We start from the raw sequence: 71821 nt of genomic DNA, 5'->3' as shown, positions 1-71821 counted from the left end.
GGAACCGTGGAACTTCATCAACAAAAAGGTATATGGAGAGTTGAACTTATCTATCACTCAAAAGTCTATCTCTTCTATATCCTACTTCTTATGAGACAAAAGTCGTATGCTATATAGACTGGATCATACACATTTGATATTTCGAGCCGAGTATATCTCGCCTATCTATATCTCGTGAATCATGTGTTGGTAAAGCGTTTAGCTTTGATCAAGTTTATCTTCACCTAGTGACGAAAGTCATGAAAAGTTTCAATCACTTTGAGAATTGCTGTGACGTGAATCGGTATGTGAATAACGGCTACATAGCGTCCTCTAAGAATGTCTCAATGATTGAAATGAGAGTTTAGATTACATAACCATGTATTCTTTGAACCAAAGTTTTCGAACTTTGTTGATCAAGAGAAATCGGAAGGATTGTGGAATTGGCTTGCCAAGTATGCGAACCCAGTCCGCGGACTCATTCCGCGAACTGTCGGAAGTTCTCGACCGAGAATTTCTGCTAGATTTTCCAAAACTCGTTTGTGTGCTAAGTCCGCAAACCCAGTCCGTGAACTGGCGGAAGTTCTCTTTCCGAGAATTTTTGCCGAGTTTGGAAAACTCAACCGGTTTACTTAAGTCCGCGAACTTGTTTGTGAACTTAAGAGGTTATGATCTAAAGATGTGCTCTGAACATGAAACATTAAATTACTAAGGAATGCTTTATGTAAACCGTGGCTATAATGTTCATGAGCCGATTCAATCGAATTGAATCGAATCATCTTTATTTCAATTGTGACTTGTGTAGTTACATAAGATCTCATAGCAATTGAACAACTCTTTAACTAGTTCATTTGAGTCAATTGAACTATTTATGGTGAAGAAGAACAGGGTTAATATGAAATGCTCATATGGTTAACCTTTTGGGTTACTATGTTGAACCAACATACACGTACACGTTTGGGCATGGTTTTCACAAACCCAGTAAACGTCTACCCAAGTGTGTGTGACAAGCTAAGTTTTCGATCTAACGGTTGAGAAATATTAGCTTGAATCTAAATCAGGTTTTCATCTAACGGTGAATATAGATTGCTTTGTAACTAAGGCAAAACCCTGATTTGAAGACTATATAAAGGAGACATCTAGCATTGTGCAAAACTAATCCCCAGACGTCTTTGTGATACTAGTGCGCTCGCTAGAGTCGATTCTCCTTTAACCTTTGGTTTTCTTCTCTAAAACCAGGTTAACGACTTAAAGACTTCATTGGGATTGTGAAGCCAGACCGATACTACTTTTATCGTAGTTGTGTGATCTGATCTTGCATCTTCTATCGTACGAGTACAATCTTTGATTGGCTTGAGATCGTGAGAGTTCTCCGATATGCAAGATAAAGAAGTCACAAACATCTTCGTCTCACTGTTTGTGATTCCTCGACAAACCGCATGTGTAGTCAGGAAGGATTGTAGAGAGGTGATTGATTAATCTAGGTTGTTCTTCGGGAATATAAGACCGGATTATCAATTGGTTCCTGTTCACCTTGATTTCATATCTTAAGACGGAAAAAAACCTAGGGTTTATCTGTGGGAGACAGATTTATCTTTTGGTAAACTTTTCTGTGTGAGACAGATTTGTTTATTATCAAGTCTGCGATTTTGGTTGCAGCAACTCTTGGTTATGGGTGAGATCAGCTAAGGGAATCAAGTGCGCAGTATCCTGTTGGGATCAGAGGCGTAGGAGTACAACTGTACCTTGAATTAGTGGGAGACTGATTGGGGTTCAACTATAGTCCAGTCCGAAGTTAACTTGGAGTAGGATAGTGTCTGTAGCGGCTTAATACAGTGTGTATCCAATCTGGACTAGGTCCCGGGGTTTTCCTGCATTTGCGGTTTCCTCGTTAACAAAATTTCTGGTGTCTGTTTTATTTCATTTTCCGCATTATATTGTTTATCTTTATAATTGAAATAATACAGGTTGTGGGTTCCTGATCATCAATTGGTAATCCAACCGTTGGTTGTTGATTGATATTGATTGATCCTTGGACATTGGTCTTTGGTACCGTCCAAGTTATTCCTTGTATTTGATAAAGACTCGCTATTGATTTTAGCTTGAGTAAAAATCAAATCAAGAGAGAGATATTAACTCCTTGAGATACTTTTATCTAGATTGAGTCTGACTGTCTAGTTAATTCTATAGCAAAGTATTTCGGAGTTAATCGATACAGATTGCTAAGAGAAATATTGGATGGTGTTGTTATACCCGCGTTTTTCATAAAGAATTTCAGTAAGTACAGTGGTCGGTCCATCAATTTTGAGAAATCAGGTATGGCTTTCAGCTCCAAAATGGATAGTCAGGTCAAGAATAAAATTTCCAGTATGCTTAACATTAAAACTTTAGGCCTGAAAGATAAGTATTTAGGTATGCCTATTCTTATCCAGCAAAATAAAATGGAGACCTTTAGTCATCTCCCAGAAAAATTTCAAGAAAGATTATCTAGTTGGAAAGGTAAGAAAATGAATCAACCTACTAGAACTGTTATGGTGCAATCTGTTCTAGGAACCTTAGCCTCTTATCATCTAACATTTTTTCACATGCCTAAGAAACTAACTGATAAGTTAGATAGCATCCAGAGGAACTTTTGGTGGAATAAAAAACAAGAGGGAATAGGCTTAATTTTTAGGAAATGGGACAATGTTGCTAAGTCTAAGGCTTTAGGAGGTCTAAATATTAAGAAAACTGCTGAGTTAAATAGTGCTCTCCTAGCAAAGCTTGCATGGAGAATGTTAACTGAACCTGATGCTGAATGAGTCAAAATCCTTAGCCATAAGTATTTTCCATATCATAACCCTCTTCATAGCAGTAATACTAATGGTAGATGGATTTGGAGAGGAATCTGCAGGGGCCTAGAGGTTATTAAAAAGCATTACTGTTGGGAAGTAGGTAATGGTAGAAACATTTCCATTTGGAAAGATATTTGGGTGCCAACTATTTCTTCTACTCTTTCCACTAGATTTCAGTCTAATAATATGAGTATTGTTGATCAGCTTATAATTCCAAATAGTAATAGATGGAACATGGAACTTCTTAATACTTTGTTTGACAATGAGACTGTTGCTGAGATCATAAAGATTAGGATTCCAATTTGTGGTGAAGATAGACTGATTTGGAAACCAAATGATAATGGGATTTTCACTGTAAAAACTGCTTACAGGGTTGTTGATGAGGAAAGTAATACTAGTACAGCTGAGTATGATGGCCCTACTAATTTCCCTTGGAAAATTTTCTGGAGAATGAAACTCCCACAAATTTTTTTGCATTTCTTATGGAAAATTGTTCATGGTTGTCTTCCTGTTAGAGCTAGAATTTCTAGGCATATGCATGGTGTTGTGTCTACTTTCCCTTTGTTTAATTCAACTATTGAAATTGTGGAACATTTATTTTTAGAATGCAATCCTCTAAACAGGTCTGGGAAGATATGGAAGTTACAGTGCCTATCATGTTATCTGGTACAAGTTTGGTGGATTGGATATGTAGTTGGTTCTCAAAATAGTAGAATTCCTAACATAGCTATGCTTGTCTGTATTGGTCACATTTTATGGCACATTTGGAAATTTAGATGTGTTGTTGTGTTTTATAATGCACAGTTGCAGGTACATCAACTAGTTCAGAATATTAAGAAATCAATCCTTGAATGGAATGAGAACTTAATAAGGCAAACTAGTAGTCATAGGCAAGATGCAAGTGGTAGAGCTATAGTGCAATGGCAGACCCCATTGAGCAGTTTCATTAAAATCAATTTTGATGCCTCTTTTTGTAAAGAAACTAAGTGTATGGGAACATGACTAATTATGCTATATGATGCAGGTGACTTCAAAGGTGCCTGGTGCTTTCCAGCAGTATCAGAAAATCCAGAGCAAGTTGAAGCATTAGCAGTGTTTGAAGCAATCCAGTTGGCAAAAAGGAAAGGAATACCAAATCTTCATGTGGAAGGGGATTGCAGAAATGTTGTGGATGCTTTGAATGGAAAAGAAGGAGCAGTCAAGTGGCAAAATAACTCTATAATAAGAGATTGTGTTGAGAGTCTTAAGCATTTCAATAACTGGGTAATCACATATGTACCTAGAGAAACAAATAGTGTGGCTGATTTATTAGCAAAAGATGCAATTAGCATGTCTACTAGTACTAGTTGGGAGAATGATCCTCCTGATTGGATCTTAACAATTATGAGAGAAAAACTCAATGTTCAACAATTTCAATGATTAATATAAAATCACATTTTCTATTAAGAAAAAAAAAACATGCTGAGGCTGAGAATAATGACGAAGATTGGAAGATTTAGGACGTAAAGTTTGTGAATTTCGATAGTACAGAAGGCCTCGATAAATATTGTTCTACATGATCCAAGCTCTGAATTTGCTTGACATAAAAAGGGCTAGTTAAACTCGACATCACAGCGAGCGACAGATTGGATTTAAGGTGAAAAACACCAGGAGAGATAATAATGGATTCGTTGGGAAAATAAATGTACCATTCAGGATTAATTATTTATATCAGCAAATATAAAACTTGCTTACATAAAGCTAAAAAGTTCCATATCAACATTTTCACTAGTGCGAAAACATCATCCGCGACGTTCTCGATTACTCAAAATTGCAAAACCAAAAGCACTTGACAGAGACAGATTCAGCGGAACTGATTTGTTGACCGTGGAATCCATCGGGAGAAATCCCGTGGCACTAATAGGGGTGGATTCCACCACTATCATATGGGGCCCACCCCTATTAGTGCCACGGAATTTCTCCCGGTGGATTCCACAGTCATTGTAGCACTACTCCAGATTCAGAAGGTTCGAGCTGTACAAGTAAATAACCACACGCCATAACGATACTGTGGACAACCCAATTTCGGAAACAATAATCAATGTTAAAAAACAGTTGGTATTTCATTTAAGTGCTCTTCTGATTTCCTCCTCAAACTCCCAAGAAAGTCAAATACTAGAAAACTTTATCATAACTGCTACTCTCTCCGTCTCTAAAAGATAGGTTTGTTTCCTTATTTGAATATGTCAAAAAAATAAGTTTGTTTCCCTATGTGGAAAGTCAAATGTTATGATTTTAGTAGTATACCCATAGAGGGACCACTTTTCTCTCTCCCTTTTCTCTCTTAATACTAAAGTGGGACCACTTCTCTCTCCCATCTCTCTTATAACAAATGAGTGGGGACCAAGGATAGATCAGGAAAAAACATGAAAAAGTGGTCATAATGATTGGTTTTCTTAATTTTTGTGAAAACCAAACAAGCCCATCTTTTAGAGACGGAGGGAGTACTACGTACGTGGATGTATAACACCAGCCATATACAAATCTTGTTTAGCAACCCCTATTCGTAGCAGCAGCTGTTCTCCACGGCCGTCAAAGTGAACTACGTAAAAACTGCCTGGATACGTGAGTGGTGGGCCAGCCCTTTAAGAAAAAGAGGAACTCATTTTTTTTGGGTTTAATCATCCTGGCTGGTTTGGGGCACTAATGAGTAATGATACAATATGAAACAAACAATCTAAAAAATCCAAGCAAAAAAACCCTTTTTTTTGTGGAAAGAATACAAACATCATGAAATTATGAACACAGGTACTCAAGAAGTGTTTGCCAATCTTCACGAGAGTCCCAAGAACATTAAATATTTCTTAGGATTCCTATGTAAAATCCTAGAAGAAGAAATTAAAGACGAAAATAAAGAGGAGAATCTGATTACCTGCTAGCCTTTAATCTCTAGATCAAAGTACCTTCCTTTGATCTTTAGCTCTAACACTTTTTAAATCCGTTGTTTTCTCCGTCAGGACTCAGGGAAATATGAAGAAGAAGAAAAAAAAAAGGAAGAAGAAAGAAAATGAAGGATGTTGCTGCGCTAGGGTTTGTTCGCTTTTATATGAGGGAACTGGGGAAGACACTAAACGGTTATAGTGTGCGACACGCGGCCTAAATAATATATGTGGATGTGGGTAGGGGATGGAATTACGGGTTTACGGGTACAACTGCGGGTTTCATAATACGGGCCGGGTTAACCCGTTTCTTCACAAGCCGCTAATTCTCCAACCCGCGCCCGTCTTGTTTAGGAACCATCCGGGACGGGTGCGGGTTTTCACGGGATGGGTCGGTTCAACCCGCGGGTTTTTGGCTGGTTTGCCAGCTCTAGCCTAGTCCAATTATTTAGGGCATGTTACTAGATGACAAAAAAAGGTCATTAGAAATAAATTTCAAATAACCTCTTATCCAACTATTTTCTTACTACGTATTTTACTCCTAATTAATTAGCCTTAATTAATCATATTAGGTGTTAATTAGCCGTGTTAGGTAGATGTGAGATCAACTAATGCAAATCGATCTTCAAAACACCAAACATTTAAAATAAAATGATTTTTTTTTCAAAAACACTACCTCGAATCGGTTTACGTTCATGCACTTATAAACCGATCCTGGATAGTGTTCTTTTATATTCATGAAGGGCACCAGGAATCAGTTAATGATGGCGTAGATAAAATCTGATTCTCATAATCGATCTTTGTTGGTGCCATATATAAACCGATTGTTTCATATTCGTAAGAAAAAAAAATTCATTTCAAATCTACTCATTTTCTAGGAATCACGGATGCACTCAGCACCCGCATCAAGCCTTTGAACCCCTAGGTGACCCTAGTGGACGACTTATAGTCTCGTGATGGTTTACATAGAGATCTAACAACAAAACTTATACAAAAACATCTAAAACCATCAATCTTCGTTGGATGAGTCCGAGTCCGATTCACCCACCATAAAGTTTAGGCCGTACTCAGAAATTTTGGATAGCATGAAGTGATAGCTTGCATCAACTGTGAATGCTTCCCCCTTTCCCTCAAAGTCGCGCGCTTTCACGGCTTCATGCTATAAAAACACGACACAAGCTTACTTTGTTAGTTACAAATTTGTAAAAGTAGATTATGTAGAATAAACCATAAAATATACTCACAAATTGTTGAACGGACATGCTAAAGTGGCTAGTATTCAAAATCCGTTGTTGGATGGCTATAAAAGAAACTATCGGATCTAGAATGACTTGGTGCCTATCATGAATTTGTTGAAGATTTCTTATATTTGGGTTCCCATAATATTGCTTAAATTTGTTATATATCTTCGCCCAAAATCTCTCGGACGAGGAGTGATCAACTCGACTTTCGGCGTACCATGTTTAGGTGATTGCCAAATCTTCTGCGGAGTCAAACGATGCCATTTCTTGTATGTGGATGTATGAAATAAGTAGTTGTGGAGTATATGGAGTGAGAGGGAATAGAATGATCAATTTTGGGGCAAATTGGGTCCAAGGATGAGGTCTCTACATATAGAGAAAGACCCGAACGACTAGTTTTTTTCGAAAAAACTGAAATAATATGGAACAATCGATCTTCCCGAATGTCCATAAAACCCGATTTTTCTTTCATGCCCATTAGAATCGCTCTTCATGATTGGTAACATAAACCGATTATGCGCATGTACAAAATTTGAATTTTCACCAATATTAATCGGTTTATATATTTGCACATGTAATCCGATTCTCACTAGAAAAAAATACAGAAACAAAAAAGCATTTCTAAGGCACGAAGAATCAGATTATAGTGACCCCCACATAAACCGATTCCATGATGGAACCTAGATAATCAGTTTATCTCAGAAGTCGTATAGCCGGATTTTTTGCATGTATTTGCAAAACAGAATTTTGAGCATGCATAAACTTGTTTTACAATAAACCAATTGTACACATAATTATAATTAAAACACTTTAAGTGCATTTAAGTTCAAACCATGATCATCCAAGAAATAAACCTTAAACCATCCAAAAATAAATCTTAAAAACTTAAACCTTAAACCACCAGAAGTCTTAATAACTTAAAACTTGAACTTATAATATCAAAAAGAGAGCATCATCATCATTGTGCACCAACATAAGGAGCATTGGCAGCAGCATCTTTAGGAGCACCCGCTGCAACAGCATCTTCAGCAGCACACGCTGCAACAGCAACGAACATTTCTTCCCACAGGGGATCATCCTCAGCGTCCACCTTCCTTCGTGCTGCAATTTCATCCCCCCTCCTTCTGGAAAATTGGATGACCTCAATCATCTCTTCCATTGAAAGTTGGTCCAAAAGTTTGAACGCCTGCTCCAACTTGGTCTCCCTTCCAAAGGCGAACTTGTACATTCTTCGTTCCACGATCTCCGGTTTTCTGGCACCATCATCTTTCTCCATGGGGTGGTTAAAGAAACTCAGATGACTGAAGTCCATATGTGCAACAAAAAAATCAAACGACATAATCGGTTTGTAAAACAATACATGTAATCCAATTCTAACCACAAAAACACACAGGAAAATGAAATCCTAATAATTGGTTTATGTGGTACATATATAAAAACCGATTGTGAAATGGAATCTGACAACTTCATAATCGGTACATTACCACGCAAATAAAAACCTATTGTAAGAGCACAAAGATAAAAACAAAAATAAAAAGTTATACCCAGAACCGGCTTATGCTAATGCACTTATAAACCGATTCTGGTGATGTCTTTTCATATTCTGATTTCAACCCAGAATCGGTCGATCCTATTTATCATATAAATCGATTCCTCTGCATGCTCTTCATGGCCGAAGAACAAAACCCATAGTCGGTTGATACGATATGTCAACATAAACCGATTCTGGGAAAATCAGAGATTTTGATTTTTCAAAATCGAAGTTTTAAACATGTGAATTAATGAAGAAATGTGAATCATAGAATGGGTTGATGGAGATTTACCTTTTCGTGGTTAGATCGGAGATAATTGGAGAAGAAGATCAATTTTTTTAAAACAAAAATAGGGTTTATGGAATTTGGAAGGATTAGATGAGAATAAAAAGTTTTTTTGGGTTTAGTTTTTGTGTTTTTGATTTTTTTTTTGACTGAAAATGGTAAAGATTATTATTTATAAGGGTTAGCAGAGGGATAATTTTGGGGCTAAATTAGTCCTTTTGTCAAATTTGACACCCCATGGCCATTTGTGAAAGATGGGAGAGAAAATTTATATGCCCCAAATAACTGGACTAGGCCACAAACTAGCCAGTTTAATCATGAGTATACGATTTTTATGTAATTTAAAATGACGGTCCAACAAAAATTTAGCAACTTACTTGTTTTTTTTGGGGCTGGTCTTGACTCTTGATATGACTTGTTGTATCCGAATCTGACTCGCTTCATCTAATTTGAAGATAATAAGATAGTAAATTTTTAGAAAAAACTTGAATCTAGTTGCAAAACAATACTCAACTTTAATGAGTTGGATGTAATAGCCCAGTTAGACCGCAAGTCAGACATATATAAGGACAATAGATCTGAAAACTAACTCAACCCGAGTTAGATTCATCCCGCGAGTCAAACCTCAAGTGAAACAGTAGAAAAATATAAGAGCAAACGACCACCGAGTCAGATGCGTATCGCAAATCAGACCTAAACAAGTAAACAAGGTAGATATATAGTTGCACACATTACCAGTGACGCACCTGTTATAAGGCTAATCTAGGCTTTATCCCAAGCTCATTAGTGCTAAGTTTCTTCTTTTCTCCATTTTTTTTCTTCAATTAGTCCTCCTTAAGCCTATGTCATATATTTTTTCCCCATTATGCGTCCGTCCCTGACATAGCTTACTTTTAGCACCACCTGCTCATAACTATCTTAAAGTGCAAGCAATTGGCAAAGGTAAGGACTTACTGAAACAAACACGCTGAGGTTGAAACTCGTGATGAAGATACAAACAAGATTCAAGTTGCACATTTTTTGAATTACGTTAATACAAAAGACCCCAAGATATATTATTAAACATGATCCAAGCTCCGTATTTGTTTGACATAAATATCTTGTTAGGCCTATTCTAGTGCACAAGGTTAAAAAATGATATTTGACATACTAGGTTGCATGGTAAATGAACTGCGTCATTATGGAAAAACAACTGAGCGATAGAGTTAATTACCATCGACAATTATTATTTATAGTGCCGGAAATATTATAAATATCGATGGCGTCATAGTCTCGCTCGCTGACATGATAGTCTCCATCGTTCGATCATTTCTATATCGTTGGACAACTATTTTGTAACCATTATTCTCCATGCTTGTTCCTATATATACGCCCATGTACTTCTTCAAATTAGTCACACCTACTTCTACATATATTTTACCAATTTCTTTATCCGTATTCTCAATTTTAAATTTCATAATCATGAATGGAGAGATCCAATGAAGAGAGGAATGTTATTATGAATAGTTTACAACAAGAAATGCATCAACGGAGCTTGCAACAACTTGATGATGAGGAAGCTGAAGATAAACAACTAATCGACACTCTGATGCTCGTACATTCGGGCCAAATGCTTAGAGTTCCATAGCCAAAAGAAGTATTCTCAAGAAGATATATGTGCTGAGGGAGGGAATTTTACCACCAGAAGCTGATGCACGATTATTTTCTTCCCAATTGTGTGTACTCCGATCAAGATTTCCAACGTCGATTTCGCATGCCTTGGCACCTGAAAAAGATTATTGATAAACTTTTTCGAGTAGAACCTCATTTTAATTATCAGTTTGATGTATTAAATATTAGAAAAAAAATTACTTCGGCTCTAAGGATTCTATGTTATGGCAAACCAGTGGATGCGAATGATGAGTACTTTCGTACGTGCAAAACAAATTCATTCACTTATCTTTCAGTTTTTTTTGCGAAGTAATAATTAATAATTTTGGTCCAACATATTTATTTGAAAACCAACCAAGAAAGATGTTAGAAAAGTATTAAGGGAGAATCAGGATAGGTTATTCTCTAGAATGCTTGGTAGTCTTGATTGCATATTTGCATGCAATGGATATGGCAGGGACACCTTGTTTATTGGGCCGGTCAATATAAAGGTCATTACCCGAAACGTTATCCTTGAAGCCGCTACTTCTTATGATTGTTGAATACGACACGCTTTTTTTGGTCTTCCAGGTTCACAAAATGATATTAAAGTATGGAGTTTGTCCCGAAGTTTGTTTTACAATCAACGACAATCAATATACTCATGGGTATTAATTATCTTGCAAATGGTATAAATCCAAAATGGTCAACCTTGGTTCAATGATACTGTCAGCCACTTGCCTGCGTATTGGGTAATTTATACCGCCATTTTAACGAACACCAAATGGCGTTGAGAAAGGATGTGGAATAGGCTTTGGAATTTTGAAGAGGAAGTTCGCTATCATTTGTGGGCCATATCGTGGTTTAAGTCCACGTGAAATTCACAAGAGTATCCCCACTTGCGTAATTCCACATAACATGGTAATTCAGAAAACCCGTCGTGATAAGGGGTGGAGTAACTATGAAGATGAAGATTTGAGGCTTGAGATTCAACCACAAAGAGGCGTGCCTGCAAGAAACTATGGGAAAATACTAATTACATTCAAAATCAGAATTTGTATGACAGATTAATAAAAGATCTGAGAATGAGTCTTTGGATAGAGTATGGAAGAGCCGATGTGTGTAATTAATACGTTTTATTTTATGTATCAGTTTAAACATTTATTTGTTAGTTTTCTTGTAAATTTTAAATTAAAACTAAGATTAATACATCAGTTATCTAAATGTACTACTACATCCAACTCATCATCCATATTTTTGCTGGGGGTTCGTAATTGAAGTGTCATATTGAAGAATTTTATGCTTGTCATAGTCATTGACAAATTTTTCTTGAGAAAGACGACTTGTTTTCGTCTCCCTGTTTTGAAACTTTATGTCAACCACTCTTTGCTTCTCGACGGTCTTCTGATGTTCCATAAATTTTGTCATGTTAAAACCATCTGAGCTTCCCCCTTTTTGAGCTACTTTTCTAGCAAGTCTTGCTTTGTTTCTTCCCAGAAGTTTTTTATTAGCATCATCGTTATTGAGAATTAAGTTGACATTTGGGTTTCTTGGGGTATTTATTGAAGAATTTGATGGATATGGTGAAAATGGTGAAGAATTTGGTTTTGAGGGAGAAGAATTGTATGGTGGCCTTTTGTTCAAATATTTGTTCAACAACTTCCGAATGCAATTTCCCCCCCCCCCCCCCCCCCCCCATTTTTACGCTGTCATTTTGTACAAACATGTCTTTTAACATCACCATCCACAAGATCGCTCTCCTGGCCTCTCTTGGCTTGCGTTATCGCAGCAACATAAGAGGCGAATTCCTTATTGATTACAATGAATCGTTGTTCTAAACCAGTTGCATCACGATCATTGAAATTCATGGTTTGCTCTTGATATCTCAGAAGTATGTTATCCCACATGGTGTTACCATGCTACTGTGCACCATCAATACAATCTTGTGTAAAATAAACATGATTGCGACAAATACATTCATCTTATGTGATGTTAAACTTTGCACACTGAACTTTGACCTTTTTACCTTTGCCTTGACTTTGAGATTGTAAATCCATATTAAAAGAAATTAAGAAGTGGAGAGAACGTAATCTTGTTTTAGTTCAGAAGAATATTGAAAGATAAGTAAATTGTAGAGAGATTTAGAAATTCTGGTGTGAGTTGAAATGAATTTGAACTTGGGTATTTAAAGTGAGGGAAATTGTAGTTGTTGGATGAGGAGCAGCTGAGTGATGATCTAATCCGCGAGCGACAACATGGATATTGTTGGCGCTATAATGACCAGAGAGCGATATTAAGACCGTATAGAGATCGTCGTAAACTCCATCGTCTATGTCTACGTAGTATATTTGACGAATTGACACATACGTTTGTCACTTTGACATACCATAATGGGTGTAAAGTGACAAATTCTGGCGTTTGAAATGTACATAGGAATAAGCCTTAGACTTTACCAATTTACCTTTGAGAGAGTTACATATTGGTTTAAAGATAAAAGTAAAACACCAATTAGAGATCATAATCAATTCAATCGTTAGGAAAATGAATGGGCCTTTGAAGATTAATTATTTTTATATCAGCATCGTTGAGTACGAGGCTATCATATATTACCTCCCTTTTTATTTTTGCCTAAAATTAATGTGTTAAATTTTAAAAAATAAAGATATATTTTTTCCTAAAACGGAAGAAATATATAGCTTGTATTCGGGATTCTAACGAAAGCATACCATTGGCCCCGAGTAGAGTGCACATATAAATGAAACAGAACTAACAGTAACTCGGTATTACTATTTACTAGAACCAAAAATATAAGAGCAATCCCCATAGAAATCCTAAGATTTCAATTTTTCCTCAAAGACGGACAACTTCTGAGTCAACCTAAGTTGACAGATAAAACCGGTTGTCCTTGTCCGTCCATGTATTTTAAGTTTCGCTTTTTCCATTCCCATATTGCCCCTTAACCATGGTTAACAAAAGCTGATCGTGATTAATCCTAGAATCAGTTTGGAATACGGATAAATCTAAAATCAAAATCTAATATGGAAGATAAAAAATTTGTCTCAAACAGAAGCATGTCTCCATCAATGTAGTCAATATCCGCCGTATCGGCCGATATATCGGGGATATTTTGGATATCGGCCCAGAACGATAAGATAAGAAGGATATCGGGGATACGATATTCTCCCGATAATCGGCCGTATCGGTCGAATATCGGCCGTATCGGTCGAATATCGGCCGTTTCGGTCAAATATCGGCCGATACGAAATTTTCCTACATTTCCCGATATGAGACGGTATTGGTCGTTTTCTATAAAGTTTAAGGTTAATTTTGGCGAAGAAAGTCTTCCAGGTGTGGTAGTAGAGGTGCATGTAGCTCTCGAAGCAAGTTACTAAAATTACTCTTTTGTTTTTTTGATAAAATTGATGTTATCTATTATATCTTATCCTAAAATGTGTGGAGAAAATGTTTAATATAAAATTATAGTCTCTAAATTTAGAACCGATATTATACCGATATTTTAACGATAATATCCCCGATATAAAATCGTACCAGTGTATCGGTCCCGGCCGAGATGAACCGATATCCGATATTAACTACATTGGTCTCCATATCAAATTTTCCCCTACTGATCATCAACTCACCGATCTCCGTAACACTCCGGTTCAATTATTTGTTATTGCGATACGATGTTTAGCAATTGATTGAGAAACCCTAATTCAATTCCTCCTTACTGTGATCTTGCGTAGATGAAGACAATAGATAAAGTGTATGGGTTGCTGATTGATTTTGGGTGGTTTGGTTTCTTATGCATTAAAGGTATTTTGTAGCTCATCTAAAAAGATTTTGAGTCTTGAAGTATTCTATAGTATGAGCTGATAAGTGGTTTTTTTTTTTTTGTCTATAAGTGTGGATTTGAGGTCATCGGAACTTGAACTTGAGATTATGCAGAATCAGATATGTCGGGGTTTATTATACGCAAGCCAAAATGTAACACTCCAGCTCTTAGGGTCCTGATTTTTAGTGTTGCTTCAGGTATGTTGGTCTATTTTCTTTGATAATTTTTACACCTATTTGAAAACATGAATTAGGAATTTGATTTTAGTACAACACATGAATGAGTATGATCAGAATGTATAACACCAGTCAGTACCATTTAATAAGAAAAATGTGAAGTGGCTAGCTATCGTGAAAGTTCTACTTCATCCTATTTGGAACCTAAACAAATAGAGCCTGGTTTCTTGCATTTGCAGGATCAACTAGTTTTATATGACATAAGCCTATATTCTCCATGGCTTAAAGTCAGTTATGTTATCTTTAAGTTAACAACTTAAAATGGCTTATCAACCTTCTTATTTAGATGATAATGATGCATAATAGAAAAAACACTTTGTTAATATGCCACCTACTAATCCAGATGACCCCGTTGAATTCTCGTTACACAGAAGTAGTTATGAATTATTTATGGGTACCTCTATTGATTTCGTTAACGAATTGTTTGAATTCAGTAAAAGCAGCTCATCAAACGATTCAATTATCAGGAGATGATGAGATTAGTGTTGTACGATCTGGAGGAAGTTGTATTGCTCCTGATTATAGTTTGTATTATAAACCAGTGATTGGGATATTAACACATCCTGATGATGGTGCATCTGGGAGGTTAAATAATGATAAAAATGCTTCGTATATAGCTGCTTCTTAAGTTTATTGAATCTGGTGGTGCTCGTGTGATTCCAATTATTTATAATGAACCAGGGGAGATTTTTAATGAAGTAAGTATTTCATTTGTTAGGGCATTTTGTTTGGTAGTTTCTTGTGTTCGCTGGATAAATTTTCCATGTAAGTCATTACCAAGGTCTCTGTGTAGTTGTATGCCTTTGATGTTTTCAAATATTTATTACCAATATGTATGAGCGCTCTGGTGTAATTTTATACCTGTTGGAAAATGGCTAAAATTATGGTCTGCCGTACATGAATGCTTCCATTCATTTCAGAACTGCTATTGTGGTTGTGCACTCTTGTTTCCAAGCTCATGTTCGGTTTATTGCATGTTATTAGATAATATAATTGAACTGGTCTAACCCCAAAGAAGTTGATTCATGCGAACTTTAGTCGTGAATGTTTGTCGAACTAGTTTTATATCAAGCACAAGTGTACCATGTCGAAGTATTGAGGGTTTTTTTTTTGTGTATTTGTTAGTTGAAACTCTTTATAGAGCTACCTGTTAATTTTTCCTTGAATATTCATATATGTTTAAGTTGTATTGATTGGATGTACTTTATATTGTATACAGAAGCTCAACCTAGTTAATGGAGTGCTTTTTACTAGGGGGTGGGATAAAACTGGCTTGTCCTATGAGGTTGTTGAGAGAATTTTGAAGGTAAATTATAGTGTTATCCTTTACAGTAACTTGCCATCTTCAGTAGTATTAATTGACAAATCCTCACCACCATCTGCTTAACACGGTTTGTGATACAGTAACAAATTTTTCATAAATTTATTGTCCAATATGTCATGAAATAATAAACGTATATCGATCCCAACAATGTCCAATAAAATAAATTGGGTACTCTTGTCCGAATGTCGCATAAAATAAATTGGGTGAACAATAGAAGGATCGTATAAAATAAATTGGGTAAAACTGTAGAAGGATCGTATAAAATAAGGGGGATTTTGTGTTTCCCCCTCAAAATAAATAGCTAATTTGCATTACCCCTTTACAAATTGATAATAGGTAAAACCCCCTCTCTGTTAACTCTTTTGTTACCAAGCAGTTAAATGTGCACGTGCATTTCACATGTGTGTCTTTAAGATCCTAAAAATGAACAAAAAAAACACGTGTAGCTAATTTGTTCCTTAATCTCTGTTTTTTGATACTCTTAACCTAATCCCATGTTCGATGATCGACACCACAACCGACGCCATTAACAACACAGTCAAATTTTTTCTGAATCATTTCCACATGATGTTGTCAGATTAACTAGTGAAATCTCAATCCAATTCCATTAGAGCAAAAACAACTTCCTGGATCCGTCTTTCAGGAATCAGATTCATTAACGGAAATCATGGCGTGGGGTTTCACTTCTTAAAAGAATGAAATAAGTAGTAATGGGTTTGTTGTAAGAGCTAAAAACCCATATTGTCGTTACAATCTGTGCCGATCTAAGAACACAAACAAACACACCAATAAATCACCTAACTATCAAATTCGTATACAATAAATTGCAATTAGAAAAATGAAAATTGCAATTAAACAATCCGTGTGCGGTGTACCAAGAAGAATTTCCAAAAAAATAAAATTGAGATAGAAAGACAAGATAAACCACATCTCATTAATTTCAAAGGGTATTTTGAAGTGGCGTTGTTAATTCATTTAGAGTTGGTGAGGGAGAACCTGGAGGAGCAGTCTGCCTGCGAGGAAGAAGATGACGATGGTTTTAGGGTTCATTTGGGGTCTTTGTTTAAGACCGTCAGATTAGATTGGTGGGCATATATACAATTGTTCTTTTTCTTTGTTAAAGGGTATTTTAAGATCTTAAAGACACGCATGTGAAATGTACATGAATAGTTAATTGCTTCATAACGGAAGAGTTGACAGAGAGGGGATTTTACCTATTATCAATTTATAAAGGGGTAATACAAATTAGCTATTTATTTTGAGGGGGAAACACAAAATCCCCCATAAAATAAATTGGGTAAACTAGTCTATATGCCTATTAACTTATTTTGATTTCTTTTGTAAAATCTTTGGTGAATGGAGATAATTGGAAAAAAAAATTGGCGAATTGGGAAATCGAAATTTGAGCAAATTGTTTTTTATAATGTACTTTAGTAGTTCAGCTGGGATTACAACAACAAATGCAATACTACTGGTTGGCTACTTAGTTTTGATGCAATACCACTGCTCTGGATGCTCACTCTATTTGTGATGGATATGAGAGTATGGTTATGGTAAGCTTCTGCTACAAATTTAGCAGTTGTAGCCATCATTGTCCTGACCAGTTATGGTGTTATTTGCTTTCTCAGTTTCTGCTCGAACTGGTGCTTTGTGTTCGATTTCATTGTGCTGATGTCTCTTATGCTATTTGGAGTCTCACTACATCAACATTTCTCTCATCTTACTCATTTGGCCTCGCAACTGCTTCTTATTGTTTCATACGAGATTCATTGCAGGTATGATTATCTACTCCTTCACATTCTGTGGTGATTATTCTGGTGTTGCTGCTACTTATGCAGCAACTTCCTTTGCATTTTTTACAATTCTGGTATAATTATCTACAATTCTTGGTGTTCCACCTGTACATCAACTGCCTTTGCATTTTCTACTTCTGCTGAGAGCTCGGCTCTGTTATGTAGAGTGAATGCGTATGTGCGAGATAGCTAAGAGCTCAGTCCTATAATGTGCACTCTCAAGATGTCTTTTCCAGACACCTTGAGATTGAGGGGGAGTAATAGAGTGAATGTGTATGTGTGGGAGAGCTGAGAGCTCAGTCATGTAAGTGTGTGGTTAATGTAAATGAACCTTTTCAATCAATTCTATTCATCTGTTTCGCAATGTAGATCTCCAACTTTCTTCACATAGAACAAGAACACTAAATATATTTAGCTGAATTCGATTTCCCTTCCATGGCATCACATCAAATTCAACCCAAATAAGTAGAAGAAAAATAAGGATAAACGAAGAAGAAAGACGAAAATGGGGGCAGGGAAGTCGGGTATGGGTTGAGTTTATGGGTATGGCTTATTGGCTTTACTCACAGCCTGTTTGGTTAAGTTACCAATTTAAGGGTCTATAATGTCATTTCATGTCGATTCTCTACCAACCAACTCCACTGATTTGACTCAGTCCGTCAGTGTAGCAAAACTTAAACCTTGTCCTTCTTTAAGGCAAACTAGAAACTTTTGAATTTCAATGAGGATTGCTCAAAATATAAAACTTGTTTACATAGAACAAAAAAGATCCATATCAAAATTTTCACTAGTGAAAAAAGCGTCATCCATGACGTTCTCGATTACTCAAAATTGCAAAAACCAAAACACACTTGACAGACAGATTAGGGAGGTTCTAGAGGTACTCGAGCTGTACAAGTAATTGACCACACGCCATAACAACACTGTGGGCAGCCCAATCGAAACAAGTGTTGAAAAGCAGTTGGAAGTTCATTTAAGTGCTTCTCTTCTTCTTTCTGCTTTCCTCTTCAATATCCAAAGAAAAGTCAAATATTAAAAAACTCCATCATAAATTACTACTACTACTACGTAGTACGTGGATAGCTATCAGTAGTTACAGGCAACGCTAGGCAGCTTAACAACTCCTACACTTCGTTTGCTTAAATTTTTTTTGAAAGAAGTTTGTTTACACCTGAATCGTCCGGATCCGACGGAAATCGTCCGACTGAACTAGATCTGATTGAAAATGTTTGTTTTTTAAGTCCGATGTGACTAAAAAATATGTGAGTCAGTAACGTGGCCCAATAAATTAGAAATTAGATATAAGTCAGGTATCGAGTCAGATCTGACTCAAAGATAGTCACATGCAACCAAACATGATGCCAGTTGCACACATTATACTCCTCTTTCTCTCTCTGTGCCGTCCATCTACTTACCTTGTAGGAACAACAACCACTTCCCAACTATCCACCGGTCTCCCTCCCTACTTTCCCCCCACACACTTTGAATGCGCTTTCTCTTTCTCTCTTTTCTTCCTTTTAAATACCAACTCACTCGCACCTTTTCCTGATAATCCAAATAACACATTTTTCTATTCTCAAACAACTTGCACTTTCTCTTTCTCTCTGAAACAACAGCAACAAAAAAATGTCTCCGGCAGCTGTAATAACACCTTCAATAATTCATGAAGAAGAAGAATTCTCAAAAAGGGTATGTGTGATGGATGCATCAGGAAGATTAGGTTCAAGCTTGGTTGAAAGTCTACTTCAAAGGAATTACATCGTTCATGCTGCCGTCTCTACCTATGGTAACTATCCCCTTCAATCCATCAATTATTTCACACCAATCTGAGTTTCATCTGAGTTATTGATGTTTTTTTCTTCTATTTATTGGTGTACAGGTAATTTGCAGCCATTAAAAGGACTAGCTAATTGTCTGAACAATAAGAATCTGAAGATATTTGAAAAGGATCCTTTTGATTATGAAAGTATTACCAATGCTTTGAAAGATTGTTCTGCTTTGTTCTACACTTTCGAAACTCCTCAAGATCAACCCATCTTCGATGTATGTACTACCAAATTTTTTACTCTCTAATCTCTATACCTTTTCATTTGCTTAATTAATTAGATGTCTGATGATCTTCATTTTCATTTCTTGCTTCTTTCTCAGGAGTTTATGGCTGAAATTGATGTAAGGGCTGCTCATAACGTACTAGAAGCTTGCGCTCAGACAGACACAATGGAGAAAGTTATATTCACATCGTCAATAACAGCAGTTATTTGGAAGGAAGACCATAAATCCAGCACCGCCGACGAACTCTCCGAAAGGAATTGGAGTGATGTCAGTTTCTGTAAAAAGTTCAAGGTATTTTAAAATGAAATCAAATTAATTGTTCTATCTATTTACCTGTAGACTTATTTGGAATGATAATAATGTATGTACCCCATGGTTAATTTATTGTTACAGTTATGGCATGGACTATCCAAGACACTAGCAGAGAAAACAGCCTGGGCATTGGCAATGGACAGAGGAGTAAACATGGTGAGCATCAATGCAGGATTATTAGTAGGACCAGAAATTTCAATGAAGGCTTCATATCTAAAAGGTGCAGCTGAGATGTATGAAGATGGTGTATTAGTAACAGTAGACCTGAAATTCTTAGTAGATGCTCATATCTGTGTATTCGAAGATATCTCGTCCTACGGACGATACTTATGCTTTAATCATGTGGTTAATCGGCCTGATGATGCCGTTGAGTTTGCAAAAATGTTAACGCCGGCAACTTTATCAGCTGCTACAAGGTTAGCATATATCCTTTCATCTTTAGTAGCATGACTAAATGCAATGAACTTGAATGCAGTGCAGAATCATTAAGATTTTTTGATGCTTCCTCCACTAGTACACTGTTGCTTACACTCAACTCTTAACTCTTTCTTGTGTTTAACAGCTATGAAGATTTGGGGATCTTTGAGCAAAGAATTGGTAACAAGAAGTTGAACAAATTGATGGTGGATTACAAGAATTGATGATATGTGGATAGAATAGTAGCCTCACAGATTTCAAGTATACTTATGTCTACAAAAATAAAAAGTAAAAAAGTCATGGCTGCTAATGGGGGTACCAGTATGCTTTGGGGTCGTACCAATCCCTTAATAATAAGTGTTTTGTCATATACCAAAATATGATAGACCCCCGAGCATTATGGTACCTCCATTAGCAGCTTTGAAAAATGTACACGGCGTTACCGTTTGGCATTACATTTTTAGGAAAAAGCAAATGCAAGAGAAGGATAGTTTACCATATCTGATTGTAATTGTAATCATATTACACCGATCATGTAATTTCCCCCCCTTAAAGATTTAAAATTTGATATCTTCTGTGCTGTTTGATCATGATAAATTGAGCACCAGCGTGAGATTTCGGCATAAAGTCATGATAAACACTAAAATTATCCATAAATCCTCTAATGATGCAGTTTACATTTTCACATAATCAAAAATGGTACCGACTATACATACATTTTGAAAAAAAAATTACTTGCCCATTGCAGTGACCAAAAGGCATATGTCTATTTGCTAAAGTACCAAAGGAACAAGTACCATGTATGTGTGCACACTTGGTGGTGTCATGTCAACGTGCAGCTGCGGAAGAAACACATAAATACTGTTTGTACAGAGAGCAAGTAAACAGCAAGATACAGCTGAGAGAGCAAATAAACAGCTGAGAGGATCACATGAGAAGATTGTGCTTGAAAATGAAAAAAGTCAAGAGCTTTTAATTGAGATTGAAGATTGCATAGGACCAGAAAGTATTATAATGTTTGGCTGAAATTTAAGACGATTGTTAAACATAACTAACACAAAATTTGTAGACCCAATTTGGTTGATATGCAAATTAATGATTCCTAACTAACTTAACAGAGACTAAACAACCAACTGATACAAGTGGTTGCTAATAGGACCGACGGCCAATGGCTCCAATCACCCGTAATTAGGGTCGATGAAGTCGTTTTCTCAATCAAGAATATTTCCTATGTTCGCACCCTCACTAGTTAGTGAATGCGAATACATGCAGTAGTATACATAATTTGCGATATGATTGAACACTGAAAATAATTGAAGACGGCTCCTAACCCAAATTAAAAAAGCAGTAATATAAATAGATAGAACCATGAATAGTAATCACACCCTGCACCATTCAAACAAGCTTTTCTAACAAGACACAGAATCACAAACACATGGGCACTTGAAATGAACTAAGGATTACTGCCTAACACATTACATTTCATTTCTCCATGTCCTAATACCTAGCATATCAAGCTTCGCTAATTTCAATCTGTCAGAAATTTCCATCCTGTCATAGCGAGATCAACATCCATAATCACTGCGGAAGCCTAGAACCTTACACTGCCAACAGACGATCTTCAACAAGAATTTCAAAAAACCAAAACGAATAATTTCATACTATGATGATTTTCATAAAGTATTATCTAAGGTGCTGCCATTATGAGCAAAGAAAGAAGGATTAATAATAAGAACTTGAGAGAAATAAATATCCATAGTCACAAATATCAAGTGCACCTGGAGATTTTTTACTGTTGTCCTCAACAATTACAAGATCTCACAAATACAGCTGAAGATTTTTTAGTTCACCTGCTGAGAGTAGGTTTATTAATAAGGATACAACAGAATCACTTGGCACAAATTTTCTTTCACACATCTTGTGAAGAAATAGTAAAGCCTTCTCAGTCTCCTTCCCTACAAGAAAACCCTTGATGATGGTATCATATGTCCTAGAATTCGGTAAACAACCTTTCTCTTCCATTTGGATGATTAATGTGTTAGCATCCAAGAACATCCCGTGATATAAAAGGCCAGCTATCACTGTGGTATATGTTACTACATCAGGAACTAATCCTTTTTCTGGAATCTCAGTAAACAATTTTCTTGCATCTTCCAACCGCCCAGCCCGACACAGGCCATGAATAAGGATAGTGTACATTTCAACATTAGCTAAGATACCAGAGCCCTCCATGGATTCAAACAATTCTATCGCTTCCACAATTTTTCCATTCTTGCAAAGACCATCCAAAATTGTACTGTATGTAACTTCATTTGGAGATACACCAAAAGATTGCATCTCATTAAAGAACTTCTGAGCAGGCTTCATCCTTCCATCCTGGCATAGTCCCCTTAATAGTATATTGTGCGTAACTGTTGTAGGTTCCAATCCATATTCTTTCAATTTCTTGAATAGCTGCATGGCTTCGTCCAACTTACGGTTCTTGCAATACCCATCGACTAATATATTGCAACTGATAACATCCGGTTGAACGCCCTTATCCACCATCGAGTCAAACATCTTCACAGCATCTTGCAACCGACCTGCCAAACACAGACCGTCTAGCATTGAAGAGTAAGTAAACTGATCATGTTTTAAATTAATCTTGTGCATCAATTCAAATAACCCCACAGCAACTTGTGTCTTCCCATCTTTACAATGTGAATGTATAAATATGTTAAAGGTTATTGTATTGGGTGAAATTCCTCGATCAATCATTTCATCGAAATATCTTCTTGCTTCATCTTGTTGACCATGTTGGAAATGACCGTGAATCATACAATTATATACCGCCACATCTGCAGAGATTCCTCCACTGATCATCTCGTCAAAGAGTCTCTTTGCCTCATTTAACCGGCCTGAAGTGCATAGTCCGTTTATCAAAGAAGCGTACACAACTACATTTGGTACAACATTCAAATCTCTGTGCATTTCAGAGAAGAGAACCAAAGCTTCATCAACTAAACCTCCTTTACAAAGTGCATCAATTATTGCACAATACGAAAAATCATCTGGTCTGCAGTTCCATTTTGACATGTTTTTTAGCTGAAGAGCAAGACCCACTTCACCAGTTCTACAAAGCCCATGTATAAGAGTATTACAGGTAAAAGCAGTAGGTTGATACCTGTTTGAGTCATTTTGGCAAACACGTTGAATGCAAAATCAATCTTTCCCTGAAGACACAACCCTTTAATCAGTGTAGTGAATGTGATAACATTAGGCTGATGACCTCTCTTTAATATCTCTCCAAGCAAACAAAACCCATGATCTACTTTTCCAAGTTTACAACAACAATTAATCAAAATACTCAGTGTATAAATATTGGGTTGTACGCCAACCAAATTCATTTTCTTATACAACATAATGACATCTGAATAACACTTGATTTTGGCTAATGAATCCAATACCTGATTAACTGTAAAAGAAGATGGCAATGGTCTTTCCAGTATCAATTGATCAAAGTATCTCAAACCATCATCAAGCTTCTTAATCCTTCCAGACTTACACTCAACCTGCACATAACTCTCGAGCTGTGATATTCTTCTGCTCTTGTTATCTCCTGAACCATAATAGTCTCTCACAAATGATTGATGATAACTAGAGATAACTCTGGTACTATTAAGCTTTAATCTTTGAACCAGATTCATTCTTGAGCACTTCTTGTTTATCAGATTGAGTTTTTGAATGAAAAAGAGAGAGCTGGAACAAACATTATAGTATTACACTTTCACTGCTGAAGTGTAAGCGAAGTGTGAGAGTAGTTTGTGTGTAGTTTGTGTGTAAAGTGTGAGAGTAGTTTGTGTGCAGCAGCAGTGATGGCCGACCGAAAGTTATAACCGGTTTTTATTTTAAAAACGGGTTTTTATTTCAAAAAGAATAAATTATAACGAGTTTATCTTGTGTGCTCCCAAAGCTCAATAGAAATCTGTGTAACCTCGCCTGTGGGATGGAGGAGCATCATAAACCTATATATTGATTTATTTTAAATTGTGACTCAAAATGATGCGAGCAAACTTTCGCATAATTTAAGACTTAACTATACAGTCTTTACACTATGCTCTACGACGTCGATCATGATCCTCCATCCATGAACCATCATTGACATTTCCAAAACAATCATGAATACAATATTGATATATGTGAAAAGAAATACGTGATCCATCATCCATCGACCATCCCAATCCCACGCTAGGTATGGCCTTCATTCTATTACACATCTACACTATTACGCACCTAAATATAGTTGACTATTTATTTGACCGATCAAGTCCAGTGATTTTCCACGGCAAACATATGTGGATTCTCCGGTAACGGTAGTCTTTTTTTTTTTTGGAACATTATCTATATACACCTACTATGAAGTCCCTTGCAAATATAACATTTTGAACTTTACAAATACCCATAAGCTTAATACATTACTAAAATACCCTCTTTTATACAGTGTATATACAAAAAAGGCTAACCATTATTCAAAAAAAAAAAAAAACTACCTCTACTACACGCCACCACTGTCCACCGCCAACCACCACCACCACCACCAACCACCACCACCAACCACCACCAACGACCACCACCACCACCACCGCAGTCAACCACCACCGACAACCACCATTGTCCACCACCGCCAACCACCACCAACCACCGCCGCCACTAACCAACACCACCAATGTCCACCTCCACCAATCACATCGTCGCCGTAAATAACCGCCACCCACCGCCGCCGTCAACCAGCACCACCACCGCCGACGACCACCACTACCATGTGGAGTTAACTAGAAGAAGTTGTGTCCATATCGGAGGCAACTAGCTCAAGTTGTCTCCAATAAATAGTGTTCATACCGGAGGCAACTAGCTTAAGTTGTCTCCAAAAGTGGAGGCAACTAGTTCAAGTTGTTTCCAATAAATAGTGTACAAGAACAAGTTGCAAAACAAAATGGAGCCAACAAACTCAAGTTGTCTCCGAATCTGAGGCAACTAGCTCAAGTTGTCTTCAAAAGTGAAGGCAACTAGCACAAAGTTGTCTTCAAAAGTGAGAGCAACTAGCGCAAGTTGTCTTCATATATGGAGGCAACTATCACAAGTTGTCTCCAAAAAATAAAAATTGTACACAAAAAAGTGAACCTAGTGTGAGTCGAACACACATCTTCTGACATATAGTCAGTTGTGCTACCATTACACCACAAATTCGTCAATACAAAGTAACATATCAAAATCACATACCAACACCTGCCACTTCATATCTCTTTTCAGTGCACAACCAATAATTCGAACCACCACCAGACAGTATCACATCCCACATCTCTGCTAATGCAACAACTTCATGACCACAAACTCTACCTGCTAATCCACTACCTCCATCGTTGCTGCAAACAAACAAAATTGGAAGCTCAAAAACTCTGTACATTCACCTAATATCTACCAGTTCAACTGGATATAACAACAACTCAACACAACCTAATCTCAGCAACTCAAGACAACCTAATCTCCGCTAGTTCAGCTGGCTATAACAACAACTCAACACAACCCTGTTTTACCATTGCACCACAGATTCGTCGCAACTACTTTAAGATATATGTATAAGATAATTTTAGATGCATGAATGGACCCAAAAACATAACCAAGTTGCCTCCGAACTGGAATAAACTAGCTCAAGTTTCCTTCAAATCTGGAATCAACTAGCTCAAGTTTCCTCCATAAGTGAAAGCAACTTTATCAAGTTGTCCCCAAAATCTAAAGTCCATGAACGAAATTGAGGAAACTAGATAAAGTTAACTATTGTTAATCCTAGAACAAAATGGATATATGTATGTATGTTCTTTTATATATTTGGATCTCCTAGTACTAGGCTTGAAGGGATAGGACTAGAGTGTCCAAAGCCCAACAACTTTGGGATTAAACGTCAATTTCTACTTTTTCTTTTTGTCCACTGGATTTTGACCCTCCTCCCTTCTTCGACGCCTAATGTTTTTTCACATGCTCCTTACGTGACTCGTCCTTACAACTTATCAAGTAAGCCCATAACTCCTTATCTTCATTAGTCATAGCCTCGAAGACCGTCGCCTCGTCATAAGAATGAGTGTCGTGGATAGGCAACCATGTAAGTGCGACCACGTCCTCCAGGACAATAGGGACCCCCCCATGCAAGAAAGAAAATGTAAACATGAGACACCGAACGGCAACAAATCCGCGTAACATCACACTTACATCTGACTACCTTCCGGTGAAGAGACGCGTTTATTGCATCCTCGATTCCTACCGACCTGATAGTGGCTGAGTAATCGTGGTTGGATAAGATGTACTTCACCAAATGAAGCCATATATATAGACGGTGTCACGACAGTAGAGAAGAACTCGATAGTGGAAGAAGATAATCACCGCGGTGAACGACCATGCATATAACCTTTTTGAATGAATAGAGAGTCGACTCCTCCAGCTCAGGGTGCATAAGCCATCCAGGTGCAAGAGGGTAAGGCAACACCGGAGGATTAAGAATGCGCAGGACGTGCTTATCATCTGTAGGAAGCACACAATGGCCATTACTAAGAAGCCTTGGTCTCAAAGCGCGTTTTAGGAATGCATTCCCTAAAAACTCTTCGATTGTATAAGAATTGTCGTCCGCGGGCTTTAGACACATCGACGCCTCCTGATCCCCGGGCTCAACCTCTTCAATTTCTGCACTCACTTCTTCCTCCTCCTCCTCAGACGAGCTGCTTCTAAAAGAATCAGTTGACATGATGCGAGTGTGGTAGGTATAAAACAAGATAAACGAAAAATGGTGGGGTGAATGAAAAACAAAGAGAGGATTTAACGAATGCATATATATATATATGCAATCTCTGGAGAGGGATGTGGAAGTTACAGAAATGTGAAATAACCGAAGGAAACTTAAAGGACTCCTTAAGTCGCGGAGAAGCCAACCATCAGAGTGAACGTGGGGTTGATAAGGGAAGCTCCTCTTCTCGCTCCTAGGGGGCGCTCGGAAAAAGATCGGTTGACTATCAGGTTATTTAAAAATTAACTCAATAATCAGGGGACTAATGTTGATACATGAAAATAATTACCTTCTGGCAGGGCTTAGGAGCCCCCAAAAGAGAGGGAAAACACATTGGGAAAATGGCGACTTGGGGACTAAATCCCAAGTCCGATAGAGTTTTTCCATGAAGTAACAAGGATCGTGAGGAAATTAATGAGAAGCTGGAGGTTATATAGTAAGGGGAATGGTAAGAATAGTAAATAAGAAGGTTTCAATGACATGCGGCATGATGTTATGAGAGTATAGATTTTCGAAAAAAACCTATAAAAAGAAGTACATAGTACAATGGAAAGCTCTCTCTCATACTATTCTAGGAAAAGATGTAGTCATCGTTGTGACCAGGACATGCAGAATTATATCATCTTTACCTTTCAACAACTTACTGTAACAAACACACTGTGAGACCGAGATTAGTGATGAAGATAAAAAGATTTAGGATGTACGTTAATTACGATAGTACAAAAGACCCAAAGATATATTGTTAGACATGATCCAAGCTCAGCATTCGTTCGACCTAAAGAGCTTGTTAGACTTTACCATTCACCTCGCAAAGAGTGGCCGATTAGTTTGAAGGTAATAATGGAGTCGAAAATGAATGTGCCTTTCAAAATTAAATATTTAGGAGGATATCAATAATTACCTTTGTTTAGGAAAAAAATGGTACTTTTATCTTTTTAATCTTGCCTAAAATATGCCAAAGTAAAAAAAATAAAAAGTAAAATGAAGATATCATTTTTTCTGAAATAGAAGGAGTATATAACCTGTTCACCAGTTTCTTCAATAGCAAAACTGCAGCAACTCAACATGAAACAAGAACCAAATATGCTTCAAAAGAAAAAACTAGAACCATATATAGAACCTATTTACATATGACAGGAGTCCTAGTTAGCAATTCGGGGTACGAGAAACGTTTAGAACGGAATACGTACGAGTATTATACGGATTTATAAAATTCAAATTCGGTCAAAAATCCGGTCAACGGTTCGTGATTCGACAGTAATACGGAACGACAAAGGTACGTGTATAATTCGTTTTAGACATATGAATTCGGCGTACAAAATTCGGCATATATTAACCTATTAAAACGTCACTTTTAATATAATCCCTTCTTAGATACAATAATTTAAGAGTGACATGAACTATATATATGATAGATGAATTACAGTCCACAAATAATATGTATGTTGGTGGTATTGGAATCAGATTCGTGTATGTAAAATTTCAAAAGTTAAAAATATAATAAAGAATGATAATTTAGTGATGATGTGGCAAAGTATTATACGGACCGTATGATTCAGTAATTCGTAAATACGCGTATAATTCATTTTGAGCCGAAAATTCACGAATCTAAATCAGGATTCAATTATACTGTTGATACGTACGGATTCGATTGATACGGACGGATTCGCTCGTATAATTCACAAACTTACTAACTAGACTAGTGATCAATATGGAAATTTTCACCAGAGAAAAAACATCACTCATGACGTTCTCGATTACTCAAAATTGCAAAAACCAAAAATACTTTGACAGACAGATTAGGGAAGTTTCTAGAGATCGAGCTGTACAAGTAATTGACCACACGCCATAACAACACACGTTGACAGCCCAATGAAAGGAAAAAGAAAACAGTTGGAAGTTCATTAACTACTCTTTCTTTCTTGATTTCTTCCTCAAAATCCCAAGAAGCTCAAATGGGAACTCATTTCATAATAATTACAACTACAACGTGGATGAGTAGCTGCAGAGAGTTTTTGTGTGTAGTAGTAGTATTTTTTGTGTTTAGGTAGTTGGGAGGTCTTCATCTCCTTTTGGCAACAACCACCTCCCACCTATCTATCAACTAGTACTAGTACTAGTACTTCTACAGTTCTACTTCCCTCGCATAATTTGAATGCTCTCTTCCTTTTGAATATACCAACTCAGTCACACCTCTTCCAAATAAACACTTTTTTTTTTCCTTTTCTCAAACAACTTACACTTTCTCGCTCTCCCTAAAACAACAAGAAGAAAAAATGTCTCCAGCAGCAGAAATACCACTTTCAATTTATGAAGAAGAAGAAGAATTCTCAAAAAGGGTATGTGTGATGGATGCATCAGGAAGACTAGGTTCAAGCTTGGTTGAAAGTCTACTTCAAAGGAATTACATCGTTCATGCTGCCGTCTCTACCTATGGTAATTAGCTAGCTAACCACCTTAATTTGGGTTTCATCTCAGAAAAATTTCTAAATTGTGTTGATGTTTTTTTTTTTGGGCACAGGTAATTTGCAGCCATTAAAAGGACTAGCTAGTTGTCTAAACAATAAGAAATTGAAGATATTTGAAACGGATCCTTTTGATTATGAAAGTATTATCAACGCATTGAAAGATTGTTCTGCTTTGTTTTACACTTTTGAAACTCCTCAAGAACAACCCATCGTCGATGTATGCACTACTTAATTTTCTGTCTGTACCCTTTTCAAGTAGTTCAAATTTGATGTTAATTTCTCAATAATCAAAATTTGCTGATGATCTTCATTTTCATTTCTTGCTTCTTCCTCAGGAGTTTATGGCTGAAATTGAGGTTAGAGCAGCTCACAACGTATTAGAATCTTGTGCCCAGACAGATACAATGGAGAAGGTTATATTCACATCATCTGTAACAGCAGTTATTTGGAGAGAAGACCATAAATCCACCACGGCCGACGAACTCTCCGAAAGGAATTGGAGTGATGTCAATTTCTGCAAGAAATTCAAGGTATAAATTAATTTAAATGTTCTATTTAATTACCTCTCGACTTATTTGGAATGATAGTAATGTTTCTGCCCCATGGTTAAATTGTTGTTACAGTTATGGCATGGACTATCAAAGACATTAGCAGAGAAAACAGCCTGGGCATTGGCAGTGGACAGAGGAGTAAACATGGTGAGCATCAATGCAGGATTATTAGTAGGACCAGAAATTTCAATGAATGCTTCATATCTAAAAGGCGCAGCTGAGATGTACAAAGATGGTGTATTAGTAACAGTAGACCTGAAATTCTTAGTGGATGCTCATATCTGTGTATTCGAAGATATTTCGTCTTACGGACGATACTTATGCTTTAATCACGTGGTTAATCGACCTGATGATGCCGTTGAGTTTGCGAAAATATTAACTCCGTTATCGGGGACAACAACTTTATCAGCTGCTACAAGGTTAGTAGCGGTGTCATGGATATACTTTTATCTTTAGTAGCATGACTAAATGCAATGAACTTGAATGCAGTGCAGAATCATTAAGATAATTTGATGCTTCCTCCACTAGTACACTGTTGCTTACACTCAACTCTTAACTCTTTCTTGTGTTTAACAGCTATGAAGATTTGGGGATCTTTGAGCAAAGAATTGGTAACAAGAAGTTGAACAAATTGATGGTGGATTACAAGAATTGATGATATGTGGATAGAATAGTACCTCACAGATTTCAAGTATACTTTCTTTTGTCTACAAATAAAACAGAAAAAAAAAGAAGTCATGATGCTAACGGGGGTACCAATTTTGCTTGGGATGTACCAATTTCTTACAGATGGATGTTTTGTCTGATATGAAATTTTTGTATACCCCTTGAGCAGTTTGGTACCGTTATTAGCAGCATTGCAAAAGTACATGCCAATACTGTTTTAAATTCTTCGAAAAAGGAAAATGCAAGACAGAATAGTTATTAGTTAACAATATCCGATTGTAATTGTACTCACAATCGATGTAATATAAAGCCAGAGATGTAATTCTTCCCCCAAAGATATAAAATTGAGAATTTCTATGGTGTTTGTCTGTTTGATCATGAAATAATAATCCAAGTCTAATTGTAGAGGTCACAAGTTTAAGCTTTATCCCGCAACCAAAGTACCAGTGAGGTAAATACCTTAATAATGTGCAACGTAGGCACGAACTTGGTGGTGTGAGATCAACGTGCAGCTGGGGAAGAAACGCATAAATACTAGAGAGAGTAAGTAAACAGCAAGATGCAGCTGAGAGGATCACATGAGAAGATTGTGCCTTAAATTTAAAAAGATGAAAAGTCAAGAGCTTTTAAATGGGATTGAGAATTGAATAAAACCAAATACTGATTTCTAACAAAATTTAAGACAATTGTTAAGAAGATAACTAACACAAAATTTGTAGACCCAGTTTGGTTGATATGCAAATTAATGATTTCTAACAAACCTCTAACTAACTTAACAGAGACTAAACAACCAACTAAAATTGGAGATACAAGTGGTCGCTAATGGGACGGCCAATGGTTCTAATCACTCCTAATTAGGGTCGACCAAGTCGTTTTCTAAATTCTTGTGTTCCCACTCTAACTAGTGAATGCAAAATACAGTAATGTACACATTTCGTAATGTGATTGAAAACTGAACAATAAATGAAGGCAAATCCTAACACCCAGTTAAAAAGCTGTGAAGGAAATCTAGTGCATTCCAGAAGACACTCAGATAAAAGTTTCAAGGTGACCTGAGCCTCCAAGTGACTTTGTTCTGATACTCCATTGGGTTGACAAAATGGACTTGCATTTGAAAACTTCTCCTTCAGTTCCTTGGAATCTGGAAATCAAGGTAAATGAAAAGTATGAACCAAGCACAAGAGCAGATTATAATATTTGTTGCAAATTATCAGCCTAATTCACATACATGTTTTCAAGATGGTGCCACTCTATTAATACCATATATCTAAGAAATATATGATGCAAGAAATTGAACATAATAACCTCTACTCGGAGTAACGGTGCTAACAGACCTGGAAATAGTCACACCTTTCCGGCCTTTGGGATTTCTTACAGTGCTAGTAGCTATTAAACGAGAAGGAGCTTTGGATTGAACAGACATGGCAGATCTTAATGAATTTTGAAATTACTTTTGACAGATTTTGGGCAGAGTAACTCCTTAGGAAGTCGGTGATAGCTGCTAGGTTCCACTTTCTGCTCAACCAAACCAACAAATAAATACCAGAACTATTTAACCAGAAACTCATAGAATGATAGAAATATGGATCAGTGATAAACATAGAAGAAAAATGTAAAAGTAGTGAAAACTTAAAAGATGTTATTATTTGAAAAGAAAAGAAAATAAACGGAGACAAACTTACAATAGATTTTAATGGTCTCTTCAGCATGGAGGAAATTACAGTAACACTTGTTGTCATTCACTCACAAACTTCAAAACATGAGATCTCGCACAACCTCCATAAGAAACTTGCGAAGACCTCGATCAAGGGGTCCATAAAAATAGATAGTGTAATAGCGATGTTAGCATAAATTTGATAATGTATATGAAACCATGTATAGTAATAACAACCTGCACCATTAAAACAAGCTATTCTAACAAGACACAGAATCACAAACACACAGACACTTGAAATGAACAAAGGATTAATCCCTGACACATTACCTTCCATTTCTCCATGTCCTATCTCCTCCACAATCTCTAGCACAAAATTTCATGTGATGCTCCATAGGAAAGTGTTAGAAAACCGACAATGTTTTGCACGAGCTATAAGTCGTTCAATCTATCCTTGTCATGATATCTCATTCTGTCTACTGACCTACAGATAAAGAGAGGCAGATAACAAACCCGCAGATATGCCTGCACGAGATTCAGTTGGCAACTATCCTCTTTCAGAAACGGAGCTGCCACTGCTGAAACCATCAAATGAATGAATTGCATAAGAAATTACAGGGAAAAATACAAACCAAAGATGCAGAAATACAAAAAAGTGTATACATGTTAAGTTCTAACTGAAATCCAACATAGAACAGTGCACCAGAAGCTCAAGTGAAGAGACTACAGCTGGGGATCTTACGGACTCATGATATACTACTTGTAGCGTCAGCTGAAGAACCTGGAACAATGCTGATGGCCACAAAAATATCAAACTGTACAAGATAACCCAGTATATGTACCATATCAAGCTTCTCAAATTTGGCTGAACGAAATTTCCAACCTGTCATAGCGACAACGACATCCCTAATCAAAGCAATAGCCTGGAACCTTACATTGCCAACAGTAAATGTTCAACAAGAATTTCAAAACCATGATAACAGAATTCCATACTATGTTGCTTTTCAGAAAGTATAATATACCGTGCTACCACTAACGACAGGAATAACTAGATGAAGGCAAGAAAGATTAATAAGAACTTGAGAGAAATAAATATCCATAATCAAAAATATCAAACGCATACATGGCCCACAAGGTCTTCAGATTTTTACTGTTATCTTCAACATAACAAGATCTCAGAAATACAGCTCAAAAGTTTTTAGTTCACCTGCTGGGATTGTGTTTATTAATAAGGATACAACAGAATCACTTGGTGCAAATTTTCTTTCACGCATCTTGCGAAGAAACAGTAAGGCCTTTTCCGTGTCCTTTCCTTCAAGAAAACCCTTGATGATGGTATCAAATGTTCTAGAATTCGGTAAACAACCTTTCTCTTCCATTTGGATGATTAGTTTGGTAGCCTCCAAGGACATCTTGTGATGAAAGAGGCCAGCTATCATTGTGTTATATGTTACTACATCAGGAAGTAATCCTTTTTCTGGAATCTCATTAAACAGTTTTCTTGCATCTTCCAACTGCCCAGCCCGACACAGACCATGAATAAGGATAGAGTACAGTTCAACGTTAGCTAAGATACCAGTAGCCTCCAAGGATTCAAACAATTCTATTGCCACCATAATTTTTCCATTCTTGCATAGACCATCCAAAATTGTACTGTATGTAACTTCGTTTAAAGATACACGAGAAGATTGCATCTCATTAACGAACCTCTGAGCAGTCTTCATTCTTCCATCCTGGTATAGTCCCCTTAAAAGTATAGTGTAAGTAACTGTTGTGGGTTTCAATCCATTTTGTTTCATATTCTTGAAAAGCTGCATAGCTTCATCCAACTTACGGTTCTTGCAATACCCATCAATTAATATACTGCAACTGATAACATCGGGTTTAAGGCCCCTATCTACCATCGAGTCAAACAGTTTCACCGCATCTTGCAATAAGCCTCCAAAACACAGACCATGAATCATTGAGTTGTAAGTAATCCGATCAGGTTCTATATTTATCTTGTCCATCAAATTAAATATCCCCCAAGCATCTTCTGCGTTCCCATCTTTACAATGTGAATCTATCAATATACTAAAAGTAACCGTATCGGGTGAAATTCCTCGATGCATCATTTCATCAAAATATCTTCTTGCTTTCTCCTGCTGACCATGTAGGCAATGACCATGAATCATACAAGTATATGTCGTTACATTTGCAGAGATTCCTCTACTAACCATGTCGTCAAAGAGTCTCTTTGCCTCATTTAACCGGCCTGAATTGCATAGTCCATCTATCAAAGAAGTGTACACAACTACATCAGGAACAACATTCAAATCTCTGTACATTTCAGAAAAGAGAAGTAATGCTTCATCAACTAAACCTCCTTTGCAAAGTGTATCTATGGTGGCAGAATATGAAACCACAGTTGGTCTGCAGTTCCATTTAGACATGTTGTTTTTTAGCTGAAGAGCAAGACCCACTTGACCAGTTGAACAGAGTCCATGTATAAGAGTATTACAGGCAAACACATTAGGTTGAATACCTGCTTCAGTCATTTTGGCAAACACTTCGAATGCAAATTTAATCTTTCCTTGAAGACACAACCCTGTAATTAGTGTAGTGAATGTGATAACATTAGGCTGATGACCTCTCTTAATAATCTCTCCAAGCAAGCAAAACCCATGATCTACTTTCCTAATTGTCATCAACAGTTAATTAAAATGTTGAATGTATAGAAATCAGGATTTACACCAACCAAACTCATCTTCTTATACAACATGATGACTTGATCTTCGATAATGAACCCAATACATGATTAAACGTACCACTTGATGGCAATGGTCTTTCTGAAATCAATTGATCAAAATATTTCAAACCATCCTCAAGCTTCTGAATCCTTCAAGATTTACACTCATCCTGCACATAACTCTCAAGCTGTGATATTCTACTACTCTTGTTACCTCCTGAACCATAATAATCTCTCACAGACGATTTGTGACAATAACTAGAGATTACTCTGGTATTATTAAGCTTTAATCTTTGAACCAAACTCATTCTTTTTGTTCTTCTTGTTTATCAGATTCAGAATGAAAAAGAGAGAGCTGAAACTAGAGCTGTCAATTTATAACCCGGCTTGCGGGTTGACCCTAACCCGGCTTGTTTCAACCCGGCCCGGCTTGGCTTGTTGTCTAAACGGGCCGGGTTAGGGTTGGCATATACAACCCTACTAGAAAACAAGTCGGGCTAGGGCCAACCCGCGGGTTACCCGTCAACCCGTCAAAATTAATAAATATATTCCTCAATCCCACCAACTCTTTAAAATCCATGATTTGCAAACATATATTAGAATTAGTTAATTTTAAATCAATAAATAAAGCTAATTTTGGATCTACCCAAACAAATATAACAATTTTTAGATTTTAAATAATCAATCAATAAATTAAATTACAACTTAGATTCATCAATCACATATTTATTCGGGATGTCCTAAATTGATAAAAGGACTAGCATAATTTAAACAGTGAGTTAGTCTTACTCACATTAATTTAAACTTATAAAATGATAAAAAAAAAAGTAAAATGCTTAGTTGATGTTAGGGTTCTCTGCCTAAGAAAACTAAAGCGCCGTAACCGGCTATATCGTTGATTAAGTGGCAATAAAAACGTCTACTTTACAACTCAGTGGTGGGGCTTCTAGTTAAACACCAAATTGACCTAGGTTCGACCTTTACTAAATGAATAATCCTAAACAATCCTAAATTTTAAATTTAATTTTTAAATTGATAACATTAACAAGCCAACCCGCCAATCCGTCAGGGTTGACCCGTCTAGGGCTAGGGTTGGGGTTTTGAGCTTGTTCGTGAATAGTACTAGGGCTATGGTTGATCCTAACCCTAGTACGGGTTGGCAAACTAGGGCCGGGTTGACCCTAGCTTGCCCGTTTGACAGCTCTAACTGAAACAAATACTATTTATTGTACTACTAGTACTTTACCACTGAAGTGTAATCGGAGTGTAAGAATTGTCCTCACTTATCTTAGCAGGCAAATTGCTTCCTGCATCAAATACGCTGAGGTTGATACGCACGCACAGTTTGTGACTTTCGATAGTACAGATCGACGCGATAAAAATATTGTTAGACATGATCCAGGGCTAGGCTGCGAATTTGCTTGACATAAATACCTCAGCAATGGGGTGTACTTAATCAGAAAATGTTGTGATACCGACTCCTAACCAAACTGGTTTTCCTTATTTAGTTTGTTTTAGTTCTCTTTATTTAAGCTAGCCTAGTTTTCTAGTTTGTGTGCGTACATATTTCATCATCAAACATGTGTATATAGGAAGATACGTGGAGAGCATGCGGACAAAGTCATCAAAACATGATGACACACACTCATAGCCAAGAAGCCCATCCCGTCGACGTCGGATCCTTGCCCGAACAAATCTAAGGGCAGAAGTTAAGATGTACCGAAAACACGATGTACTGCGGAGCACCAAATAACTCCCGAAGAGTTACTTTATCTCATCCCAAAAGAAGCCAAGATCAACGGTGGAGAGAAGGTGAACTGACATGGACGTGACAGGGGAAGAAGACACTTGTCTGACACGAGCATCGCCTCAACTACCCGCATTAAACACTCTGAGCAGTGTACGTGTCGATCAGCCCGTGGAACGAACGAGGATGACTCTGCGTGATCAAGCAATGAACGAAGACCTCCGCGTGATGGACACAAAGCACAAGAAGATAAGGTTCCAACGGCCCTCAGAAATGGGTCCCACACTCTAACCCTATAAATACCCCTTCTCCACCAAGAGTGAGGGGATCGGGAAAAATCAGGGAGAGAAGGAGAGAGAAAGATTGTGAGTGTAAGTTTGTCCTTTATAATATACATACCTATGTAAACTCCAAAGTCACTCGACTATCTCTGTAACCATCAAATACATAGTGAAACAACAACCCCGTGGATGTAGGCCTTAGTGCTGAACCACGTAAATCCCAGTCTTATTTACATTTCAGCACTTTATATTCGCCTAACGCTCCATGAGTTTTATTTTTATACTTCGTTTTCTTTATCTTCCCCTGCGTAAACGCCCCTCGCGATGTTATTGGATGAGGCTATGATAAACCCGAAGGTTTTGAGCCAAGGAATCAATACAATTGTATTATCCGTGTGAGTCTGTACCTAGAGTGCGAACATTGTTTGTGAACATATTGATGCCTGCGTGATTTATGTGTTCACAGTTTGAGTAGAATTCTTAATATAGATTTTGCTTGTTTACCAAGGCTTTGAAGTTATAAATAGCCTGGCCAAAACTTGTTACGATTATCAATCAATATAACAATTCAGTTTATTTCGTTTTCTTTCTCAAAGCTGGTGGCTAACTCCCAATTCAAAGAGTTTATCCGATTCTATTCTTCTTCTTTGTTAAAATACAATCCTGTGAAGACTATCTTCACAACTTTTTCTCCTGTGAAGACTATCTTCACAGCTTTTTCTAGTGTTAAAAGGTCTACAACCCTAACAGAAAAGGTACCGGCCACGGTTCCTATTACTCGTGATTAGGGTTGAAGAAGTCGTTTTAGAATATTTTCAATGTTCACACTCTAACTAATGGATGCGAAATACAATAATTTACATAATTTTTGATATGATTGCACACTGAACAATAATTGAAGACTACTCCTGACGCAAATTAAAAACATTGCTGTCATTTATGTATATGAAACTGTTGTCTTCATATAGTTAGAATAACTAGTACTTGATAATAACTAGTACTTCAGTAATATGTATATGACTAAACTACCAACTGAAATTGGAGATACAAGTGGTTGCCAATAGAGGGCCAATGACTCGATGAAGTCGTTTTCTCAATCAAGAATATTTCCCGTGTTCCCACTCTAACTAATGGATGCGAAATACAGTAGTGTACATAATTTGTGATATGATTGCTCACTGAGCATTTTTTTTTTGAAAATAGATATATATTGAAAGAGAAAAGAGGCAGATAATCATATTGATTCAGTCTCATCTGTTACTAACTCAGAATGAGAAGTATTTCCGATGACTGAATCCGTTAGATTAACCCCCTCAGAAACTGTTACAGGAAAGCTGTTTAAATTACATATTTCATAAGAGATAGCACTATGGAGAGGGATATTCCTTTCCTATCCCTCTCCATCCTCAAAACACCAAAAATCCAAGTACTATGGTCTCCCATTTTCATTGTAGGGAAGGGATATGGAGGGTTTCCCTACAAGGCTGATCAGATCTGATCACCCTTGTAGGGAAGGGAAATCCTACGCGTCCTGAGTACCCGTTTGCTTTTTCACTTTACGAGTACTCAGTACTCGTTTTTTTTCTTTCTGGTTTTTAAACTTTTACCTTAAAACTTCCCTTTTTCACTCTTTTTTTTTTTTACTAAAACTCGTTTTTTTTACCCATTTGATATATATTTTTTTACTCTAAAATATTTTTTTACCTAGATAAATATTTTCCTATGAAAAAAAAAACGAAAATTTTTTTACGCGTACTGAGTACCCGTTTGGCACTATTCATACGGGTACTGAGTACCCGTTTGGCACTATTCATACGGGTACTGAGTATGCGTCTAGTGTAGGGAAGGGATGAGGGGGCACCATAGCAAGATTTCCTTTCAAGTGCCATCTCTTCCCAACATTTGAGGGATAGGGAAGGGATAAGGCCAACCATAGTGCTAGCTCGCAACGTGTTTTGCTCATGGAATTGGAGTCCCAGTATCCCAGACTCCCAGTGATAAATGAATAACAAGGAAACTGGGAACCGAATTAGCCCTATATGACATAAGGCCGAGCACTATGGTGCCCCATTTCCCTTCTCTATCCCCAAATATAGGGAAAAATATGAATTGCTAACCATTAGGCCAAGCACTATGGTGCAGGCCATCCCTTCCCTATCCTAAAATAAAGGGAAGGGATATGGGTCACAAGGACGCTCCATTATAGTGGCCTTTCATCCCTTCTCTATGTGTGACGGAAATTCAGTTTCCGTATGAATAGTAGTTTCCATATTTTTCCTACCAACTTATTTTCGGTTGGAATATATTTGTTCAGGTAAAGAAAAATAATTTAGAGTAAAGAAAAGGAGATATAACAGGTAAAAAAGAAGTTTTGATTCAAAAAAAAAAGTGAAAAAAAAGTTTTAGGGTAAAACTAAAAAAACCAAATACGGAAACTCAGTTACCGTATAAAATGCTACGAAAATTGAGTATCCCTCTTAACTACTTTACGAAAACTGAGTATCTGTCACATTTCCCTTCCCTACTACCCAGATCAGATGTGATCCACCTAGTAGGGAAGGAAAGGGATTTCCCTTGAATTGTAGGGATATGGGAGACCACAGTGGTTGCCAAGTTGGAATGTTCCCTACAAACGCGGGATAAGGAAGGGAAATGGGGCACCATAGTGCTTGGCCTAAGCTTTGACAGTGTCATAAGCTATTGTTGGAATTAAAAACCTAGGTGCTTGGTCTGCCCAAGAGGTTGTGATGTTGCTTTTCCTTCCCTTCTTAGCCAATAAATCAGCTACTTTGTTGGCCTTTCTGTCTACAAAGTGAAAACTCAAAAAAGAAACTAAGTTGTCTGCTATCTTCTTTACTTCTTCAAGAATTGCCAGACTTTTCCATTGAATGGTTGAAACTTTTCCTTGTAAGTGCCTCATTACTGCCTGATTATCCCCTTCAATGACCAGATTTTGTAAATTCTTTGAGATGGCCCATTTAGTTTCCTGTAGAACAGTTAAAGCTTCTGCTTTTTCAGCCGTGGAAGTTCTAAAGACGCCTGATTCTGCTGTTTTGAAGGTACCTGTCCAGTTACGAAGGATAAAACCAAACCCTGCATTAGTATTTTCAGATATGCAGGATGCATCACAGTTCAGTTTGAAAGTGTTAATGACTGGGAAGTTCCAATATGGTGTTGGTTTTATGATTCTATATTGAGGTTCACTCAAACTATTCAAATTAGCTGGATGGCAGTAAGCATAGTGTCTACTGATATCTAATGTAAGTTGTTCAGGTGTTCTAGATTTATCTTCAAAAATCCTAAGACACATTTCCTTCCAGATGAACCAGCATTGAGTTGTTGCAAGTGCCATTAATATAGAATTCAAATCTCCTGCTATCCATTCATTGTATTTATGCAAGAAAGAATTATTAACAGAGTTTGAGTTTTGAGGTGCTCCCTGTGAGGCCATTGGTGGCCGGTTCCACACATCCTTTGAATAATCACAATCAAAGAACAGGTGATATGTAGATTCCACAACATCATTAGAAAACACACATTTGTTTTCCACAGATTTTAATTTCTGTCTAGTAGGCAATGCATCTTGCAAATATTTCCAGATGAACAGTTTGGTTCTTTGAGAAGTATCCATGCTCCATAATCCTTTCCAAAACTTCTTAGTTTTGTCAGAAATGGTATTAGAAGGATTTAGTAATCTGGCAAATAAAGATTTAACGGAAAATTATCCATTCCTAGTTAAGGTCCATCTTAGTTTATCTTTTTTCAAATGTCCTTCAACATTCGTATATAGTCTTATGTTATTGATGTCTTGCACTATTAAGTTGTCAAACAAAGATTGTAGCAGTTCCAAATTCCACTTTTTCGTGTTTGAGTCTATGAGCTCAGACACAAGTGTTATGTTTGTGTTTCCTTGGTGAATAGACTCTTCCAGAGTCTATTCCCTGGTAGGTATCCATTTATCATCCCAGATATTTATGGATTTGCCATCACCCACTTCCCATATGATGTATTTTTTAATATGTTTTATTCCTTGTAAGATACATTTCCATACCCAAGAAGCTTTTGATTTCTTTTTGGAATGTAAGGCTCCTGTTTTCTTAAAGTATTTTCCTTTAAGAATTTGAGACCATAGATCATCTGGGTTACTTACTAGCCTCCAAGCTATTCTACTGATCATTAATTGGTTGACCTTGTTAGCCTCTTTAAAGCCTAATCCTCCATGTTCTATTGGTTGACATAGAAAGTCAAAAGATTTTATGTAAATACCTTTAGAACTTGTGTGTTTTCCCCACCAAAAGTCTCTCTGTATATTATTGATTCGTTTAGTGATCTTTTTAGATAATATAAAGCAACCCATACTGAAGATTGGCATGCTAGATAAAACAGCTTTGTTCAAAACTATTTTACTTGGCTGTGATAGGATCTTTCCCAGCCAAGCTTTTATTCTTTGTTCCATTCTTTCGATTATATTATCAAAGGCTTTAAGTTTTGATCTATCTATGAACAGAGGTACCCCTAGATGTGTGACTTTTATGTTTATCTTTTTGATCTTCATTAGTCTGCATATTATTCCCTGGTGTTTACTATGAATTTTTTTGCTAAAAAACAATCCATATTTCGTAAAATTTATTACCTGCCTTGATGAAGCACTAAACAACTGAATTGCTTCTGGCAGATTTTTACAACTACCTAGATCAGCTCTATTGAACAGAAGGAGATCATCTGCGAAAAAGAGGTGTGAAACTGGAATTGATTTAGGTGTTAGTTTTATCCCTTGAACTTTTTTCGCACTTTCTAAGTGATTTAACAGTCTTGAAAACACTTCCATGCATAGGATGAACAGGTATGAAGACAATGGATCTCCTTGCCTTATTCCCCTAGATGGTTTGAATTCACTACAAGGGTTGCCATTAAGAAGAACAAAAATAGAATAAGTAGAAAGACATTGGTAAATTAGTGTACACCAGTGTTCAGAGAAGCCAAAAGCTTGAAGAGTTTTGATCATAAATGTCCAGTTGACCCTGTCGAATGCCTTCGACATGTATATTTTGAGGCCAATGTTACCTGTCTTCTTTTTTTTTTTTTCATAGAGTGCACCATTTCATGGGCCACAATAATGTTGTCTGCAATTTGCCTGGAAGAAAGAAAGGCAGACTGTAAAGGTGAAATTATGTTTTCCATAGATTTTTTGAATCTATTTTCCATAAGCATAGCTATAATTTTGTAAGGTGTGTTGCACAGACCAATTGGTCTGAAGTCTGCTAGAGATTTTGGATTTTTTATTTTTGGGATTAGAAAAAGAAAGGTTTTATTTAGCTCACTGTTTAGTTTTTTGTTTTGGAAAAAATCATGTATTACCGCCACTAATTGTGGTCCTACTATTCCCCAGTTATGTTTGAAAAAACTCACTGGGAAACCATCTGGTCCCGGAGCTTTGTTTGGTTTTAGTTTTTTTACCACCTCCCATATTTCATCTGCTGAAGGAACTACAATTAAGACATTGTTTTCCTCAAAAGTAGGGGTGTGCAACGGGCAAACGGATGCGGATTAGGGATCACCCGCGTCCAAACCGTCAAAGTTGCGGATTTGGAAAATCCAACCGTGTCCGACCCAATCACCCGCGGATTTGACATCCGCGGATCAACGGGTGATACGGACCGGATGCGGATTAACCGCGGATTTAGTTAAAAAAGAAATAATAACAATTTTTCGTCATTGGTGTAGAATTTCAAGGATAAACAAGCATTGGAAGTAATTTTGCTCAACAAATCACCATTAACTATAATCATTATTATCATCATCACCAACAATTTTTACATTTTCCTGAAAAACCCGAAGACGGAGGATGGACGATCGTTCAAATACCATTTCTGAGAACTCGATCCCTGAAATCCTGCAGAATGGTTTGCTACTACTATTGATGTACTAAACAGAGTTGCAGAATCAATGATTGCTCGTATGAAAGCCGGACTTAATATTGATGGTGCACGTGATCTTAGGATGCTTCTCAGTTATGTTAATAACTTGCATACTAAGTATGTTCTTCAATTAATCTTAACGGGACCTATCTGATTAATTCCTTCATTTTTATTTCTTTGTTATTATATGTGGTGTTTAAAATGTATCACTTTGACGTTGTGATTAGGCAGGAAAATAAGCTGTTTTATGCTTTGGATATTGGAGGGAAAAATTGCATGTGTGTTAAGGGTTAAGTTAGATGGGGAGGATGTTGACATCCATAACTATTATAAAACTTTACTATTCTACGGTGCCGGTGAATCCGCGGATTTTAAAATCCAACCGCAACCAAACCGTTAAAAGTGCGGATTTGAAAATTTCACCCGTATCCGATCCATAGAATTTGCGGATTGGATTTCACCCGTAATTTTACGGACGGATACGGATGAAATCCCCGGTGCCTTACTTTTTGATCACCCCTACTCAAAAGATATACAAGGTGCAATAATCGAAGAATAACCATTAGCCCAGAAGAACATTACACAACAAACTGAAAAAGAATGATTTTTTAGGGACCATGGTTTTTTTGAGGAGACCATGGTTTTATTAGGCCATCTTCCCTATAGTGATAAGGGGTGTCCTAAAACGTTAATGACTAACCTACCCTTAACCTAATTTAATTTGAAACCAACCTAATAACCACCTATATATATATAACCACCACCTCCTCCCACCACCACCGCCCACCATCGCCGATTACCACCACCACCACCTATGATTATCACCACCACCAACCACCGATTACCACCACCGTCCACCACCGCCGATTACCACCACCACCACCTCCGATTATCACCACCACCAACCACCGATTACCACCACCACCTCCTCCCACCACCACCACCACCGCCTATTTAAGAAATGTAACAACATCAATGCAATCACAATTAAGTTCGGTAACATGATAATTTTATCGAGTATAAAAGACGCCAGCCGTAGCCTGATTCTGCCATGGGACCACTCCGGAGGTATTTTCCAACAAACCCTTCACTTTAATTTGATTTTTATTGCTTCAATCGAATAGAAATCATTAAAATTGGGTTTTAATAGGAGTTACAGAGCCATGTTCGATTAGACCGATTGTCCAAAAAACCCTAGACTAACCGAACTTCTTGAAAATGAAGAACACGAAGAACAGTCAGGTGATCTATTGGATTTAAAACTAAGTCACCGAACTCTCTGTTCGGTTGTTTCGCAAAAAAATTTAAAACTACAAAGTAACTGAACTCCACCCTTAGAACCGAAAAAAAAAACAAATCCAGTCTAACCGAACTGTGTTGTTGTGGCCATTATGTTGAGCTCCAAAATAACCGAACTTAGCCAATAGAGTTCGGTTTTTTCGCAAAAAATTTTAAAACTACAAAGTAACCGAACTTATCCAATAGACGCTTGAACTTCACATTTTTTTGTTTGTTAAGTTCGGTAACTTCACAATTTTATCGCAGAAACGGAACTCAAAGTTTGGTTGGTTAGCTGTTAGGTTCAAGTTTGCGAAAGAACCGAACTTTGTAAACTTATATACTCTTATATTACGTAAAGTTCGGTTAGATCAAAAGTGCATGCAGTTTGCGAACCAACCGAACATAACGCTGTAACTCCTAGAAATTCTATTATTAGAGAGTTCGGTAACCTGCGTGTTTGGAACAAGTAACCGAACTACACTTTCAGATGAGTTCGGTTACTTGTTCATCTCACGGGGCAACCGAACTACAGCTTCAGATGAGTTTGGTTACTTGTTCTTCATATAAAGTAACCGAACTGTTCAAAATCCAGTTCAAATCCGTATCATTTTGAAGATTAACAAATATTCTAGGAGAGGATGGAGATGAAGAATCAGATGAGTTTTCATCATTTGAATACTCAAACTTAGTGAATTGGAAAAAAAAAACTATTTTCCATGTTTTTCTCGTTCATCTTCTCTAACTCTACTCTCTCAATAATTCTACTCAACTAATAATAAACCCATCTTTTAATTTAATCTCACTAATTGTGTTTAACTAAATCATTCACTAATCACAACCTAAAATTAATTAAGAGGGTAGATTAGGTATTAATAAATAACTAGATATGGGGTGACCTAGAATTACTTCTAATGCCTTTACCGAAAATAAAACCATGGTCCCCAAAAAATCGTTCCTGAAAAAAGTGCATAGCTGCTAAGTTCTCAGTGAAGAGCAGTGCACAAGAAGCCCAGGTGAAGAGACTACAGCTGTCAGCTGGGCATGTTACAGACTCAAGATATGCTACTTATAGCTTCAGCTGGAAAACTTAGAACATTGATGATGGCCATAAAAATATCAAATTGTACAAGAATAACCCTTTATGGTGTATACTTACCATATCAAGCTTCTTTCATTTCAATCTGACAGAAATTTCCATCCTGTGATAGCGAGATCGACATCCCTAATCACTGCAGTAGCCAAAAACCTTACATTGACAACTGACGATTTAAAAAACCAAAAAAAAATAATTAATTTCATACTGTGATGCTTTTCATAAATTATTATCTAAAGTGCTGCCATTATGAGCAAAGAAGGATTCATAAGAACTTGAGAGGAATAAATATCCATAATCAAAATATCAAGTGCACCTGAAGATTTTACTGCAACAGATACAAGATCTCACAAAAACAGCTGAAGATTTTTTAGTTGACCTGCTGAGAGTATGTTTATTAGTAAGGATACAACACAATCACTTGGTACAAATTTTCTTTCACGCCGTGTGTACATATTTCATCATCCGCCACGTGTTTATGGAGAAACACGTGGAAGACATACAATTCGGGGTATCAAGGTGTGATGCCACGCGCATACAACCAAGAGACGTGTCTCCTCAGAATAAGGTCCTCATCCAACAAATCCAATGGCGAAGAATCGAGGAGTACCGAAATATAATGCCATTGCAAAGCACTGAACAGCATCAAAGACTTACTTTATCCCATCTCAAGAAAGATCCAAAATCAGCGGCTGGGGTTAATCCGACTGACACGGATATGACAGGAGCAGGGGACGTCTGTATGGCGCGTACAGACGACCCAACCACCCGCATTAAACGCCCTGAGCAGTATACGTGTCGACCAACCTATGGAAGACACAATGACAACTCTTCGTCATCAAGCATGGAACGCTGGGGGCATCGTAGAAGACGAAGATATCTGCGGTATTGACACAAAGCACAAGACGATAAGATTATAACGGCCTTCAGAAGTGGACCCCATGTTGTAACCCTATAAATACCCCTCTCCATTAAGAGAGAAGGGGTCGACCAATCCATAGCAATTAGAGGAAAACATAAGAGAGCGAAATAGGAAGAGTAAGTAAATCCCTTATTTCCACTGACCTATGTACACTTTAAAATTATTCGACTATCTTTGTAACCACTCAATACATAGTGAAACATCAACCCCGTGGAAGTAGGCCTTAGTGCTGAACCACGTAAATCTTTGTCCTATTTACATTTCAGCACTTTACATTCAGCGTTTTACATCATTCACTTTATATTTATACTTCGATCTCTATTTACTTTATTATATGAGCATTATAAGTGATAATATACGACTAGACAATGACGAGCCCGAAGGCTCTGAGTCGATGAATCGATATAATCACCAACCCTTGCGCATACAACGCATAATTTATGATATAGAATGTATGCGAATATTGTCTGTGAACATGTGGATTTATCGTGATTTATGTGTTCACACACGCATCTTGTGAAGAAATTGTAAGGCCTTCTCAGTGTCCTTCCCTTCAAGAAAACCCTTGATGACGGTATCATATGTTATAGAATTTGGTAAACAACCATTCTCTTCCATTTAGATGATTAATTTGTTAGCCTCCAAGGACATCCTGTGATGAAAGAATCCAGCGATCATTGTGGTATATGTTACTACATTAGGAACCAGTCCTTTTTCTAGAATCTCATTAAACAGTTCTATCGCGTCTTCCAATCGCCCACCACGATACAAACCATGAATAAGGATAGTGTACATTTCAACATTAGGTAAGATACCAGTACCTTCCACGGATTCGAGGAATTCCATTGCCTCCACAATTTTTCCATTCTTGCACAGACCATCCAAAATTGTACTGTATAAAACTTCATCTGGAGATTGACCAGAATTTTGCATCTCATTAAGAAACCTCTGAGCAGTCTTCATTCTTCCATCCCGGTATAGTCCCCGTAATTGTATACTATAAGTAACAACGGTGGGTTTCGGTCCATTTTGATTCATTTTCTCGAATAACAGCAAAGCTTCATCCAATTTACGATTCTTGCAGTAGCCGTCAATTAATATATTGCAACTGATAACATTCGGTTCAAGGCCCCTATCTACCATTGAGGCGAACAGTTTCACCGCATCTTGCAACCGGCTTGCCAAACACAGACCATCGATCATTGAGTTGTAAGTAATCTGATCAGGTTTTATATTTATCTTGTCCATCAAATTAAATATCCCCCAAGCTTCTTCCGTGTTCCCATCTTTACAATATGAATCTATCAATATACTAAAAGTAACCGTATTTGGTGAAATTCCCCGATGCATCATTTCATCAAAATATCTTCTTGCTTCTTCCTGCTGACCATGTAGGCAATGACCATGAATCAAACAATTATATGTCGTTACATTTGCAGAGATTCTTCTACTAACCATCTCGCCAAAGAGGCTCTTTACCTCAATTAACCGGCCAGAATTGCAAAGTCCCTTAACCAAAGAAGTGTACAGAACAACATTGGGTACAACATTCAAATTTCTCTGCATTTCGGAGAAGAGAACCAAAGCTTCATCAACTAGACCTCCTTTGCAAAGTGCATCTATAATCGCAGAATACGAAATAACATTTGGTCTGCAGTTCCATTTTGACATCTTGTTTTTTAGCTGAAGAGCAAGACCCACTTCACCAGCTTTACAAAGCCCATGTATAAGAGTAGTACATGTATTTACATTAGGTTGATTACCTATTTCAGTCATTTTAGCAAACATTTTGAATGCAGAATCAATCTTCCCTTGAAGACACAACCCTTTAATCAGTGTAGTGAATGTGATGACACTAGGATGATGACCTCTCTTTATAATCTCTCCAAGCAAACAAAACCCATGATTCAGTTTTCCAATTAATCAAAATGTTGAATGTATACAAATCAGGATTTACTTCAACAAAACTCATCTTCTTATACAACATAATGACATCTGAATAACATTTGATTTTGGATAATGATCCTAATACATGACAGAATGTGATGATAGATGGTAATGGCCTTTCTGAAATCAATTGATCAAAGTATTTCAAACCATCTTCAAGCTTCTTAATCCTTCCAGATTTACACTCATCTCTAACGAAACGTTCAAGCTTTGAACAATCACTACCATGCAGTAGATTTGGATGATTATGATAATAAGAACGGGAAAAATACTCTGGTCATCAGTAATCTCTTTCGTCCCAAATTCATTCTTTCTTTATCAAAAACTCAATGAGTGGAATCGAATTCAAGTAAGAGTGATATGTAAATCAGCAGCCTCCGGCTCTTACCAAACAACAAATTGAGTAAGGTTCGAAACCTCACCAATGACATTTTTTTTTTTGAAGCATGAACTTGTATTCATAAAATTAAAGTGGAATTACACGTGGGAATGTTGCTCCCATGATGTCATTTAATACAGTTTGTTTCAAAATACTAGGAACCGTGTACCCCCAAATTTTAGTGTGCAATACTACTTGTTGACTATTGTCTGCCGCATGATTAGCAAGAAAGTCTGCTGCCTGATTTGCTTCCCTGTAAATGTGAAATTTTTTGTAATGGGGAATTTCTTCCAGTCTTTTGGTGATCTCAGCAAGCATGTCTCTCAGGTACCATGGAGGATCAGCCATTTTGTTGATGAAATGAACTAATGTCTGCGAATCAGATTAAATGTATATTTTAGTCCATTGGTACAGTGTGACCGTTCGTAAGGCCATTAGGAGTGCCCATGTCTCTGCTAGTAGCGCTGTTGTGATTCCTAACGGTTGGGCCATTGCAACAATAACTGAGGTTGTCGAGTCTTTGCAAATAAAACCACCTCCTGCGGGTCCCGGATGTCCAGGGGAAGCTCCATCTGTGTTGATTTTGATCCAATGCGGTTCCGGCGGTTTCCATCCAACCTGAATATTCCTTCTCATCCAGAGTGATGAAGCGGTAGGTGTTGCAGCATTCATGCCTGGTAGGGGTGGAGGTAACACTGAATTTGCCCAATTATATTCTTGGTGCATGTGGTTTGCTAGTTTGACTATATCGGAAGGCGATTTATGTGTTCTTCCATAAACTAGCTCATTCCTGGCCAACCAAAGTGCCCACAAGATGAAGCAAAAGGAGGTTGTTGCAGCTGCGGATTGTCTGAGTTGTAGTATTTGGTTGACAATGGTTGATGGAGTGAACGGTTGAGGTCTTTGATGTTGAAAGCCAGGCTCTGATTCATGATGGTTGAAGAGAAGGTTCCAAACTTCTCTGGCAAATTGGAAGATGAGAAGGATATGTTCAGCAGTTTCTGGAGATAAGTTACATCTAAGACATAGGTCGGAGGTAGTAAGGTGAATTTTATATAATAGAGTGAAGGTAGGTAAGCCTTCGTTGATAGCTTTCCACAAGAAAAGCTGTATTTTTGGGGGGCATTTTAGTGTCCAGATGTGAGTTGAGGGTTGGAGCTGATTTGTAGGGTGGGTTGCAGTGGACTGTTGGGTGAGCATACGGTATCCGGAGCTAACTGTGTATTTTCCAGATTTTGTGTAAGGCCAAATAATTTTGTCGGGTGGACCACCTTGAGGGAGATGAATGTTAACGATCATGAGAATAGCTGATTCTGGTAATTGAGACAATCGTTCATGGTTCCAAGAGTTTGAACTTGAGTATATAAGATCTGCTACTAGAGGAAAATTTTGGCACTGGTTTTTTTTTAAAGGTGGGTGGTCCGGGATCCAATTTGAGTCGGTCCGGATTGAATTTCCTGTGCCTATTTGGTGGAAAATATGAGGTGGGATACAAGGAAGAAGGGAATTGAGTTATTTCCAAAGAGGGCTAGCCGAGTTTGGGGGGGATCGGTTTGATTGGAGAAAAGGTTCATTGTTGAAATATTTTTCTCTGCACATTGATGTATAAATCGAGTCAGGCTGATCATGAATTTGCCAAACTCGTTTGAGTAATAGTGCTTTGTTGTGGTCTAAGCTTTTCTTAATTCCCAATCCCCCTTCAGCTATTGGTTTCGATAGTTTATCCCATCCCATGGGATGCAGTTTTTTGATAGATGCATCATGGCCTCAGAAAAAATTCCTAGTAATTTTGTCTATTTCCTTATGAACTTGCATTGGCAAAAGGTTTGTCTACATAATGTGGTTTGCAGTAGGTAGTAGAGAAGCTTTAATGAGTACTAACCTTCCTTTTTGATTTAGACATTTCGTTTTCCAACCTTTCGCTTTGCGAGCCATTCGTTGTATGAGTGGCCGGGAAATATGAGTTGATGTTCTTCCACTTTTGAATTGAACTCCCATGTATAATGGTGGTGTTGATGTCGCCGACATGTCGAAAACGCTTTGGATTTCACCGATGACAGTGGAATCAAGTCGTGGATGATGAATTATATTAGATTTGTTGGGGTTGATATGTTGTTCAGCTGAGTCGGAATAGGCATCGAGTAGCTGTTTGAGTTGAGTACAAATCTGTTGGGAAGCTTTGAACGTTAGTAGATGGTCATCAGCATACATCAAGTGAAGTATTGGTGGTTCTTTCTTGGAAATGCTCAGTCCTGTAATGTTGTTTGTGTGTTCCAGGTGTGCCAGGTTTGTTGAAAGGATCTCCGCACAGATAATAAAGACATAACGTGATAACGGGTCTCCTTGTCTTATTCCCCGAGAAGGTGAAATATAGCCATGTGGGGTTCCATTTACGTTGATGGAGTACGTCACTGTGGAGATACATAGCATGATATATTGGGTAAACTATTCTGGGAAGCCAAGTTCCGTAAAAGTTCTCTTCACGAATCCCCAATCCAGACTGTCATAGGCTTTCTGAATATCTAGTTTAAGCCCAATTTTTGGTTCTTTAGTTAAGTAGGAGGTTCTGATGTAGTGAAAAAGTTCTCCCTCTATTGCTATATTATCTTGAATCGATCTTTGAGGTACAAATGCACTTTGGTAAGGGATTATAAGGAAAGGTAGTATTCGTCGTAATCGATTTACTAGGATTTTGGCTATGATTTTGTAGGTCACATTGCACAAACCTATAGGTCTCAATTGGGATGCCGTTGTTGGGTGATCCCTTTTTGGTATTAGTGTGAGATTTGTGTGATTCATCAGGGGATGCATATTAAAATTCACAAAGAATTCTCGGACCATTACAATGAGTTGGAGTTTGGTGGTATCCCAGAAAACTTTGAAAAACTTACTTGTGAAACCGTCCGGTCCGGGAGCCTTTTCTGATCCAATCGCCCAAAGTGCCTCCTTTATTTCATCTTCAGTTACAGCTTGAGTCAGGGTAGTACATTGTTTTGTTGTTGACCGAGGAGTGATCATGGAGAATAATTGGTCATCCAGTATGGTACTAGGCGTTGTATATTGGTTTGTGAAATGTTGTAGTAATAGGTCAATGATCTGGTTTTTTTCAAAAACCCAATTTTCATTCTAGTCTCTCAGTTGTTTAATGTTGTTGCAGCTTCGATGTATAGTTGCTGTGGTGTGGAAAAAAGATGTGTTTCTGTCACCAGATTGAAGTCACTGGATTCTTGCCCTTTGTTGCCAGTATGTTGCATGACACTGTAGTATGTATAAGTGAGATGCACGAAGTTCTTTTTCTTGTTGTATCCACTGAGATAGTATCTTACCTGTCTGTATTGCACATTGATGTTGTGCAAATTGTAATTGTGTCGCATACGTTTTGATCATGTTGGGGAGGTGGCGGAAAGTTTCGTTATTCCATTGTGTCAGGATGTTTGCAGTTGTGATGAGTTTGATCTGAAGATTGGTCGTCGGTTCATGATCAGACGCTGTTTCCCAGGATCCATTGACAATGCGGTATATATTAGGGTGAGATAACCATAGGTGTTAAAATTTATAATTCCTCTCATTTCTCCAGTTTAAATGTTTGGTTCTAAGCATTATAGGAGCATGGTCCGAAGCAATGCGTGGCAGGTGAGTGACACCTGCATGAGGATTGCTCGTACGCCATTTTTGGTTTTCCATGGCTCTGTCTAGCTCTTCCATGATGAAGAAATCTCCTTGTTGATGATTTGTCCACGTAAATGGGTCTCCATTAAAGCCGAGATCAATCAATCTTGTTTTGTCGATCATATTTAAAAAAGGTTGAGTTTGAGCATATGTTACCGGCCTACCTCCTTTCTTTTCCGATGGTAGGATAACTTCATTGAAATCTTCAATCAATACCCACAGAAGTAACAAAGGTTGGAACACATTAGAGAAGTTATTCCATAAATCCCATCTGGCATCTGGGTGAGGTGGACCATACATTCCGGTACATAACCAAGGAAGAGCTGGAGGTTGTGGTGTAATAAGAACGTGAATGTAGCTCTGAGAGTGGAGTAGTATCTGAATTATGTTCTGCCACATTAGGCAGAGGCCACCTCTGTGTCCTATTCTCGGGACGGTAAAGCAATTGTCAAACCTTAAGGTCCGCTGCACTGAGGTCATATGATGTTCAGTCGCCAGAGTTTCTGAAATGAACACAATATCCGGTCTATGCGATGAAATGAGCCCACGCAACTGTTGGATCGTGGGGTCTTGGTTGATGCATTGACAGTTCCACGCTAAAATAGAGATGTTACTAGCCATCATTTACTTGGATGAAGAAATTATGACAGACACAAAATAACTTTGCTTGTCTGGAAAACTTGAAGCGCCACATCCTATTGGTATTGTAGCCCTCAGATAGTCCGAATTGATCTTCTGTGTGTGCCGATAAATCCTTTGGTTGTTAGAAAGCCGCAGTAGACGAGTCTGTAAAAGATCCTGAGTTGAATCAGGGATCAAGGATGTTGAGGGTCTCGAAAGCTCGTTCTTGAGGAGCACAAAAGGAAATATTTGAGGACCAAAAGAGATAACGAGTAACAATCCCACAAAAAAATCAGTTACACACCAAACTACACTTATATTACAGACAACTCACACTATTACAAATCTTACAATTAGAAAGCAGACTTACTACAGGACTACTGACACCAAACTGAAACACTCACAACCAAAGTACAGAGCAATTGCAGACTAGTACTTAGTACAAGCACACTTAGTACAACCTAGTATAATACAACCTATTACAATACTAGGGAGGCTGTTCTAGATAAACAAGAACTTTTAAAACCCATAAGGAAAGACACTGCAGGACAACAAGGTGAAAGACAACAAAAAACTTGAATTGTACCTATCTAAGAAAGAAACTGATTAAAACTTACAACAATCAAAAATAAAACTTCCTAATAAACTGCACTAGTTTGATTAAAACTTAAAACAAACTTCCTAAAGAACTGCACTAGTTTGATTAAAACTTAAAACAAACTTCCTAAAGAACTGACACTTAGCTAAAAAGAAACTAACCGTTAGGTTTGATCAAGAAAAAGGAACAGAAAACGTTCTAAAAAGAGGTTGCCCAACCCAAAACAAACAAGCTTCATCATTTGATCTTCAAAGAAATCTTCCATCAAGCAAAACATTTAAGAAGTATGGTTAATTCTTCACAACTCTCTTGCCTTTGTAATCACCTGGAGTTGGTGTTTCTTGTTCTTCCTTGACTGAGTACGTAGATGCTAATGCTTGTTCTTCATATCCTAGTGATTCCCAAATTTCAGCAGGTACACTCTCTGGCCTAACAGGTGGTGAATCTGGTGTCGTAGTGGTGGCAGCATGATATATGTCCACTAACAAAGTTGGATTATTTATCGCAAGCTCCTGATATTGTTTTCTTCTCTTAGGATCAGGTTCACTAATCATCCATGCCCTGTAATCTTCAATTGTAGGCCAGAGGTATGCTCTTGAAGAAGATGCAGCTGCAGGATCAAATTTCCAGCTTGGAACAAGTCCATTGGTATAGTGGCTAGGGTTTGGTCTCTTGGCTGATGGAGTATGAGTCGGAACCCATGTGATTTCATAAGGTTTAGGATTGGTAAATGGTTCAGAGGGGTTACACTCAATGGCATCCCATTGATGAGGGTTCACAACAAATATGGGTGAATTAGGTTTAACAATCTTCATTGATGTCTCTTCATCCTCTTCAGGAAATATGGCTTCATTATAGTCTCCCATGCTCCTTTCAGAATGATTGGTATTGCTTGTGTTGCTTGAAGAATCTGTATAATTGGCAAACAAACCCAGTTCATCGTCTGCGTCATCTTCCAAATTTCCCATGTACTCATTTTTCCGGTGCACGGGTGGGTATAAAGTTGGTGGTGCTGGAAGTAGGTATTCCCGTTGAATGAGGTTCTGAGCATGACGATATTGTGTACAACCTTCTTCTCTGTTATCCAATCTGCGGAAAAAATCACAGAAATTGTATGGCAGGTCATGGTACTCAAAGGTAAGTGTGTTGAAGTCGCCTCTGCCATCGTCTGCTAGAGTTTCTGCCCTTAAAGTATTGAAAATGTTCATTGTAACTCTTATTGTCATAGCATATTCTCCATTGACTTCAAGTCTTGGTGGATCAAAAGCTATAATTTGGCCCATGTGATACACATACCCTCTGATATCATCAAATTATTCTAATTGTTCTAAGGTTAATTCTCTTATAGTGATATTAAGTTCTACATTTGTTAAGTGAATTTCACGGATGGGTTGTCCTTCATGCCATACACTTCACATAAAAGTATCATTCATAATAGCCCTTTATCCATGCCTAACAACTCTAGCAAATTCATAAAACAATTCAAATCTAATGAGATAGTATTCTATACTAGAATGTTTCACTGAGAGACCTCCTCTGATTCTCCATATTCTTTTTAATACACAACGTAGATGCCATGCATTTACACCTTGTAAGGAAAAAACCCTCCAATAATACAATGTCTCCAAAGATCATGTGGAACATTCAGTTGGTTATTTGGGTCTTGATTGAAATTCAAGTTCCTACCAGTGTCTAATCTCATGGAGTATTAAAGCATATTAATGAGATTTTCAAGATCACCATTCCAAACAGACGGCATGGTGTGAGGTGAAAAAACTAAACAGATGCAAGGTTGATAAAACAATAAGGTTCTCAGGTTAAAGGATGTGTATTTAGAAGGAACTTCAAGGTATGGTATCGACCTCAGTTCTGTGAGATTCTATAAATAGGCATAGAACATGGTGAAGATAATTATTAGTAGGAGTGAAAGGGTAAACAAGAAATAAAAAAGACAATGAAAAATAGGACATTAAGAATTTCCAGACTGACAGAAGGTTGAAGACGATTGATGTGAAAAAATATTGTCTAAGAGTTCAGAAGAAGGCATGTGTAAAGTACCTCCAGGTAGCTGCTTAGGAATTGCAGCAGTCAACAAAATATCCAATAGAAATAACCAATCTTCTGAGAATTCAATTTTGAGAAAACCCAATACGCAACAAAATCTAAAGAGTTGATTAGAAAACCCATTTTTTGTAAAGGAATTAAAAGACCATACCTAACCAGAAGATTTAATACTGCCTCAATTGTAGCAATTGATGTGAGTAGATACACATATATTGATTTAAGCATACTGGTATTCTGATATCAGCTATCAATTAAAGTGAGATGTATCAAATGGGGAATTGATGCCTGCCGTCATAGAGACTTGAACCTTCAGGGAAGAACAAAAGGCAGAGATGTGTAAAGAAATTTATGAAATTAGGTATGGATGTGAAAAATTATTTTCATAGATAGGTAGATTAATGCTTGGATGGGTTGCCAAACCACAAATTAGCCAAAAATGGCTAGAGAAATCATTAGAAATTGAAATTGGGATTTAGGATTTTTGTTTTTAGGGTTTTCCACTACCATAGCTAGCTACTCTATAGTCATTGGTTTTTTCCTCATCAATGACATGACTTTTTATTATAAAGTATTATTATATTATTGGATAACGATTATTACATGAAACTAGTTGGAAGCCTAACAAGCTTAATTCCAACGACGTACTACTACATTAATTGAACAGGTTGTCGTGTTAGCCTACCAGCGAGCCTCATGAGAAACCATCCAAGGAAGTCGAAGCAGATAAGGGGATTGATTACGTCACAAGGGGGCAAGCTAACTCTACCTTCCATGTCAAATTCTGCAGTACTGCGTCATCGGGGACTCGAAACTGTAACCTCCTGGAGCGCATCAACCTTTGAGGAACGAGGATGACCAGCTGAGCTAACTACCCTTTTGACGCATACTTAATGGTGCCAAAACAGGGGTCACCAGGTAAAAAAAAAAAAAATCATCAGAAATACATCATAAGTCCAGTAGTTAGCTGTCTCTGCGGTAATCTATCCTTTATTTTCAAAAGAAAAACAAGTCAAGTAATTAGCAATTAATTCATAAATGCATAACAAGTCTTGACATACCCCATCAATAATATATGTCAGAATCTAATCATCCTTCCACTAAAGCTTAAGAAAGTAACTAGCATCCATATTACGTTGAAATGGGTCTTTCTGTTCATGTTCCCCACAGAAAACATGGATTATTATTACCAATTCTTTTGTACATAAGGTTGTTAGAAGTTGTTTTTTGATACTTACACATGATGGTGTTCACAATTGTGACATGACATACATGAGACAATTTTTTTTCTTTTTGATAAACAAGGAATCTTTTCATTAATGAAAATTCTAGGTTACAATGAGTTTAAAATCGAAAATAAGAGAATACAAAGTAATAAGAACATACCGTAAAAGTACAATACCGAGAAATCCGACAAGAGAAAGAGAAGGATTAGTGGAGTAAGACAAGTACAAGTATGAATAAGATCCGATTAAATCGGAAGAAGGATGAGTTTTCTCGGAAATAACTTCCAACCATTTAGTTTGTTTTTCTTCTACTCCCAGAGTATGAGTGATTTGCTCAAATCTCTTGTAACTAGTGATGCCGTCAAAAAGGCCACCTATGGATATTCCGCCGCCGGATAAGTTGATGATGAAGATTCCGTCACCGGAGACCATCAAGATGAAGATTTCGTCGTTGGAGAGCATGGAGAGCATCACTATTGATCTTAAACCTCAACCCAATAACCAAAAATCGCCATTAAAGTGAAGATAAACCTCAAAAAAGTAGATAAAACCACCAAAATGGTGTAGATAAGTAAGAAACATAATAAAAGCTACACTAAACTACTAGCTAACCTAGAAAACAAGGAATAATGAAGAAATCTGCTCAGATCTAGTCCATTTTTGGACTAAATCTGAGCAGAGAAAGATTGTTTTTGATGGTTTTGTTGGAGAAGAAGGAGCGAGCGAGAGAGAGGACATTGTTATAAAGGTACATGAGACAATATCTAATACATTCATACTTGCATGTAATAACTTCACATGTGATTCTAGGTGTGATTACTGGAAATCCAGCAACACACCCAAATGGAGAATATGGAAGATCTAAGACATAATAAACACTAGAACTTAAACTTATTTATTAATCTCAAGCGAAATACAAGTTACACTCGTGGGTTACAAGGAAACCCTAATCCCTTCTCCCAGCCTATGAATTACAAGGAAACCCTAACTCCCTTTCTCTCCTATGTTAGACATTTCCCTCTCCAAAAGATCTCTCTCTTTACATTGTCAAGAGGTCTCTATTTATAGGCCTAAGCAATCTTAGTGGCTTACAACTCATATCATCTCTCCGAGGTTACTTTATGCTTCGCCCGGAGCATATTCAATAAAGTTTTTCCCCACCTTTCGCTGACTTGACGTGGTCTTGTCGGGACACCTGTCCTTTTTCTTGCGCCCTACTGCTCCTACTTCGTGGATTATCTTCTTCACCAAGTAATCTTTTCGTGACTTCGCCTTAGTATCTTGATGGTGCTTCTACTTTATTCGGGGTGGAGAGTTACCTCGCGCTTGGGATTTGTATTTTTCCTTCTGATGTTGACTGATTTGACAGGTCACTGACACGGATCTTTGACTAGGATTTCCTTACCTTACTTGGTATGACACGTGGAAATCCTATTTCGTGTACCTACATTTTTCCTTTTCTTATTCTGTCGAAGTTGCTGCGAGGATGGAATAAGAACCGTTTTAGTTTCCTTAACTGGCACGTTCTCCATGCCCATAATTCCACGTGGCCACGTTCCTTGGGTAACCGTCCATCATCGGTCACCTTTACTTCGATCATGTCGCTTCCCGATTTTACCGGTCCCTTCTTCTTGCTATAAATAGACTTCTTCACCCTTACTTGAGTTTCTTCTCTGCCTCTTCCAATCTCTGCTCTTTTCTTGTTTGATCTCTGCTCTTACTTTTACCTTATTTTCGCGAAATTCTCTACTTTCTTCATCACCATGTCTCCTAAAGGTGTTTTTGCATCTGCTTCACTTAAAACTCACGAGGAATTTCAAGACGAGCTCCAGGAGTTAGGTTTAACCTTAACTCCATCTGTTGATTCTTCCCCAGATCTCGCTGTTCTTGTTACCCAAGAGATGGAACTGAACTACCGGTGGCTTGGTTCGGACACTTGGACTGCTGATAAGGTGATAATCTCTCTAGGTCAGTTGAGAGCGGGACTATATTTCCCCTTATATGATCCTTCAAACCCCATTTTCTTGGAGATTCTCGGTAGGCTGCAGTGCGGGGTTTTCCAGCTTACTGGTAATGCGATTCAGATCGCCAACGAGTTCAAAGTACGTTCTCGCGATGGTATCTCTCAAATCCCTTCTTCAGCGGACGAATTTGATTCCTTGGATTTCAACATAGACTCTTTCATGGACAACTATTCAGCGGTGTTTACAAGCACCAGGGAGCATCAGGAGTGGGGTCTTGATCTTGTTAGGAAGGCGGTTTCTTCCCCCATTAAGGAGCTTCTACTGGATGTGGATTCCCAACTTCGTCTTCCTGTTGATGATTGGGCGAGGTTTCCTTTAGTAGTTGGCGGTCCCTTCGTCTGGGGTTACGACGAAAAGGGCTTTCCTCGCAGTGGTCCCCTTCCAAGACATTGTTACCTCGCGGGATGTGATCCATGGAGACTTCGCTGGACTGTTCCTAGCGAGGTATGATTTTTCCTACTGCGACTTGTATCATTTGGAACTATCAATTGTACTTATGTTTCTCAATTCGTTTTAATATGTGATGCCTGCTGCTGGATTTGTCAAGGCGCGACAAGATAAGAAAGCGGTTGCTAAGAAGACTCCCTCTGAACAGGTATCATTTTCGTCTGTTGTTAGCGATTTTGTGATAATTATCCATCCCGACGTCATGCCTCTTCGCAGGGCGAACTACCCACTTCTGGGGTACCCAAGGGTCACAAGAAACGTTCTCATCCTACTCATACTCCTTCTTCTTAGGTACCATCCTTATCGCCTTTTATTTGTAAATTTTAGCCTTTTTGGTTTTTAACTTTTGACTTCGCAGACAAGTGCTCCTCCGTATGGTGCATCCAACAGGCCGCGAAAGACCCTGGATGTGGATGCCTTAGCTGTAATACATCCCTCCTCTCTCCTTGGTCGTCCCGTTCGCACTAAGAAACAGTACCCTTCAGTTAGTGCTCCTGCTCCTCCGAAAGAAGCTGATTTCGTTACCTGTTCCAAGGTCGCTGATTCCCCTGCCCAGCCAACAGTTGAACATCCTAAGAGTTCTCTGGACGTACCTCCCTCTGGAGAGAAGGGAAAGCAACCTGTCCGGCCGGTAATGTCAAATCCTCTCTTCGACCATGACATGCAATTCCTTCGAGGTATCTAACACAAGGCTCAAGAAGATCCGGCTATGAGATCTCGTGCTTTGGAGTCTTTGTCCACCTTTGTTTCTGACAACTTCCTCTCCCAAGATTCGTTTGCGCTTTTGACTGCTTCAATGAATCTGTCTCTCCAGCAGCACTATGCCTTGATGAACCAGGTGATTTCTTTGTGCCTTTTCTGCCATTTTTCCTTTCGTCTCCGAGATCTATTTTCCGAGTTCTAGTTTGCTTCGCAGGAAGTCTACCGTCACATGGACACCCTCGTGGAAAGTCGGCTTGTTCGCGAGATGGCTAGGAAGGATGAAGATAAAATCGAAGCTTTATCGGAGGACCTTCAGAAAGAAAAAGATCATTCCCGCAAGCAAGGCCAAAAGATAGAGAAGCTTTTGAGTAAGTTCTTTTTGCTTGAACGTCCCTATATTGTTCTTGCCTTTGCTTCCATTATTTTCTTAATTGATACTTCGTCAAGCTCAATGCATGCAACGTCAAATGAGTGCCGACGAAGCTTCCTCCTCGTTGGAAGATATTCGCTATGAGATGGTGAACCTTACAACTCAAAATGATATTTATGTTTCTGAGAACTCCATCCTTAATGAAATTGCCGAGACCTTTTGCTTGTAAGTGGACCGTCTGTCAGTTGAATGCTCCCGTAACGAGGAACTGAACCTCCATCTCCACACTGACAAACTGCACCTTAAGTCAGAGCTTCAACGAGTCTCTAATTCTCTTACTACCTCGCGGAGCCTCCATTATTCGTCGATAGCCAACTATAAGAAACTGGAGGATGATTACGATCGAGTGATCAAAAGAAAAATCGAGCTCGTAGCTACTCTTCGTAGGTCTCGGAACACTGTGGACGGTCTAAACGAGGAGGTTGATTGTTTGAAGAAAAAGGTGAAACTATTGCAAGCTAAATTAGCCACTTCCTCTCGTCCAAAACCTGTGAAATCCTCTCCTCCGATCAAGCCTGCAAGTCTCCATGGAAAAGGCGCTCTCGCCATTCTGTCTGACAAGAGTACTTTGAAATCCTCTCATGGTGAAGGTTGGGATAGAATGTATCATGAGTTATGTGTTCAACTTGAAGATTCCAACCTCAAAGTCGCCAAGCTCGATCATCTATACTCTGATGTTCAGAGTACTTTAAATACTACTATCTTTCAGGCGGAAGGTAGTTTTTAGGTGTATTATTATCTTTGTTTGACCCGGCTTACTTCCTTGTTTCTAATGTAGTTTCTCTTATCTTCGCAGAATCAGATGAGCGTCATAAGAGTCAGGTCCTTCGTATCACCAGGGAGAGAGATGAATCTCGTGGTGATGTTTCTCGTCTTAATGAGGAGATTGAGAGTTTAAATGATTATATGGACGAGATCATCGATTCTTCCAAGAAGGTAGCCAAGACGGCCCGCAAGAATACTCAGAGCTATTTAGTTCCACTCTTCAATGACTATTGCGCTGAGCATGGCATTCCTCCTCCTTCTTTTTCTTTGGATATTTTTTCTGATGATGAGAAGCCTCAGGATGAAGCTGCTGATCCTACCAACGAGGAATTGTCTCTTGATGACGACGAGGAACCAGAAGTTGACACCGCGAAGGACAACGAGGGGTCCAAGGGAGCTTCTACTTAGCATTACCGAGGCAGGCGGCGAGATCCCTGAGTCAACCATCATCGATAGTGCCATTCCTCAGTAGCAGTTTTAGTTTTGTCTTCTCTCATCTCAGATTAGTGTTTTATAACTAATAATTTTTTATGGGCGCTCCCAAACTTGGGGTGCAAACGCTTTATTTTTGGAATCATCACATTTCATGATATTATGATTCTGTTTTATCAAGCGTGTGTTTATTTGATTTCCTCCATTTGCCTCAAGTATATACTGACCATGGAAACTCTCAAAAGAATAGTGAAGCCTTTAAGTATATACTTGCCTTTTATTCTTTTGCGAGTTTTCATCTTCGTTTCTGCCTTCATCTTTCAAATCACCCTCAGTTCCGGCTTTCTTTCTTCACCCATCCCTGCTGCCTTTTGCTTTCCGGCGAGGTTGAGAATGCTAATTTAAAAGAGTGAGGAGCACTGGTTCCTAAAGTATGCACTCGGTCTTAGTTTTTTGCTTCAGGTTCCTTCTTGCCCTGTCTTGTAGCCTTAGATTGTATCTTAAGCGCTTCGTAGTTTCGTGCGGATAATGCCAAAAGAACAAAAAAATATAAAAGTATATACTTGCCTCTTGTTCTTGTTGGCATTATCCAATCGAGACGAGATGGTTCTGAGAATGTTCTTTATAACTTTGCTGTTTTAGTAGTTGTGTCTATTTCTTGCTTATGAGGTCTTATTGCGCCTCCTAATTAAGGTATTATTCCGCCTCACCCTGTTTTTAAGGGTATTACTTCGGCGAAGTCTCAGGCGCTTGCTATTTTTGCGAATAACAATCCATCAACCTCGCCTTAACATTTTTGATAAGTTTTATTTTTGCGGCAATATGACAGGCCTATCTATTCCCATGAATAGCATCCCCATGACATTGTCGTCTTTTTTGGTCACGCAGCTCCCTAATTTGGAGGGTGCCATCCCTTTACATTCCCCCTAAGTGCCCCTTCAAGGAGGTTAAACCTAACATGCATGTTGGTCTCCTCCCATCCGGTTATTACGACATTCAGTTATTTTCGCGACTTCTTATCCTCTTCGCCAATAAGGCTCGGAGTTACGAAGTCACACCCTAAGTGGGGCTTCTTTGGGATCGAGTGCATGGTAGCCAAGAATTGCCAGACGGCATGGCCGGTAATGCTCCAGACGTCTCAGGCACCCGCAGCTCAACCGAATACGTCGGCGCCTTGGTCATATTTCTGCACCCCTTACCGAAGGCCATCATAAAAGGGACCCTCGGCAGATATGTCTTATCATTGCCCCTAGATTTCTGTCTGAGAATTGTCCACGACATGCATTAGGTCCTTGCCTCTTGCATTTTCATGCGAACTAGGGTGCACGTCGTGGGTTCCCAGCCTTCCTAGGCGAAGGTTTTAAGTTTCCCTAGAAACTTTTTATTTCATATTCATTATTTGCCTCCTAATCTTGAGGTCTTACTGTCTCTGGTTACTCGGCGAATATTTATTTCATCAAATTTTTATTGTTATGCTCTTGAAAATTGAGTACATCGATCGTTTCATTTTTATCATAAAAATAAAGCGAATACATTTATCTTATCTCATTGTATCTTTCCTATTCTTCTTCCGTACGAATGTGCTCGGCTTGGTATTTTTTCAACTCCTCCATTCGTACTGCATTTCTTATCTTGAATAGTGTGGAAAATAACGGCTGCCCGGTTGATAAAGCATAGATGAACGATCGCACCAACTCCTCTTCCGAGATTCTTTCCTTCAATTCTTTGCATACTGCTTCCCATCTTGCGACGAGACTTCGCAAGCTCTCATGCTCCTTTTTCCTTAACGAGAAAAGCGTTGTTATTTCTGGCTTGTACAATTCATTCCTTGAGCATTTGTTTACCATTTGCAAATCAATTTCTCTCATTTCCTTGGGGATATTGTTTCTTCCTCGAGTAACTACTATTGATTGTTGCATTCGATACTCCCTTCCCTGAATTCTATTATGCTTCTTTCTATGGCATTCTTCAAGTCTTCTCGCTCCTTTTGCTCACCTCGTCCCATGCCTTCTCGTTTTCGCGTGTAATATCTTTCTTTAGTTCGTGCTTCTCCCATAGCATATCTCTCCTCCTGCATATTACTATTTGCCTGCTTCCTTTTCAAATGATTATTTCTGATGATCAACTTCTCATTTTCTCTTTCTAACCTTATTCGTTCCCTGACCAGATCCTCTTTCCTTCGCCTCTCTTGGTAAAGTTCTTCCTTTAATCGGGCCATCTCTCCGTCTTCGCGAATTTATTTCAATTTATTCTGTGAATTTTGTATTTCAATGCTTTCCTCGGCCTCTTGTCCCTGTGCCCTTTTGCCTCTTGACCGGTTCATCTTCCCTCCTTCTCGTGGAATTTGCTTCTCCTTTGTCGTGGGAGTTTCCTTTTTATTCTTCGTCATATCATTTCCTTCAGCAACCTTCCCCTTCGCGGCCTTTCCACCTTGTTTTTGATTGACCTGGCCTCCTTCCTATGGAATTGCGTTATTATCTTCCTCGATACGAATTTTTTATTCATTGGTTTCCTCCTCATCCTCCTGCGTTCCTCTCAGTTCTTTGCTAGACTCTATCGTAAATACCATCAGCTGTTCGGCTCTTCTTTCTTCGCTGACTTTCTTCCTTTGTTCCATCTTCTTTATTAACTTCTCCTCGTATTTATGCACACCTTTTGTTATACATTCTTTTGCGTCTCTCAGATCTCCTCTTATCTCGCCGATTCCGCTTGGCATTGGGAACCGGATCGCCTGGTGATATGTCGATGCAACTCCCTTTATTCCATGTATCCAAGGCCTCCCTATGAGAGCATTGTATGGAGAATCGACATCTACGACACAGACTGTGACCTTCGTCTCTAGTCCGCCAGCGAGAATCTTCACGGTCAGTTCCCCCTTCGGCTTAGACGCCACCCCATTGAACCCATATATGTTATATGTAGAAGGTACAAGATCCGATTCCTTGTATCCCATGGTCCTAAAGGTATGCTAAAAGAGGATATCGACTGAACTCCCGGTATCAACTAAGATTCTGTCTATTGACCAAATTCTCCTTTTCTTAGCTTGCTCTTCCTCCCATCTGGAATATTTTCCGAATCCCAAGGTCACGACCAGAGGATTTGTGTGCGAAATTTCCCCATCAGGTGCATCCTTCGCCAAAAAGGTTATCTCCCTCTTCTGCCATTCTTCTAACGGCTCTTTCGTCAGGACGCTGAATATTTTGTTTCCCTCGAAATCCCTCTTGTGTATTCTTTTAAGCACATTGTCATGAAAGTCTTGGAGACTTCTTGCCGCGTGAATTATCGAATTAAAATTTAATTATTGCTTTCCTCGGTCTATCTCGATCCAGTATATTGGATGATTCTCACGAGGTGGAGGGGGTGGCACATAACCCTCTAGGAAATGCGCGAGTTTCCCTTGGTCTATCAAGCGAAGTATAATTCGCCGAATGTTCTTGCAATCGCCTGTTTGGTGTCCATGGAAGCGATGATACTTACAAAATTCATGACTTCGAGACCCTGGTGGGGGCTATTTTCCGAAATTTGGTGGGGCGGGAATTCCTCCGTCAGCACTATTGCCTCCCACAATTTTTCCACAATTGTGTTAAGTCGTGGGAGTTTCACATATTCAAAGATTGGTCCATTGGGCCTCCTTTCCCCGTATCTGGGTCCCTGATTATTCCTAGGTTGGTATCCCATATTGTATCTTCGTGGTTCATGATTTCTTCATTTTGACTCCTCATACCTTTGTTGATCAATCCACTCCTGATCTCCACTCGAGACGGCCACAAGCTTCGTTGGGACGGGATCTGCTGGCTCTCCCTTTCCTTGCCCGAGTTTATCCTCTACTGCGTGCACCACCCTTGGTAATAGCCTAGAATTACCTTCTTTCGCTGACCTGCCTCTGCTTTTCCTCCAACGCTATGTATTCCTCCTGGTACTCCCTCAGCTCATTCATCGTTATCGAGTTTCGAATAATGAATATCCGTGTGTACAACAGGTCCGTTGGGATCAAAGCATTCACGAAGGCTAAGATGAAGTTTCGTTCATCAACTATCCCGGCTAACTCGCTGCACACTGTTCTCCATCTCGTGACCAACCCCCGCAAGCTTTCTGTTGTTCTTCTCCTCAAGTTGAAGAATGTCTTTATCCTTGGTCTCAATAAGTTGTTGCTTATGCACGTCGTCAAGAATATCCTCTGCAAATCTTTGAATGACGATATTCACTTTTCCGGGAGTCCATCAAACCAGGCTAATGCCTTCCCTGTTAAGCTCGCGGGGAAATATCGTCAAAGTACTACGTCATTTCGTCCCCATTGCATCAGCGAGAAGGTATATTGCTTCAATTGTTGCACTGCACTTTCCCATCCACTGAATACGCTTGAAAGCTTTGGTAATACGCATTTCTACGGGATGTCCGCATGCATGATCTCATAGGTGAATGGCGATTTATCTACTTCCTCTATTGCTTCCGTTAACTGTACCTTTCCACCTCTTCGTGAGTTATTAATTAAAGCCCTCATGTCTCTCAACTCGTTCAAGACTTCTTGGTTCAAGTTTCCTCCATCCTCCTCATGGGGACGTCCTCTCATCACGCTAAGCCTCCCTTCGCCTGGTCGTCGCCTTTCCTCCACGCCTCGGATAAGGTTCGTCCGACGTTGCAGTTCGTCCTTCTGCCTCTGTTCCTCCTCATGTCTCCGCCTCTGATCTTCCCATTGTGAGATCTTCAGTGATCTTCTCAAGTCTCCTTCTTTGTCTTCATTCATTCGTCGTCTTCTTCTTCGTCCTCCTTCATCTTCCTCGTGATCATATCTCCTTCGCCGCAGTTCATCTTTCTCCGAAGATACAGTGTTTCCTTCCGAATCTATAGCATTCATCTCCACGTTTTCGTTAAGTTGCCGGTTTTGTTGCCTCAACCTAGCATTATGCCTTTCCAACTGCACCTGTTGTTCCACCAAGTCCCGGTCCCGTTCTCGTTCACGATGGAGCGTCTCCCTTAGCTGATCCAACGTCATGTTTTCTTCTCCGATATTCTCTTCCATCTCCTCGCGAGTCATCTCCTCCTCGACAACGGTGTCTTTATCGGATGTGTGCACTGAACCTTCCCTGAGGCCATCTTCCTCCGTCTTCCGCTGGTTCTCTTTTCGTCTGCCTCCTACAGCCGATGTTCTGGCCCGTTCCATCCTTCCTCTCCTCGCCTCTATACGTTTGCTTCTTCTTGTTGCTATCACATTCCTTGCTCGATCTGGTGCCCTGGCCATCTAAAAATCTTCAACTTCCACAATCTTTCTCCGCTCTCCACGCGAAATTCCAAGATCTCTTCCTATTCTATGTCCCTAACCTTGTCTACGAACATAAAAACTCAAGATCTACAACCCTAACTTCAAACAACTCGCTAGATCTATAACCTATACAATCTCTAAGACAACTTTTTTCCTTTTCTAACTCTTAGATGAGAATAAATCTCCAATCTAAGTTCCCTGTTTCTAACGCCAAAATGTGATTACTGGAAATACAGCAACACATCCAAATGGAGAATATGGAAGATCTAAGACATAATAAACACTAGAACTTAAACTTATTTATTAATCTCGAGCGAAATATAAGTTACACTCGTGGGTTACAAGGAAACCCTAATCCCTTCACCCAGCCTATGAATTACAAGGAAACCCTAACTCTCTTTCTCTCCTATGTTAGACCTCTCCCTCTCCAAAAGCTCTCTCTCTTTACATTGTCCAGAGGTCTCTATTTATAGGCCTAAGCAATCTTAGTGGCATACAGCTCATATCATCTCGCCGAGGCTACTTTATGCTTCCCCCGGAGCATATTCCATAAAGTTTTTCCCCACCTTTCGCTGACTTCAAGTGGTCTTGTCGGGACACCTGTCCTTTTTCTTGCGCCCTACTGATCCTACTTCGTGGCTTATCTTCTTCGCCAAGTAATATTTTCGTGACTTCGCCTTAGTATCTTGATGGTCCTTCTACTTTATTCGGGGTGGAGAGTTACCTCGTTTTTGGGATTTGTATTTCGCCTTCTGATGTTGACTGATTTGACAGGTCACTCACACGGATCATTGACTAGGATTTCCTTACCTTACTTGGTATGACATGTGGCAATCCTATTTCGTGTACCTACACTAGGTTCTGTATTCTAGCATTTCTATCGAGGCTTACCTTTAATCTACCATTCTCATTAATTAGATGGATGTGTTGGTTGGATATCACGTTTTTGTGGATTGCATCTGTTTTACTCCAGGCATATAGATATCATAATAGACGGACAAAGATCACTATTAGTTGAACTTCAGTTTTAATCAATGGAACCGATTTGGAATCAGAATTATACAATAAGTCTCTACCCTAACAAAAAGAACAAGTGCACAATTTCTTAAAAACTAGCCGATTGGGGTAGCCTTGGGTGGATTAGTTAAGGGAAACTTAGGCGCATGCCCAAAAAAAATAATATTCTCATTGTCAGGCCCATAATTAATTTTAGGTACCGTGACACCCATAATTATTTCCATGATACCCATAATTATATGAAATTATTAAAAATGTCTGCATGGCGGATTATGCATCCGCATGACGGGTTATGCATCAGGGGTATAATTGGCAACACAACTTGGATATAACATATCTAAAAATCCGCGCCTTGGAATTTTACAAATTTTATATCGTTGGAAATCTTTTTAAGAGAGCTACGCAACGAGTACAAACAAGAATATCAAATTTTTGTTTTTCATGAAAAAATCGGAGGTGATCATCATTTTAGGCAAAATTTTCGAAAACTTGATACATAACTATTATGCAGCCGCCAAAAAAGATGCATAACACATTCTGCAGACGCAAAACGAATTATGCAACCATTTTCTCCACTACATAATAAATTATGCATTTGGATAACAAAGTTATGCATCTATAACAAGTTATGTAACCATTGTTTTGGTTGACTTTAGTGCGTCCATAAAAAGATTGATGCATAATGCAGTATGCATCCCATATTTACGGATGCATGTTAAGTTATGCATATATTTTCTCGATGCATAATGCATTTTGCAGTCATATTTTCGGATGCATAACAGGTTATGCATCTATTTTCACGACTGCATAACAAGTTATGTAGATATTTTTGTAGGTGCATGACAAGTTATGCAGCCTTATTTTTTGTTGGTTTCAATACTAAAAAAAAAATAGCTGCATAACGTGTTATGCAACCGTTTTTTGGACTGCATAACAAGTTAAAAAAAAAAAAAAAAAACTGCAGAACGTGTTATGAAACCAATTTCGAGAATGCATAACAAGTTATGCAACAAATTTCGAGAATGCGTAAACTGCAGAACGTATTGAGAACAATGTGCACACAATACATCCAACCAACACCAGTTGCACACTGCATCACCACTGTAGTTGCAGGAAATCCCACAACACACCCCTTGTATTATCATGAATATAATTTCTAGATCTAAACTTATTTGATATGAAAATAAAGATAAAAATAATGAAAATAGAAATAAGACACAAGATTTACGTGGTTCGATCAATATGATCTACATCCACGGGGTTAGGGATCTTCACTATGATTGTTTTTAGTTACATATGGATTATAATTGAGACTCCATTAATGAGTATTTGGAGCTCTCTAGATCTAGTTTTTGGGGAAGAAGATGAATACAAAAGAGAAGGTTGACCTCCCTTTCTCTCTCTACAAAACGTGTCTCTCTACAAAGTGTGTCTCCCCCCTCTCTCTCTCCTACCTTTCTCTTTATATAAGATATCACATAGTGGATGAAAGCTCATATGTAGTGGAATACAACTCATATTCCCCCATTTTCGGATCCCGCGCTACGTTCTCTCAGGCTCTCATTACAATTTCGCAGGCTCTGCTACATTCTCGCAAGCTTTACTATTGTGCGATATTTGGATCCTACAACCACCTCAGCTGCAATACCTCCAAACTAACCATTCTTGCACAATTGTCATTGCAACTTAGCTACGATACTTCCTGTTTCTTTCATACTCTCATCGGCAGCATCAGAATTCGGCCATAACTCCACCTGCAAGTCCTAACATTCATCTAAACAGTGCCATAAGCTTCAACAATCCTCATCAGTACCACCTGCAATTTCTGTAGCCACAACATTAGTCTTCTGCAACTGCAATCTAGATATCTATCTATGTAACAATCTCCAGAACCACTGCCACCACTTCTCTGTCACTTTCACAAATCAACAACAATACTCCATCTCTACGGCTTCAATTACCGCAACACCATATCAATTACAGCTTCAGTTAAGCCGCAAAATACAGTTGTAATGACTTCAATTACCTGCATCTTTATCAGCACCAGTGCAAATCCGATCTCATTGATACCCCATTGCAACCAATATCAACATCAGTTCCAATTCATGCTTGCATCTCCATAGCTGCAACTTCATCACTAGCAACAACAACAACATCACTATCTCCTCCATTTTTCCTTAGAAATCTACCATAACCCATGATAATCACCACAATCCAATGCCATTTGAATTCATTTCAGTCACAGTTCAATCAACACCAACAGTCACTGCATCTTTAACTTCTTGTACCACCAAACTCCATAATTTCTCAGGTCAACAACAACAGTTATCTCCTCCCTGCAACCACAACACCCATTAACTCACGGTAACAACTTGTTTTTCTTCTATGCATCAGATCCCCTTCTCATATTAACAACAACAGAAATTCTTCCATTTCAGATCCACCACAAGCCCTATTTCGAGAACCCTTCAACTTTTTCTTGATCTCAAATCTTGTTGAAAGGAAAGGCGTTCCATGTAATCTCATATTTGTATTCTTCTTGAAGAATTTTGAAGATGGGAAGCTAATTGAACTGATGGGTTTTGATTGAAATAGTGTTTTTCTGTGTGTGGATTGAAGAATTGATGATGAAGTTGCAGTAGCAGCAGCAGTAGCCATGATTATGGAAGCAAAGAAATGGCAAAGGTTTTAACAATAAATCTGAAAAATTCACAGCCGCAGTATGTAACTTTTAAGAACCCATAACTCGATTCATTTTCATCATCAGCAGGTGCTCGAATTCTTCTTCATCGATTTACTGGAAATCGAAGATTAAGATGGTGATGAAGCTGTCGAGATCAAGAGAAGAACAGAGAAGATGAGATCTGAGATAAATTGGGTGATTTTAGGTTAGTTTGGAAAGAAGAAAAACGAAAACATAATTTCTCAAAATTATGGGCCTGTGCATAATTTTATCACCGAAAATGGGTGCGCGCCTGGGAATTTCTGAGCGTGAGTCTCACAGTGGGAAGAATCTGTAAAATGGGTCTGTCTGTAGTTTTCACATTAGTTAAGGGCTATAGAAATTTAAGCGGACCCAAAAGATATGCCAGGGGAGGTACAACTACAAGGTTTTCTTGAATCCTAATTTAAAAATAAACCCCTTGTAATCATTTCATTTTGTTCTCCCCCTTGTTACCTTAACAAACCACTCATTCTCTCCATTACTTTCAAAGGAAAAATAGTCGAAAATTCTCGTCGATTAGTCGTCCGCAATCCCCAATTTGAAAATTTACATTGTCGACTAACGTTTTCAAACATGAATCATATGAAATAAACTGGTAGAAAACCTAATCATGATGACCCTGAAATTGGAAAGAAACTGCAACAATACATGCGAAAACAAAAATTAGTTGGGGAAGAATAAATTTTTGGAAGTGAATAAACCAAAGAAATGAAGAGAATGAAAAATTAAGTGATGGCATAAACTAATTCTAGTACGTTTATCTACGGTCATCATGGTATCTCTTCAACTACCATGACGACTTTTTACGTTTAGCTACGGTCGTCATGTTCGTAGGATCATAACCTACAAGTGTCTATTAGTCTAATTATTGAGTTACCACCATGTTTGTTTGGATCTGACTTGCGTTATGAATTTGACTTGGCATTTGACTCGAATATTAGATCGGTTGTTTTTTGTTTTTGTTTTTCGAATGTGTGACTCAGTTCAAACATTCGAATCAATTTGAGTCAG

The 71821-nt window shown here is 38.2% G+C and overlaps 4 protein-coding genes across 6 annotated transcripts; 1 reads left to right on the top strand and 3 right to left on the bottom strand.

Moving 5' to 3' along the window:
* Positions 1-19096: 19096 nt before the first annotated feature.
* Positions 19097-31240, top strand: LOC113319706 (cinnamoyl-CoA reductase-like SNL6). 3 transcript variants are annotated; one of them, XM_026567950.1, is made up of 5 exons: positions 19097-19392; positions 29720-29883; positions 30002-30196; positions 30290-30636; positions 30794-31240. In XM_026567950.1, the coding sequence occupies exons 1-5, from the start codon at positions 19233-19235 to the stop codon at positions 30870-30872; spliced, it is 945 nt and encodes a 314-aa protein (XP_026423735.1). In that variant the 5' UTR covers positions 19097-19232; the 3' UTR covers positions 30873-31240. The 3 variants fall into 3 exon arrangements, with proteins under 3 accessions (XP_026423735.1, XP_026423736.1, XP_026423734.1); XM_026567951.1 differs by lacking the exons at positions 29720-29883; positions 30002-30196; positions 30290-30636; positions 30794-31240 and adding exons at positions 19486-19649; positions 19755-19949; positions 20052-20386; positions 20533-20962 and having other exon boundaries at positions 19150-19392; XM_026567949.1 differs by lacking the exon at positions 19097-19392 and adding an exon at positions 29145-29634.
* On the bottom strand, positions 22200-23991 carry LOC113319705 (pentatricopeptide repeat-containing protein At1g62930, chloroplastic-like). The gene is made up of 2 exons (XM_026567948.1): positions 23834-23991; positions 22200-23599 (listed from the first exon to the last, which is right to left on the bottom strand). Exon 2 carries the CDS (start codon positions 23460-23462, stop codon positions 22206-22208), a length of 1257 nt encoding a protein of 418 aa, XP_026423733.1. The 5' UTR covers positions 23463-23599; positions 23834-23991; the 3' UTR covers positions 22200-22205.
* Positions 30059-35583, bottom strand: LOC113319704 (pentatricopeptide repeat-containing protein At3g22470, mitochondrial-like). The gene is made up of 7 exons (XM_026567947.1): positions 33745-35583; positions 33280-33420; positions 32566-33115; positions 32218-32398; positions 31936-32024; positions 31343-31395; positions 30059-30180 (listed from the first exon to the last, which is right to left on the bottom strand). The coding sequence occupies exons 1-2, from the start codon at positions 35222-35224 to the stop codon at positions 33284-33286; spliced, it is 1617 nt and encodes a 538-aa protein (XP_026423732.1). The 5' UTR covers positions 35225-35583; the 3' UTR covers positions 30059-30180; positions 31343-31395; positions 31936-32024; positions 32218-32398; positions 32566-33115; positions 33280-33283.
* An 11542-nt stretch (positions 35584-47125) lies between these two features.
* On the bottom strand, positions 47126-48283 carry LOC113316462 (pentatricopeptide repeat-containing protein At1g63130, mitochondrial-like). The gene has a single exon (XM_026564636.1). The coding sequence runs from the start codon at positions 48281-48283 to the stop codon at positions 47126-47128; it is 1158 nt and encodes a 385-aa protein (XP_026420421.1).
* Between the last annotated feature and the right edge of the window lie 23538 nt (positions 48284-71821).

This window comes from Papaver somniferum, chromosome 10 (assembly GCF_003573695.1).
Source record: "Papaver somniferum cultivar HN1 chromosome 10, ASM357369v1, whole genome shotgun sequence".
Lineage (NCBI taxonomy): Eukaryota > Viridiplantae > Streptophyta > Magnoliopsida > Ranunculales > Papaveraceae > Papaver > Papaver somniferum.
The sequence above is the reverse complement of the archived record's forward strand: the minus strand, read 5'-3'. Positions and strand labels throughout refer to the sequence as shown.

Excerpts from the sequence above, each read along its gene's own strand:
- LOC113319706 (XM_026567950.1), top strand. The coding sequence starts at position 19,233 with ATGTCTCCGGCAGCTGTAATAACACCTTCAATAATTCATGAAGAAGAA. Across the intron at positions 19,393-29,719 it reads TGCTGCCGTCTCTACCTATG|GTAATTTGCAGCCATTAAAA; the intron begins GTAACTATCCCC and ends TTTTGGGCACAG. Across the intron at positions 29,884-30,001 it reads AAGAACAACCCATCGTCGAT|GAGTTTATGGCTGAAATTGA; the intron begins GTATGCACTACT and ends CTTCTTCCTCAG.
- LOC113319705 (XM_026567948.1), bottom strand. The coding sequence starts at position 23,462 with ATGTCAAAATGGAACTGCAGACCAGATGATTTTTCGTATTGTGCAATA.
- LOC113319704 (XM_026567947.1), bottom strand. The coding sequence starts at position 35,224 with ATGACAATTAGGAAAGTAGATCATGGGTTTTGCTTGCTTGGAGAGATT. Across the intron at positions 33,421-33,744 it reads AATAAACACAATCCCAGCAG|GTTGGAAATTTCGTTCAGCC; the intron begins GTGAACTAAAAA and ends TCGCTATGACAG.
- LOC113316462 (XM_026564636.1), bottom strand. The coding sequence starts at position 48,283 with ATGACTGAAATAGGTAATCAACCTAATGTAAATACATGTACTACTCTT.